This window comes from Megalobrama amblycephala, linkage group LG13, assembly GCF_018812025.1.
Source record: "Megalobrama amblycephala isolate DHTTF-2021 linkage group LG13, ASM1881202v1, whole genome shotgun sequence".
NCBI classification, from domain to species: Eukaryota; Metazoa; Chordata; class Actinopteri; order Cypriniformes; family Xenocyprididae; genus Megalobrama; species Megalobrama amblycephala.
The window spans coordinates 33,047,484-33,119,572 of record NC_063056.1 but is presented as its reverse complement, the minus strand read 5'-3'; the positions used below and the strand labels follow the sequence as shown (position 1 = coordinate 33,119,572).

The window sequence follows — 72,089 nt, the reverse complement described above, 5'->3', positions numbered from 1 at the left end:
AATGCAATAGCATTTTTCTTGCGAGTACCACAGAGCTCTGAAAGCTATTTTTATTACCGCATATAATATGTTCCTGATAGGGGACGGGAGAATTCCTGACAGAGACTCAGGCCCTGTTTACACCTGGTATTAAGATGTGTTTTGGTAGATCGGATCAGAAGTAGACGAGGGAGACACATTCCTGTTTACAGTTGGTGTTTTAATCCACTCTTTTATCCATTTTCAACCACTTCTGTCCTGGTTTCTTCGAGGGGAGGGTCTAAGGGCGGGTAAATGTATGGGTTTTTTCAGATTTTTCGATCTGATGGATGAAATAAGCTCACAAAAAAGTGGTCGAAAGTGGACAAGCTCAAAACATTTTAGGCGTAAACAGGGCCTCACAAATTGTTGTTGGGACTATCGGATCAGAGCCGATCAGACCTTTATGGTGTTTCTTCATTTAATTAATTAAAAGTTATTTTAATTTTGCCAGATTTCTATTTTCTAGCCTCGTCCCCATTTAAATGTTCAAACTTCAATTTTATAATAAAAATATGATAAAATATTTTATAAAAAAAAATATGATAAAATATTTTATAATAAAAAATATGATAAAATATTTTATAATAAAAATATGATAAAATATTTTATGATAGAAGTGTTTACAAAAAGTCAAATCAAAGCCATACAAAAATCATATTTTCCAACTGTAATATTCATATGCATGATGTACAATATAAAGTACCGTTCAAAGTTTGGGGTGGGTAATGTTTTTGAAAGAAGCCTTTTTAATAAAAAAAAAATAATAATAAAAAAAATTATATATATATGTTTCTTGTTAATATAAATGTTGAAAACAGTTGTGCTGCTTAAAGGTGCCCTAGATTATGTTTTTAAAAGATGTAATATAAGTCTAAGGTGTCCCCTGAATGTGTCTGTGAAGTTTCAGCTCAAAATACCACATAGATTTTTTTTTATAAATTTTTTGAACTGCCTATTTTGGGGCATCATTATAAACGCACCGATTTTATGCTGCGGCCCCTTTAAATCCCGTGGTCCACGCCCACAGAGCTCGCGCTTGCCTTAAACAGTGCCGTAACAAAGTTTACACAGCTAATATAACCCTCAAAATAGATCTTTACAAAGTGTTCGGCATGCATGCGTCGGATTATGTGAGTATTGTATACTGTTATATTGTTTACTTCTGATTTTGAATGAGTTTGATAGTGCTCCGTGGCTAACGGGTAATGCTACACTGTTGGAGAGATTTATAAAGAATGAAGATGTGTTCATGAATTATACAGACTGCAAGTGTTTAGAAATGAAAATAGCGATGGCTCTCTTGTCTCCGTGAATACAGTAATAACCGATGGTAACTTTAACTACATTTAACAGTACATTAGCAACATGCTAATGAAACATTTAGAAAGACAGTTTACAAATATCACTAAAAATATCATGTTATCATGGATCATGTCAGTTATTATTGCTCCATCTGCCATTTTTCGCTATTGTTCTTGCTTGCTTACCTAGTCTGATGATTTGGTTGTGCACATCCAGACGTTAATACTGGCTGCCCTTGTCTAATGCCTTTTATAATGTTGGAAACGTGGGCTGGCATATGCAAATATTGGGGGCGTACACCCCGACTGTTACGTAACAGTCGGTGTTATGTTGAGATTCGCCTGTTCTTCTGAGGTCTTTTAAACAAATGGGATTTATATAAGAAGGAGGAAACAATGGAGTTTGAGACTCACTGTATGTCATTTCCATGTACTGAACTCTTGTTATTTAACTATGCCAAGATAAATTCAATTTTTCATTCGAGGGCACCTTTAATATTGTTGTGTAAATCGTGATACATTTTTTCATTCTTTTATGAACAAAGTACCAAAGAACAGCATTTACTTGAAATAGAAATCGGTAACAATGTAAAAGTCTTTACTGTCACTTTTGACCAAATTAATGTGTCCTTGCTGAATAAAAGTACCAATTTCTTTCAAAAAAAGAAAAAAAAAATCTTTAAATGTTTGTATATGAGAGTCAAGTCTTACCGTCAACCTAGTGGTGGGTTTTCCACTCTGATTGTGTTGTGGGAAGGGAACAGAGTCATACACCACCCCTAACAGACCTGGATCTTCTGAAGAAGGCACCAAATGTCCAAAGCCCTGAAATATTCAGAACGTGTGCGCATATACATACACACTCATTATTAATAATGCCAACACAAATATAGAGTGCTTTGATGCTTGTACAGTGCAGTTAGGAAGGATCTTCCCGGCAATGAGAAAATGAACTAAACAAATCAAGCAGACTTGAGCATTTAATGGCCTAGGGCAGTGGTTCCCAAACTGGGGTACTCGAGGTGACAGAGTTTTACCATTCCTTCAATTCTGCCCCACCTTAAAATAACAAAACCGGGCATACATTTCTAAAAGGCAAAATTCTGCTTCTAAAAATTGGAAAATGGTAGTGCCGTAAAAGGTCAAATACAAAAATCCAATCATATTACCTCATCTTTTGCAGTCAAAACTGACTGCATCCACACTAGCAGCATGCATATGATACAGAGTATGCTGCCTTAGCAAATTGTGCTACATTACTGCCATTCTCGACTATGTACTGTACCTTTGTAAAAGTGGGGATTTAGCACTCACTAGCATGACGAACAACACATTAAAAAAAGTTTGGGAACCACTGGTCTAGGGGTAGTAATAGTATTGAAAATCAATTGAAAATCTACTGAAAATCAATGTGAAGACTTACAGTAACAGGAAGGATGAAGCCTTCATATTCCAAATTCACCACAGCAACGGTTACTGAAGCGATGGATCGCAGCTGTTCCGATAGGGGATGAGCAGCAGGGGGCAGCACAGATGCCAAAGCTGGTGAACATACAGAAATTGCTTTAAATAAATACTTTAAATAAATTGACTAAGTAGAGCACAGTGTGTACATCTACAGTGCCACACCGAAATAAATCACATTTTACATGAGGTGTAAGCTTGCAGTCTGAATTTAACGTGAGAAAACGCACAATAATGTCAACATTTCTATTCAGCTTTTCAGTTTGATCCAATCCAATGAATCATGCACTAAATTAACTCATCAAATTAGACTTAAAATGAAGCAAAAATTGTTGTGTACCAGAATAGGAAACATTGGAATTCACCAATGTAAAATGAGTGCATTTACCTGATGCAGGCATGGCAGAAATAACATGATCAGCTTTCAAAGAAGCCCCATCATGTAGTTTGATCTATTTAAAAAAAAAAAAAACCAACAACACACTCACTAATAACCGATGGACTACAAGACAGAGTCAGCCCATCTTAGCTGAATGTCAAAATATGTTAAGTAGTGAATAAGACGCTTCATGTTGGGCCATCATCTCACCTCCCAGCTTCCCCCATCCATATTCAGACTCTTCACTTTGGCATGATGATGAATCTCCACTCGCTCTCGCATCCTCAGCTTGTCCTCCAAGGCTTCTGGAAGTGTCTGCATGCCTCTCTTTAGAGACCACTGAGTCCAGGACTCTTTAGATGCTCTCTTTGCCAAATCTGAAGGGACTACTTTAGGACCACCTCCTTACATAATATTAATAAAAACAAACATTATTCAGTAACCCTTTCTATGAAATTTGTACATATTAAGCATTATAAAAGGCCTTTTAATGCCTTTATAAAGCACATCAAAATCCATAAAAAAATAAATAAAAAATAAATAAATATATATATATATATATATATATATATATATATATATATACACACAAATTGGGCTAATTTATATAATAAAAATTAAAATGTGTTACAATGCATTACACTTCGTAAAGGTTTGTATACATGTACAGTGTACACACACTCACATATTTATATATATATTTTGATCAAAGTACCCCCCCCCCATGATTTGCACAAAAACATTTTCAGCATGCATGATGGTGGCATATTGAAAAGAAAGAAAAAGCCTACAGCTTCTACAGCTCTCACCTGAACCAATCAGCATGCCCAGCACGATGGAGCCCCGAGACCGTTCTGCTTCATAAAGAGGTGGAAAGCAGGACCGTACACTCAACTGTCTGCTGTCTCCAGCAAAAACTCCTCTACACAGGCTGTCTATGGCTATATCGGCCAACTGCATAGATAGAGAGACAAATCAGTTTCAAATTCTCTCCTGTCGCACACATTTGAGACTGATTTGCCATGGCAGCGAAGCGTGTTGTACAGAACAAGGACAAGATGGATCGTTTAACGGGTCATTGTGCCTGTATGCTTGTTCTCACCTCAGAACCCAGTCGTCTGGACACAAACGCATGCACGGATTCGTCCTCCTCTTTCCCTTTACTTATCAGTATCTCCTTCAGAACGCTCTGAATTATGGGACGAGAGAAAGGAGGGATGGTGCGGAGAACCCCACTAGAAGAAAGGAAAACAAGATGAGAAATATTTATGACTTCAAACAGGTAACTGTATGTATGGAGGACTTTTCTCTCACCCAGGTCCTGATGGCATCTTGTGCAGCTGTCCCTTCACATACAAGAAGCGGTTCTTAGATGCCACATGATCCTTCGTAATTGGCAGGAGTTCAGACTCAAGACCCAACTCAGAGACCTGAACAAGAAAACAATAACTAGAACATCGTTCCTCATCCATGAATATGAGCATTAATCTGTAAGGGCCTGCAGAAAAGTTCATTGTACAGTAAATACTACATTTCATTGGCTGATACTTAGACTTAACAGTGTCTTGGAATGCAATATGTACACTTCCTCAAGGTACTTCAGGTAAATCAGAGAAGATGAGAAGACTGGAGTAATGATGCTAAAAATGCAGCTTTGTTATTACAGGAATAAATTACATATTAAAATATATTAAATTGTATAATATTTCTGTTTTTGCTGTATTTTTGATCAAATAAATGCAGTCTTCTATGGAGTACACATCTGCATAGTTTACTTGTCTTGTTTACTATTAAATCTTGGCATTATTTACTGCAAATATTGTTGACTTTAACTACAAATGGTGATGTCCCTCATGTGTACACATTCACTTAGGACCTGGGTTATTATCATTAACTAAAACTAAAACTATTAAAAACGTTTCTGTTAATTGAAATGAAGATTAAAAAATAAAATAAAATACAAATGTTAGTTGAAAAACTTTAAATGAAAATGAGAAATGTTGCCTTGGCGATAAATTGAAAAATGTTTAAGTTGAAGAACTAAGATTATTCACTGGAAAAAAGTAAAAACTAAAATTAACTAAAACTAAATAAATACATAAAATAAATAAATATATAAAAAAATAAAAAAACTAATAAAAAAACTAATGCTAAACTAAACTGAAAACTAAAAAATAAAAGCTCATTCAAAAACTATAATAAAAATAAATACTGCTTAGGACAAAAGCAACTGCTAAACGACTAAATATAAATGTATGGTGGCCCTCTTGTGGCCATGCAAAGGAACAACAATAACAGTGGCCAATCTTTGTTATAAAAATGACAATTCTTAGTTCTGACTCAATTCTTGCATGGAGCGGATTCAAAATGAATGCACAATTTTATTTGACTAAATAATAATTTATTATTATTATTATAAATAAATGTAACTATATATTGAACATTGGTCTTTTATTATTGCTGTTGCCTCCCCATTTTATAAAATAAATAAGCCATGAGAGGTTGCGAGTGTCATTTTTTTAGGTGCAACACGATAATTGATTTTACATACCAATTATAATATCAGCGATTACATGTATGTGATCATGTGATAAACTAAATTAAATGACTACGCAAATGTGTGTCAACCTTCACATAGCATTACATAGATTTCTCCATGTACATAAATTCACACATGTATACCATATTCAAAGTGTTCCGGCCGACAGCACCTGTAGGTCGCACCCCTCGTGGTCCGTGCTCGAACACCGCCCCGTCATCCCTCCGTGTGGAGCTCAACCAACCCCCACATCTCCCAGATTCCTCCAGCAGCACGATCTACATTAGAAGAGGTGGCACAGTAGTTACAGTAAATTTGTTATTATTCTTCATGTTGAATGTACCAATGAAAGTAGATCTATTGAATCAAAACATCACATTAAAAACGGTCTATTTTCTGAGGCTAGCATGGAAAGTTTATTTGCTTTTTAGTAAAGTGCCGTCTGAGGCGGTAAAATAACCATTTTAATTTTTATCCCAAAATGATGTATGTGAACAAATGAAAATATGAAAAATGAATTAAGAAGTTCAGATAAAGGGTTCTTGGCATGAAAAAGCTTGAAGACCCTTGATCTAAATGATCAAAAGACTGGTGGATTACATTTTTCAATTGAAGAGTGTTTTGCCTGAAATCTTAAAGGGTTAGTTCACCCAAAAATGAAAATTCTGTCATTTATTACTTACCCTCATGCCGTTCCACACCCGTAAGACCTTCGTTCATCATCAGAACACAAATTAAGATATTTCAGTTGAAATCCGATGTCTCTGTGAGGCCTCCATAGGGAGCAATGACATTTCCTCTCTCAAGATCCATAAAGGTACTAAAAACACATGAGTTCACGTGAGTACAGTGGTTCAATATTAATATTATAAAGCGACAAGAATATTTTTGGAGCGCCAAAAAAACAAAATAACAACTTATATAGTGATGGCCGATTTCAAAACATTGCTTCAGGAAGATTCGGAGCACAAATGAATCAGTGTATCGAATCTGCTGTTCAGAGCACCAAAGTCACGTGATTTCAGCCGTTGGCAGTTTGACACGCGATCTGAATCATGATTCGATACACTGATTCATTTATGCTCCGATGCTTCATGAAGCAGTGTTTTGAAATCAGCCATCACTAAATAAGTCGTTATTTTGTTTTTTTTTGGCGCTCCAAAAATATTCTCGTCGCTTTACAATATTAATATTGAACCACTGTACTCACATGAACCGATTTAAATATGTTTTTAGTATCTTTATGGATCTTGAGAGAGGAAATGTCAATGTTCCCTATTAAGGCCTCACGGAGCCATCGGATTTCAACTAAAATATCTTAATTTGTGTTCTGATGATGAACGAAGGTCTCACGGGTGTGGAACGGCATGAGGGTAAGTAATAAATGACAGAATTTTCATTTTTGGGTGAACTAACCCTTTAACATATTATATCTTCCCTATGGTTCAAAAGTTTGGAGTCAGTGAGATTTCTTTTCTTTTTTTTCAAAGAAATTAATACGATTATTCAGGAAAGATGCAATGAATTAATTAAAAGTGACAATAAAGAAATTTACAATTTTACAAAAGATTTACAGTTTCTCACAAAAGTGAGTACACCCCTCACATTTCAGCAACCATTTTAGTAAATCTTCTCAAGGGACAATACTATAGAAATGAAACTTGGATATATTTTAGAGTAGTCAATGTGCTGCTTGTATAGCAGTATAGATTTACTGTCCTCTGAAAATAACTTAACATACAGCCATTATTGTCAAAATAGCTGGCAACAAAACCCTAAGTACACCCTAAGTGATAACAGTTGTATGTTGTTTAACCATGCAAAGCCACATGTCCTATTCATCATGTTCATGTTTTTGTCTGTTTGACAGGACTATACAAATGTGTGATTCTTGTATTAGAGCAGTTCAAATTTAGTGCTTTGAGTACAATTCTCTCATACTGATCACTGGATGTTCAACATGGCACCTCATGGCAAAGAACTCTCTGAGGATCTGAGAATTAGAATTGTTGCTCTCCACAAAGATGGCCTTGGCTATAAGAAGATCGGTAACACCATGAAACTGAGTTACAGCACAGTGGCAGGGTCATAGAGAGAGGTTTTCCAAGACGGGTTCCACTCGGAACAGGCCAAAGAAGTTGAATCAAAGAAGTTGAGACGTTGTGCTGTGCTTCAGGTGCAGAAGCTGGTTTCAAAAAACAGATGAATGAGTGCTGCCAGCATTGCTTTAGAGGCTGCAGAATGTCAGCTTGTCAGTGCTCAGACCATACGCCGCACACTGCAACAAGTCAGTTTGCATGGCAGCTCCATGATGGAGAAATGGAAGAGGATCCCAGCAACAACCTGTGCAGCTCTGGTGAATTCCATGGCCAGGAGGATTAAGGCAGTGCTAAATAACAATGGTGCTCACACAAAATAGTGACACTTTGGACACAGTTTTGACATGTTCACTTAGAACAAATTAGAACAAATAATAAAATGGTTGCTGAAATGTGAGGGGTGTAATCACTTTTGTGAGATACTGTACTTTTCAAATAAATGCTGTTCTTTTGAATTTTTTATCAAATAATTTTAAAAAAAGTATCAGTTTATACAAAAATAAGTAGCAGTGATAATAATAAATGTTTCTTAAGCAGCAAATCAGCATATTAGAATGATTTCTGAAGGATCATGTGACACTGAAGACTGGAGTAATGATGCTGAAAATTCAGCTTTGCATCACAGGAATAAATTACATTTTAAAATATATTAAAATAGAAAACAGTTATTTCACATTCTAATAATATTTCACAATATTACTCAATATATTATTGACAATATATGATTTTTGCAGCCACAAGAGACACCCTTCAAAACATTTAAAAAATCTTGCCGACCCCAAACTTCTGAACATTAGTGTATATGTAGACTGGCTAAAGATTTTATGGAAATTATCCACAGATATTGTACCTTGGAAACATTAGTACTCTTGCTAAGATGATGACAGGCCGACAGACCACCAATCCCCCCACCAAGCACTGCTACAATCTTCTGCATTCAGCTCCAAACACTTCAACACCTGCAATAATAGAGACCTGAGTCTAAAATGACAATGGATGAACATTTATATCAGCAAGACCATGAGTAAATAATATAAAAGTGTTATTGACCATGACACCTTGCAGTCATAGCCTACTCAAACATGCATCCTGTCCTTTTATAATTCAAGAATAAAAAGAAAAACATTAAAATTGAGGCACATTCAGTCATTTGGTCATATCTGACATTAAATGCATCTGTGACAGTTGAAAGATAAAGAAGGGTTTTCAACACTGGCATGGGGCCCTACACTGCCATGAGTAGAGGTCTGATGGGAGTAACAGGGTGGTGGCCCCTGATATGGAGATTTATCGTATTCAAACAAAAGAGGGAAGTAAAGATGAGTCCTCCAATACAAACTGGCGGTTATCTGTTCAACTGGTCAAAGCTGAACTTAATCCTTACATAAATATGTATAATGAGTCTCATTATAAAACAGAGATACGCCACAACATTCTGAAAATAACAATTATTTACTGTAGCTATTTAGAAGAAAGCAACATTATATTAAAAATTAATAACAATGTTTGCAGACTTTCTAACATGCTTTACTTGCCTTTGCTAACAGAGAGAAAAAACAAATATTTTTTCCACCCTCTGTCAGCAAAGGCAAGTAAAGACAAAATTTGTAAAGTTTGCCTAAAACCCTGAATGACTGCTAAGTTAAATACAAATTATATTCATAAAAAAGTGAGTAAAATCACTTCTTACCTGCATACAATTGTGTAATTTGGAAAGCTCTGCTTCTGCTGTTACATAGTAACTCAGGAGTCTCACGTAATGCAGCGTCAAGCCAACGGCAACAGTGATGGAAAAAACGAGTTTTTCAAAATAAAAGCCCCAACTATTTCCGCACATGTAATGGAATACTCGACCACTAGATGGCAAAAGAGACCACGCCATTTTCTTAGGTTAAAAATTATTTCCAAAAATTATTTCCACAAATGATTGTCATAGATATGTAACATCTTTGTTATGTCTAAACCCAAAGAGCTATATACATATATATACATATATATATGCACCTTGTATCTTTTTTTAATTATTGCAAATTTTTATCATTTGTTTTAATCAAAGCTTTGCATATAATTTATTTCACTGTCAGCAAATGTTATTGTTGCACATTTGACAAATAAACTTTGACGTTTTGACCTTGTTCATGTGTTACATGCATCATGGTGGACTGTGTATGATTGTCATCTTGACAGGGTTCAGTCAAATACCTTATTTCTTGACACTTTAATAATTAAGTGCTCAATAGTCATGTGGTAGAAATGATCAGTGTTTTTCTGTGATTTATGAAATCCAAAACACAAAAAAAGTGTGAGAAAAAAAAAAAAAAACTCTGACACTGAGTGTATAAGGTTTCACTAGCAGGCCATTGTGTGTTTGTGTCACAGAGAAGCTAATGGACCGTGCTAATTTAATCCCATGTGACACAAAAGCGGAGGCCCCTTTGACCACACGTCGTTGTTCACACTCACACACTCGCTCAGTACTGTAAGAACTTCATAGACCATGTTTTATAAGCATGTGGAAAGGGGCTTGGTAGATGAAATCCTCATGCTGTGGACCTGCGTTGAGTTTTAATTCTATCACATTAAGCTCTCTTAAAGGGATAGTTCACCCAAAAATGAAAATTATTTACTCACCCTCAAGTTGTTCCAAACCTGTATGAATTTCTTTCTTCTGCTGAACACAATAGAAGATATTTTGAATAATGTCAGTAACCAAACAGTTGATAGGGCCCATTGACCCCATTGACGAAAAATAATAAATACTACAGAAGTCAATGGGGCTCATCAACTGTTTGGTTACAGACATTCTTTAAAATATCTTCTTTTGAGTTCAGCAGAAGAAAGAAATTCAAACAAAACCCTAACTTGAGAGTGAGTAAATGATGACAGAATATTCATTTTTGGGTGAACTATCCCTTTAAGTTTCCTTAACAAATATGTCATGGATTGTCTTCTGTATTTTCTTGCAGGCTTTTAGTGTGTCACATTTGCAGTGGAACATGTGGCAGCATTTATTCATTTTCTCAACCTGTTTACCATACTAATACATGACAAAATGTGCATGTGTGCAAAAACATGAGGTGATCCGTTTCAAAGTCTGATTCATTCTTTGCAGAAAAAAGGTTTTCCTAAACAATCTGCCCATGAGAAATTCCCAAGAGACGTTTATTTTTATCAGCTCAGTGACCATCTTATTCAGAGAAACATTTGCTGTGTATTTCATGCATTGTTTCACAGCACATTTAATTAGCATCATGAGAACATCCCAGCATTATTTCGGATTGTTGTCTGAATGTTCAAAACATCCAGTAGGCTAATTTAAAAAAAAAAAAAAATTCTTGGTTGTGTGAATGTTAAGGGAACATTCTACAGTTTTTTACCATTTTGCAAACATTATGGGAACGTTACATCTGAATCTTCTCTAAACATTCTGAAACAAGTAGTAACATTTAAAGATTAGATGAACATCCAACAATAACATTTAATAAGAAAAAGGTTACACTTTATTTCAATGGTCCACTGTAGACACTATAACTAACTTTGCAACTACATGTCAACTAACTCTTATTAGAGTATTAGTAGACTAGTAGACTGTTAGTAGATTGTTAGGTGTTAAGGTTCAGGTTAGTAGAATAAGTTGATATACTTGCAATGTTACTTGAGCATCAAAATAATGTGTTATCAGATATTAAAGGGTTAGTTCACCCAAAAATGAAAATTATGTCATTTATTACTCACCCTCATGTCGTTCTACACCCATAAGACCTTCGTTCATCTTCGGAACACAAATTAAGATATTTTTGTTGAAATCCGATGGCTCAGTGAGGCCTGCATTGCCAGCAGTGTCACTGAACATCTCAAGATCCAGAAATACTTTACAGAAATACTTTTTGTGCGGCAAACACAAACAAACAATATAACGACTTTTCAACAATATCTAGTGACGGCTGATTTCAAAACACTGCTTCGAAGCTTTACGAATCTTTTGTTTCGAATCAGTGGTTCAGATCGCGTAAACGAAGCCTCGTTTACCGAAATCACGTGATTTTGGTGCTCCGAACCACTGATTCGAAACAAATGATTTGTAAAGCTTTGAAGCTTCATGAAGCAGTGTTTTGAAATCACCCATCACTAGATATTGTTGAAAAGTTTTTTTTTTTTTTTTTTTTTTTTGGTTCACAAAAAGAATTCTCATCATTTTATAATATTAAAGTTGATCCACTGTAGTCACATGAACTGTTTTAAATATGTTTTGAGCACCTTTCTGGATCTTGTGAGGTTCAGTGACATTGCTGGCAAAAGAGGCCTCACTGAGCCATTGGATTTCATCAAAAATATCTTAATTTGTGTTCCAAAGATGAATGAAGGTCTTACCGGTGTGGAATGACATGAGGGTGAGTAATAAATGACATTATTTTCATTTTTGGGTGAACTAACCCTTTAAGCAGACAGTCTACTAATACTCTAATGACTGCTACACTGTGAAAAAAAAAAAACATTAGACCACAGACCAGATAACTTTGAACAAATGTTTTATTAAACGTTACTGGAAGAACCATTGTTCATAACTTTGAACCTTGTCAGAACGTTACTTGTTTTGAGAACATTCCCTGTCCTCAAAGCATACTGATTTCAGGTAAGACGTAAAGAAATCTTATCACATTATATTCGGTTGATACAAATGTACAGTCTGAGCACCATTTTATTAAACAACGTCTGTATGGAAGTCTCCATTTTACAGCGTCGACAGAGCACCATGAGGATAAATAAAGCATGCTTTGGTGTGATTCCTTACGCTGGTCAGAGGGCACACAGGGGCTCCATGTCATGTCCAAGCGAGGTCTTCCTGTGGATGATTGCAGGCAGTGAGCGTGTGCTGACGGGGCTGTGGAAGGGAGACTCATAGACACAGTATTCACAGTCCTCCCATCGCACCCTGTGCTTCACCCTGCCATTCGCAGGCGATTTAGCCACTTTATAGAGGAACACATCATAGTGGACTAGCGGGTTGGGCTTGGGTAAGACTTTGGCTTTTTTGGGAAGGTGAAGCTCCACGTCAATTGTTATTTGTCCCTGCAAAGAGAACACATGCAAAGACAAGTGCACAAAGCACATTTCCATTGGCACACACAGAGATATGTGTTAATACTAATAAAATGTGTCCTAAGAGACATGAGCATATTTCCTAGTGTGCAATTTAGCTGCATAAAAAATATGTACACACAAAATATACTAAAAGCATCTGTCAAATTGTATATATATAATTTCTATACTATATTTACACATTTCTCCAAAGCAATGACATACATAATTTAATTTATATATATTTATGCATTTATCCAAAATGACTTCGGTTGCATTCAGATTTGTTTCATTTAAGAACATTTTCATTTTGATTTTCATTATATTTCAATATATGCTAATTATATATTAAATATATATATAATTAGATTAATAATTAATCTAATTATATATTTATAATTATAATTATAAAATATATAATTAATATATATATATATATATATACATATATACATATATAGTATGTGTGTGTATATGTGTTTTTATATATATATTATATATTGTACTATATAATGTATATATATATATATATATATATATATATATATATATATATAAATATATACAGTACAGTACAACAGTACTATATATATATATATATATATATATATATATATATATATATATATATATACAGTGGGTACGGAAAGTATTCAGACCCCCTTAAATTTTTCACTCTTTGTTATTGCAGCCATTTGCTAAAATCATTTAAGTTCATTTTTTTCCTCATTAATGTACACACAGCACCACATATTGTCAGAAAAACACAGAATTGTTGACATTTTTGCATATTTATTAAAAAAGAAAAACTGAAATATCACATGGTCCTAAGTATTCAGACCCTTTGCTGTGACACTCATATATTTAACTCAGGTGCTGTCCATTTCTTCTGATCATCCTTGAGATGGTTCTACACCTTCATTTGAGTCCAGCTGTGTTTGATTATACTGATTGGACTTGATTAGGAAAGCCACACACCTGTCTATATAAGACCTTACAGCTCACAGTGCATGTCAGAGCAAATGAGAATCATGAGGTCAAAGGAACTGCCTGAAGAGCTCAGAGACAGAATTGTGGCAAGGCAGATCTGGCCAAGGTTACAAAAAAATTTCTGCTGCACTTAAGGTTCCTAAGAGCACAGTGGCCTCCATAATCCTTAAATGGAAGACGTTTGAGATGACCAGAACCCTTCCTAGAGCTGGCCGTCCGGCCAAACTGAGATATCGGGGGAGAAGAGCCTTGGTGAGAGAGGTAAAGAAGAACCCAAAGATCACTGTGGATGAGCTCCAGAGATGCAGTCGTGAGATGGGAGAAAGTTGTAGAAAGTCAACCATCACTGCAGCCCTCCACCAGTCGGGGCTTTATGGCAGAGTGGCCTGACGGAAGCCTCTCCTCAGTGCAAGACACATGAAAGCCCACATGGAGTTTGCCAAGATGGTGAGAAATAAGATTCTCTGGTCTGATCAGACCAAGATAGAACTTTTTGGCCTTAATTCTAAGCGGTATGTGTGGCGAAAACCAGGCACTGCTCATCACCTGTCCAATACAGTCCCAACAGTGAAGCATGGTGGTGGCAGCATCATGCTGTGGGGGTGTTTTTCAGCTGCAGGGACAGGACGACTGGTTGCAATCGAGGGAAAGATGAATACGGCCAAGTACAGGGATATCCTGGACGAAAACCTTCTCCAGAGTGCTCAGGACCTCAGACTGGGCTGAAGGTTTACAATGACCCTAAGCACACAGCTAAAATAATGAAGGAGTGGCTTCACAACAACTCTGTGACTGTTCTTGAATGGCCCAGCCAGAGCCCTGACTTAAACCCAACTGAGCATCTCTGGAGAGACCTAAAAATGGCTGTCCACCAACGTTTACCATCCAACCTGACAGAACTGGAGAGGATCTGCAAGGAGGAATGGCAGAGGATCCCCAAATCCAGGTGTGAGAAACTTGTTGCATCTTTCCCAAAAAGACTCATGGCTGTATTAGATCAAAAGGGTGCTTCTACTAAATACTGAGCAAAGGGTCTGAAAAAAAAAAAGAAGTGATATTTCAGTTTTTCTTTTTTAATAAATCTGCAAAAATGTCAACAATTCTGTGTTTTTCTGTCAATATGGGGTGCTCTGTGTACATTAATGAGGAAAAAAATGAACTTAAATGATTTTAGCAAATGGCTGCAAAATAACAGAGTGAAAAATTTAAGGGGGTCTGAATACTTTCCGTACCCACTGTGTATATATATATATATATATATATATATATATATATATATATATATATATATATATAAACTGTCTTTTTTAAGATATAGATGTTAATCATTTCATGCATTTACTGGGAATTAAACTCATAATCTTGGTGTAATTTAATTAAAAGAATTTTTTTTTTTAATGATAATGCATTAAAATTGCTGCATTTAATTCCACTGAAAATATTGGTAGTAATAATTAAAATAATGTCTAAATGCATTACAGTAATGAGATTTGTCGTGAATAATTTATTCTTGCATTATATTATTTAGATTTTAGTGTAAAATGAGACCTAGACTTATTTCCGTGAGATTCATTCTCAGTCCCGCACTGGTTCCTGCAACTGCACCTGCTACTTTAGACCTCATGTGCTGTTCAGCATCAAAAGGACGTTCCAAACTCAGCAGGACAAAACACACTTGGGGAAAAAGGGGGGTGTGGGAGTATTTTTAGCTTTTGAGCCATAATCTATCAGACCCATTTCCATTATAAAGGCTTCTCAGCCCACATTCCAAAGGCCTCATTAATAATCTTAAGCATTCCTTATTAGTTCAGCATGTTCTGATGAACCCACACAGCCTAAATCTCCTAAACCAATGCAGCGAATATGTGTGTGTGCGCGCATGTGTCCTCATATTTCAAACGACCAATGGCTGAACTCTGTCTGAGATCTTTATGTCATCGTTCCACTGTATCTGTAGCCAATGGGGAAGCAGGGATGCTGCATGCATGTACCCATGTCGGTGGAGGCGGATATTGCCACACCTCAGTATGAAATGTTCTCTCTCATACAGCATTTGATGGCAGAGGGTAAAACAGATTAATTTAAAATACACATACTGAGTTAATTATGTGCCAGCTGCGGAAAACTGCATTCCTTCACATTTAGGTTAAACTTTCGGGGCGTAAAGAAGAAAGGAGAATTGAAAGGAAATTTTGGAACAATAGCATATGATGTCGTGCACCTCTGATTCTTTACAGCACAGCCTATATCATGTTTAGTGTGGCCCCAAAAGTATTTGGACACTTACTGTAGACCTTACTTATGTACCTTATGTATAAATGCAAACAAATATCCGACCTTTTCAGATCTAACTTCAATTTGCTTAACCATTTGTGCAATTTCTTTTAAACAACTGGTCCAAAGGTAATATTTACTGTATATATTATGGTTGGGCTTAAGTGTCCAAATGCTCTTAAGGCTACTTGTATGTAAATAAGGGTTGTGCTTTTTCGAGCAAATGTAGAATCTCCTTTGTATTTTGCTGTGTGCCGTTCCACTTGAGCGACAGAAAATGAAAGCAGTGAGAAAGCAGCCTCTCTTCAATCAATCTATGACCCTTAGTATCAGAATGTGTTTCTACGATTACACCCCCAGAATTGCATTTGCATGAAGATCAACACGGCAGAAAAGGAAAGGGAGGGAAGGAAAGCAGTGAAAAATGAGTGCGAGAAGAAAGAATGCTAGAGAGAGAGCGGTGGTGAGATCGAGTTGGTTTTGGTTCAACAAAAACTTGAAACAGCAGCGTCTAGGGACATTAATACTGTCCTTTTTTACTGTGTCTGCGGCTGAGGGCCACCTCAGGGCACTGATGATCTTTATTTTTAGTGTGTGTATCACACGTTGTGAAAGCTCCCTTGTTTTTGATACTTGTGTATACGCTGTTGTCATGGCAGCGTGGAGGAATTAGATTAGGAAAAAGGCCGTAATAAGTGGAGCTGCCACAAGCTCAGATTTGGCCAAAACTAAGCAAAATGCTCTTAAGCTCTGCAGTAGAAACATACTGAGCTTCACAGAACAATATAACTAGACTCATGTGAATATGTAGGTCTATATGTTCCCAGATCTGATTTCATAGGCATCTGTGGTGTATTGAAAATGTAGCCCACTTGTGTCGCTCTGTGTATGAGAGGATGAAGTGGTCCCTATTATTCATTATAATACAGCTTCACACAAAGACACCAAGCAGAGGCCCTTGAGGTACTGAAAACACAGGAAGGGAAAAGATGAAGGTAAAGTAATATAAAATAAAAATTTACAATTTAAAAAAAAAAAAAAAAAAAAAAGAACGAAAGAAAAAGAAAAATACTTTTTAAAATAAAATAAAATAAAATTATATATATATATATATATATATATATATATATATATATATATATATATATATATATATATATTTTTTTTTTTTTTTTTTAATAAAATGAAAAAATATTTTTAAATAAAATACTTTTTTTGTAAATAAAATAGTTTGTTTTAAAAATAAAAAAAATATCTTTTCTTAAATAAAATAGTACGTAATATTAAATATTAAATAAAAAATATAATGGCTGACTAGAGGTACTGAAAACACAGGAAGGGAAAAGATGAAGGTAAAGTAATATAAAATAAAAATTTACAATTCTTTTTTTTTAAAATGTACCCTACTTTTTAAAATAAAATATATATTTTTTAAATAAAATGAAATATTTTTAACATTTAAAAAAAAATGTTTTAAAAATGAAAAAATCTTTTTAAATAAAATAAATAATTTTTAAAAAATAAAATAAAATCTTTTTAAAATAAAATAGTATGTAATATTAAATAAAAAATATAATGGCTGACTAGGTTTGCTAAATGACAAAATTGCCTCAGCTGTGTATCTGCTTCCTATTTGCTGGTAATTTAACTTGTTCTCTATTAGTGTGGTTAGGGGAAGGAGTCTTTGCTCTTGGGATGAAACAAACCTCCTCGTCAAAAACTCATAAGAGGAAACCACAATAAAGAACCTGTGATTCATTTAACAGAGAAAGGAAATGTGGTGTGTCAGTTTGAAAACTGCACTGACTGCAGAGAGATTCTTATGTGGGATAATATTAAATGTATATTCAGTGTATCTCAGTGGTGTAAAGTATTGGAGTAAATGTAATTAGTTACTGTACTTATTAAAGGGTTAGTTCACCCCAAAATGTTTGGAACAACTTGCGGGGGCGAATGATGACAGAATTTTCATTTTTAGGTGAACTAATCCTTAAGTATCTTTTCGGCTACTTTGTAGTTTTACTGAATATCAAAGATAATAGCAACTTTTAGTCTCTACTTGACTACATTTTTGAATAAGTATATGTACTCTTTACTCCAATATATTTGTGATGCGTAATGCAATTACCTGTTACATTTTGCATGGCACCTAACTTTTTCTGCGGCAGTTTATTTCTGCTACAAAAGAAGTGATATCGCTGGTGACATCACTAACCCCAAAATGTACATAAACCCTGCCCCCGGGAACACGCAACAAAGGGGATGAGGCCATGTTGGGCTGCTTTAGAGAAGAGGAATGGTTGTTGTGTTGTTGCCATGCTGTCATTTTACTCCGGACTGCTTCACAAATGAGGGTCAATTCAACGCTGGATTTGCATAAAAGATTAACATGACGGCACATGCTAGTCAATGAGTCGAATCAACTCCATAGCAACTACATAAATGTATCCACTAACCATTCATTCTAAAAGTTGTAACTTCTTCCTGAGTCTCTCCATCAGTGTCCGACTCTGGTTTGAACAATGTAAGGCTGAATAACACTGTTTCTGACAATTGTCATTTTGGCTGCGTGAGATTCTCCAGCTTTGTTGTTGTTGAGCAACCGAAGCGCAAGCTGTTAAAACTCTGCCCTCTTCTGAAATGTCTAATATGGGTCAGACTACATTTAGTTGATCCCTAACACCTTTTAAATTCATATCTGTCAAGGAAACAGCAGAAAGATGTGTATGATTTCGGGTCACCCACCTTATGACAGGCTTAGCAGCTTCTGCAGAATGTTGTCAGTGTGAAGATCTAAACTGATGCAGACTTCAGGACATTGAACAGGTATCAAAAAGCCATGCGCAATGTCAAGCAAAGCAAGAGATAATGAGTGCAAGACAGCATCTGGCTAGGGAAAAACAGGCTAGGACCACACAGGGACAAGGACTTTAGTGTTAAAAAGGTTTATTTCAACAACTGTCAGATTTTTTCTCTTCGTAGTTTATATTCCCAAAAAAGTACAAAATAAAACAAGTACATCAAAGGATTAGAAATCACATCAAAACAAAGACACATTGTGTTTTTTCTTTATATCAATCCAAGCATTTTTTCCATATATTTATACATACTCACTGAATTAGTCAGACAAACATCAAAACCTCTCAGTAGCTTTTTCTTTTATGACAACGTTTTATATTTTAATCCCCGAATATGTTTTACTTTTTTCTTCTTTTTTACAATATACACCAACGCATGCCGTAATTCAGTTAGGCAGGGGTAGGTGTGTGTATATATAAGGGCTGAGTCAAGGGCGGGTCGACTACAGGGGCAAAAAGACTGCAACAAGGGGAGGGGCAGGAGGCGGAGACTGAGTGGGTATGAGGGGGCGGGGTTTTCAAAGTGTTCTGTCATATGGTGATGGTGTGGTGGGTGTGGCTGCTCGTACCATCTGCTGCTCAATGCTATAAGTGATCGTGGACGTGGTTGCGTGGAGTGCTTTTTTTCTGTTCTACATCATGTTGTTCTGCAGCGAGTTTACCTCCGAAGAGTTCTCCTCGCCCAGCACTTTATTGTTCTCGTGCTTAGGGGTGAGCGAGTTCTGGATGTTCAGCGACTCGTCCTCTTTGGGTGGGGGGGCCTTCACGGGGTCCTCCAGCTTATTCTGGGCATTAGGATCATCCTGAGAAATGATAGTCCCATGTTAGCCTTCTGAAACAACCTCATATTTTTCATTACGTCTCCTACTTAAAAAAAAAAAAAAGTAAATAATGTGCAATTGTAATCTTATTAAATTATTAAAATAAATAAATTATCAAATAAATACATAATTGTTCATATACCACTTTAATGTTTTTTTTTTTTTTAATTGGATAATGTGCAATTGTAAAGTTATTAAATAAATAAATAAAATCCCATTGCTCATTACATCAAATACTTTAATGAAATTATGTTTTAAACTTAATGTGTAATTGTAAAGTCATTAAATTAAGTAACTAAATAGACAAATAAATAAATAATATTCCTCATTAAGTTTCCTACTACTTTAATACATTTATTAATTGAATAATAAGCAAGTTTAACAATATTACATTATTGAAATAAATAAGTAAATAAATAAACAAATCCTATTGCTCATTACATCAAATACTTTAATGAAATTATGTTTTAAACTTAATGTGTAATTGTAAAGTCATTCAATTTTTAAAGTAAACAGACAGATAAATAAATAATATTGCACATTAAGTATTCTACAACTTTAATACAATTGTTGTTTTTAAATAAATAATGTGCAAGTGTAAAGTTATTAAATGATTAAAATAAATAAATAAATAAATCCTATTGCTCATTACATCTCCAACTATAATAAAATTATGTTTTAAATTTAATAATGTACAATTGTACAGTAATTAAATTATTAAACAAATAGACAAACAAACAAATATATAATATTTATAAATAATAATATAATATAAATAAATAATATTTAAATAGAAACTAATAATAAGTCATTACATTTTTAAAGTAAACAGACAGATACATAAATAAATAAATAAATAAATAAATAAACTGAACATCCTTTATTAGTATAACTTATAAAGAAATAATTTATAGTAAACCAGAAACAAAATGTATATAATTTTTTTCCATTCAAGTTTGGAAGAGCGAATAAATTTAGTTGTTTAAATACACAAACAAAATAAATATAAATTTAAACTGTAATATAAATCAGTAGATGTTATATCCACAACACTTTGGCATCACATTCAAACAGCTGGAGTGTGATGGCACTGCAATAACAGATCTTGCAGCAAATAAATCAATTGATTGCAGTCGATCTATGGCTAAGGCTGTTTTCTCCTCAGGGCAGAGCAGAGGCTGTATGATCCACCCGTCCTGACACACATGCATACATGCAAACCCATCATAGCTCATACAGCCCCATCCCACACTCCTGTCCCGCCAGTGAACAGGAAAAGCCATGAACTGAAACAAGAGCTCTGGCAAGATGAGCTCACCTGCCAAAGCAATAAAGCAAAGCTCTCTCTCTCTCACTCTCTCTCTCTCTCTCTGTGGAATAACCATTTAGTGGCCATTAATTAGTGCAGTAATTGAAACAAATGAATGAGAGAAGATTTGCACATCTTTTGATCATCAAAAGTAAGCCTCAAAGTGAATGGCATCCTCTTAAATACGAAAACTACCTTTTAGGGACAACTGACACCCTCAATCCAGTATAGCTGGTGAAGTTAGCAGACCTTGCATGTTTTTCAAAGGGAATCTGGTTAAGCTAAGCTAGTTTTGCTAGATAAGCTAATGAAGCATCCTGGGTCCTTAGATGTAGTTGGACTAAGGCACGAGTGTGTCACGTTTTTAACTCGGTAGAGACAACTATAAAGAAGATTTACCCTTTCAGTGATGACTTAGATTGTAACTTCGGGCAGGACGTGGGGATACGCCACCTCCATGGTTACCGGATAGGGGGCGTCCTTTCTTCCGTCGGCATGAAACTAGAAAATGTGTTTTTTAATTGTGGATGGATGGGGTGGGGGATTACATTTCTCTTGAGACTTTTAAGGGAATTGCTTTGGATGTGCTATGATGGAGATGACTGATGAATACTTTGCATCCTTCCTGTCAACATTAGCTGGTACTGATGAGAATTGGTGGCCATGTTGTTCTAAACTTGTACTGCTACTCTGAATGTAGCCTAGTATTTTCAATACTATTTTATTTTAAGATTAATTGGACAATCTTGCCTAGACTCTATACCTAGACTAATTTGTATAATATGTATAATATCTAAAATGATGTTATGCATCCAATTTACATTATTTGAGATGTTATACATTATAGCTCTGTTCCAAAACCTAGTGAACTGCCTCATTGCATATACTATCTTCACTGAAATGCAACCTCATAAGTGACTAATCTAAAATGCTGTGCATAAGAGTACCTCCTCACATATACATAGTGTTCCTCAAACAAAACAAACCTCGCAAATGATTACAACAGAGTTTGACATTAGCTTATGTTGCTAAGCTAACAACATTTATACAGCTGGGGTCCATCTCAAATAAGAAGCGGTCCCAATCTCTCTTTATTTTTTTTTTTTATGAGATGGTGATTTCCGTATGAATTCGTATAATGTGAAAACTACAGAGCCCCTAAAGGGGGAACATTTATGTGTGAATGCTTTTGCGTTCTCTTGCAAATGTTTTGTGTTCCCCCGAGAAACTTTTTGTTCAGTTGCGAAACTATTGATTTCTATTGATTTTGAACTAAAACTAAAAACTTAAAATATATTTCCATTCCTTTAAATAAAGTAAACTTTAACTGGAATAAAATAAAATATATATAAAAAACATTTTATTTCAGCAAGTTGCCAAAGCAACATTTCTCATTTTCATTTAGATTAACCTGATGTACTAAAATAAACAAAAAATAAAAATAAAATGAAATAAAACTATAGACATATTTAAAAATAAACAACAAACTTATTAAAACCTTAAAGGGTTAGTTCACCCAAAAACAAAAACTACGACTTTATTCAGCATTGTATTCTCTTCCGGAATCCTTTCCATTGAATTGATTCCATTGAATCCTTTCATCTGTCGGCGTTGGTAATGCACTTTTACGTTGCCGTGGTTCCCATTCAGTCGGTCACGTTCGACGTACGTCGGACAGACCGACGAATAGGAATCTCGCTAGAGAGGCCAATCTACTTCGAGTGTAACTAAACGAGCCAATGCACATTGGCATGCAATCATATGCATCAGCTGCTTGCCTCGCAGCGCGGGTATATAATGAGCAGCAGGTGCGTTGCATCTTCAGCTTTTCGCTTCGGAGCCAAACTTCTGCAACAGTGTGAAGAAAGCTACTGAAAGCACGAGTGTTGGAAAACGAGTCAGCTCTTCGAGACGTCTCTTTGTTGCGGTGCAGGCGGACAGCGCAGCAGCGGGGCCGATTTCTCCTTTGTTTTTCCTTTTGCCTTTTTATTTTGAGCAAGAAGCTGTAGTCAGCGTGAAGGCCGTTCTCATGGCTGGTGAAACGGTGCGCCTAGAGCGCTAAAAAGCTGTTGTTACAGCTGGTAAGAGAGCGCCTTCAAGGAGAGTGCACACGACAGGCTGCACATTTCCCTGTCTGTGTTGCAGCGGCTTTTCCCCTGCGTGCTTCAGCACCTAAAAGAGTCAGTCCTTGAAAGAGCTTACACAAGTAGTTCGCGTCTTTTTAAAGATGTCGTTCTACTTGTGTGTTTCTGGATGCGGTCGTTACCTGGCGCCTCGGGATGGTCACCAACGCTGTATCGCGTGCTTGGGCTTAAGGCACGCTGAGGCGGCGTTTGTGGACGAGTCATGTACCCATTGTGGGAAGATGACCGTCGCGGAGTTGCGGTCGAGTCCCGGTCCCGACGCCTCGTTCCAATGCTCCTCAGAGGGTTGCTTCGGGCGGCGGGGCTGGTGACTTGAGGATCACGGTGAGCACGTTTCCTTCGGGGAACCAACCCCCTAGGAACCCTCACCCCTCTTGCACTCCGCAGCCAGTAGAGCTGCCGGGGGAACGCGGTGGACCACCCCAGAGGTGTGTACCATCTGTATCCTTCGGAGCTCCCCAAGACGACCGGATGTCGATCGCTGCATCGGAGGGTGAGCCTGACGCTTCTGGGGATGACGATTCGGCGCAGCTGCCTCCCTCGGGAGTGACAACTGTGCCCGATTCAGACCCGGAAATGATGGCTATGCTTTCCCGGGCCGCCAACAGGGTCGGGCTCGTGTGGAATCCTCCACCGTGTCCCGAGCCCTCGAGGTTGGATGACTGGTATCTCGGGGTGGCAAGGGCTGGTTCTCAGCCCCCCACCCCAGTGCCTTTCTTCCCAGAGGTGCATGAAGAGCTCACTGGCACGTGGACGGCACCTTTTACTGCCCGAAGCCGTGTCGGTGGGTCCTCCTCCCTCACCACCCTTGATGGTGGAGCGGCTAAGGGTTATACACGCATACCCCCTGTGGAACGGGCCGTTGCTATGCAACTGTGCCCTAACTCCACCTGGCGGGGGGAGCCGTCTCTCCCTTCCCGGGCCTGTAAGTACTTGTCGGATCTTACCGGCAAGGCTTATCAGGCCTGTGGGGAAGCCGCTTCCGCCTTACACGCTATGGCGTTGTTGCAGGTCCATCAGGCCAAGGCACTGAAGGACCTGCACGAGGGTGGTCATGATCCGCAAGTTCTGCAAGAACTTCGTGCCGCGACGGTCGTGCGATGTCCACCATGGTGGTCCAGGAACGCCATCTCTGGCTGTGTCTCGCGGACATGAGGGATACCGACAAGGTCAGGTTTCTTAATTCCCCCGTGTCCCAGACCGGCCTTTTCGGCGACGCGGTCGAGAACTTTGCCCAACAGTTCTCGGCTGTACAAAAGCAGTCAGAGGCCATCAGTCACATCCTGCCGAGGCGGTCAGCTGCTGCACCTCCACCGCCGGCGGCACCTCAGACTGCCCGTCGCCGAGGGCGCCCCCCTGCAGCCGCCCCCGCTCCCACGCCCCAGCAGCAGCAGCCTCCATCCAAGCGGCGTCGTGGAGCCGGTCGCGGGCGGGGTGCCCAGCCCGTCCAGCCACCCCCTAAGAAGAAGGGTGGCAAGGCCAAGTCCAAGCGGCCCTAGGACGGGCGACCCGGAGATGGATGGGACTGCTCTTCAGGAGGTGGTGACCGCACCGCTCCTTCCCCAGGAGGAGGGCCGGGTGGAGAATCTTTTGTTTCCCCTTTTTGTTCCGCTGGCCGCTGGCTCAACGGCCAGCGGTACCCAAATTTTCAATAAAAGAGCAGTTTCCTCTATCTCCGGGTCCGAAGAGGGCTCGAAGAGCAGTGGGAGGGCTAGAACCTCACCACTCTCATCCACCTCTTCTGTCACCAGCGGACAGCAGCGAGCAGCAGGTAGGCAAAACCTCGACTGCTCCCTCTGTCCACCCGTGGAAGCAGGTAAGTGTTGCACAGCACACTGTGACCCCGCTTCGGGCCGCCTCACACAGAGAGCCTCCCGGGCCGCGTCCCTGCGTTCCACCTCGCTGCCCCGCGGCGGGTACGCCGGTGGTCCCCTTGGTGCCGCTTGCGCGGTCTCTGGGAGCCTGGCTAGCGCTCCCCAGTCCGTCTCGCTGGCTCCTTCGGACCATCAGGCTCGGCTATGCGATTCAGTTCGCCCGGCGCCCCCCCAAGTTCAGGGGCATCCTCTTCACTACAGTGAAAGATGCCGATGCCCCTGTTCTGCGTGCGGAGATCGCAGTCCTACTGGCGAAGGACGCGATAGAGCCGGTCCCTCCAGCCGATTTGAGGTCGGGGTTCTACAGCCCCTACTTCATTGTACCCAAGAAAAGCGGCGGGTTACGACCGATCTTGGACCTGCGAGTTTTGAATCGGAGCCTCCACAAGCTACCGTTCAAAATGCTCACGCAGAAACGCATTTTCGAGTGCATCCGTCCCAGAGATTGGTTTGCAGCGATTGACCTGAAGGACGCGTACTTCCATGTTTCGATTCTTCCGCGACACAGGCCATTCCTGAGATTCGCGTTCGAAGGTCGAGCATATCAGTACAGAGTCCTACCCTTCGGGCTGGCCCTGTCTCCCCACGTCTTCACGAAAGTCGTGGAGGGAGCCCTTGTTCCCATGAGAGAACAGGGTGTTCGCATTCTCAACTATCTAGACGACTGGCTCATTCTAGCACAGTCTCGGGATCAGTTGTGCGAACACAGGGACTTGGTGCTCAGTCACCTCAGCCAGTTGGGGCTTCAGGTCAACTGGGAAAAGAGCAAACTCGCCCCAGTGCAGAGGATCTCTTTTCTCGGTATGGAGTTGGATTCGGTCGAACAGATAGCACGCCTCACAGAGGAACGTGCTCGGTCGGTGTTGAACTGCCTGAATACGTTCAACGGCAGGACAGCGGTCCCACTGAAGTTCTTTCAGAGGCTCCTGGGGCATATGGCGGCTGCAGCGGCTGTAACGCCGCTCGGTCTGCTTCATATGAGACCGCTTCAGCACTGGCTTCACGGCCGAGTCCCGAGATGGGCGTGGCGTGGCAACGCGGCACGTTCCGGGTGCCAATCACTCAGGAGTGCCGCCTAACCTTCAGTCCGCGGTCGGACCCTTTGTTTCTCCGGGCAGGAGTGCCCCTAGAACAAGTGTCCCGGCATGCTGTGGTTTTCACAGATGCTTCTGCCAACGGCTGGGGTGCCACGTACAACGGGCATGCAGTGTCAGGGGTTTGGACGGGACCCCATCTGCATTGGCACATCAATTGCCTTGAGTTGCTGGCAGTACGCCTTGCTCTGAGCCGCCTCAAAGGCCTGCTTCGGGGCAAGCATGTACTAGTCCGTACGGACAACACTGCGACCGTTGCGTACATCAACCGTCAAGGTGGTCTACGCTCCCGTCGCATGTCGCAACTCGCCCGCCATCTCCTCCTGTGGAGTCGGAAGCATCTGAGGTCGCTTCGCGCCATTCATGTTCCCGGTGTGCTCAACCGTGTGGCCGACGAGCTATCACGAGCTGCGCTGCCAGGAGAGTGGCGACTCCACCCCCAGGTGGTTCAGCTGATCTGGAGAGAGTTCGGAGAGGCTCAGGTAGACCTGTTTGCCTCACCAGAAACCTCCCAATGCCAGTTGTTTTACTCTCTGACCGGGGGAACACTCGGGACAGACGCACTGGCACACAGCTGGCCCCGGGGCCTGCGCAAATATGCGTTTCCCCCAGTGAGCCTACTTGCACAGACCCTGTGCAAAGTCAGGGAGGACGAGGAGCAGGTCTTGTTAGTTGCGCCCTACTGGCCCAACCGGACCTGGTTCCCAGAACTCTCACTCCTCGCGACAGCCCCTCCCTGGCCCATCCCTCTGAGGAAAGACCTTCTTTCTCAGAGACGGGGCACTCTTTGGCACCCGCGTCCAGACCTCTGGAAACTCCATGTCTGGTCCCTGGACGGGACGCTGAGGTTCTAGGTGACTTACCCCCCAAGGTACTTAACACCATCACTTCGGCTCGTGCACTGTCTACGAGACGCGCTTATGCCTCGAAGTGGAACCTGTTCGTCGAGTGGTGCTCTTCTCGCCGAGAAGACCCCCGAAGATGCTCGATCGGTGTCGTGCTTTCCTTCTTGCAGCAAGGGTTGGAGCATAGGCTGTCCCCCTCCACCCTCAAAGTCCATTCGGCTGCTATCTCCGCTTACCACGACCACATAGATGGCAAATCTGTTGGTCAGCACGACCTGGTCGTCAGGTTCCTTAGGGGGGCGAGACGGTTAAATCCTCCTCGTCCCCCCTCCATACCCTCTTGGGACCTTACTCTGGTGCTCAGAGCACTCCAGATTGCTCCCTTTGAGCCTTTGCTGTCAGCAGACTTAAAGATTCTGTCTATGAAGACTTTGCTGCTGGTGGCATTGGCCTCCATCAAGAGGGTAGGGGACCTGCAGTCATTTTCGGTCGACGAATCGTGCCTAGAGTTCGGGCCGGGTGACAGCCACGTGGTACTGAGACCCCGGCCTGGCTATGTGCCCAAGGTTCCTACCACTCCCTTCAGGGATCAGGTGGTGAGCCTGCAAGCGCTGCCCTCAGAGGAGGCAGACCCAGCCCTGGCTTTGCTCTGTCCAGTTCGCGCCTTGCGACTGTACATAGACAGAACTCGAAGCTTCAGGACCTCAGACCAGCTCTTTGTCTGTTACGGAGGCCAGCAGAAGGGAAAGGCTGTCTCCAAGCAGAGGATGGCCCACTGGATAGTGGATGCCATCGCCCTGGCTTACCAAGCTCAGGGCGTGCCCTGCCCGCTCAGGTTGCATGCTCACTCCACGAGAGGTGTAGCATCCTCCTGGGCGCTGGCTCGTGGCGCCTCGCTAACAGACATTTGTAGAGCTGCGGGCTGGGCGACACCTAACACGTTCGCTAGATACTATAGCCTTCGTGTCGAGCCGGTCTCCTCCCGTGTTCTCGCCACAGGTCAGAGGCACGGAGAGGCCCCGGCTTAGTGTCGGCTTGCTGCGCTACATGCGCTTCTATTCTCCAGAGAGTCCCTTCGGGCAGACCCTGTTGAGTCCTCCGGTTACCCCTCGGCAGCCGACGTGGCGGAGCGTCTGGCGCCAGGCCTATATTCCGTTGGATCCTTGAGAACCGGATTTAGGCTGGGTTCCATATGTGTGACCCTACGGGGATCCCATATGGGTTTTTCCACGGTTGCTCCTAAACGAAGCCCGTGTCTTTCCCTCTGGGAGAACCCATCTCTCATCGAGTGGAGTCACCCCAGTTCTTCCATATGTTGTACAACCTACAAGGTTAGTCCATATGTACTTATCCATATAACTCCTTCGGGGAAGGATATGGCTTCCGCAGCGTTCCTTATCTCATGCAAGGCGACGCTTTCCCAGCGTTATCCAATTGTCTCACTGAGTGGGTTTTGGGAACAACAGTGATCGACCCTCTCTGTGTGAGCTCGGTCCCACCGTCCTTAGGCAAGGGGGTTCAGGTGGCTCACACTCCTGTGGCGCTTTGGTAGGGATTCCTATTCGTCGGTCTGTCCGACGTACGTCGAACGTGACCGACTGAATGGGAACGTCTCGGTTACAAAGGTAACCCTCGTTCCCTGAAGGAGGGAACGGAGACGTACGTCCCGTCGCCACAGGCGTTGTCCTGCTGATGCTGCCGCCTGCTGGGTTCGGCTCCTCAGCGAAAACCTGAAGATGCAACGCACCTGCTGCTCATTATATACCCGCGCTGCGAGGCAAGCAGCTGATGCATATGATTGCATGCCAATGTGCATTGGCTCGTTTAGTTACACTCGAAGTAGATTGGCCTCTCTAGCGAGATTCCTATTCGTCGGTCTGTCCTACGTACGTCTCCGTTCCCTCCTTCAGGGAACGAGGGTTACCTTTGTAACCGAGACGTTGTTTTTGCCGATTAGGACATCCGCGACATGCACACTTACGCACCATTTTAAAAAATATAGCAATACCAAAATACAAACAATGTAGAATAGCTTGAATACAGCGTGCGTCTCCCTCAGACTGTAAACAAAGCTCTGGCGCACCAGATAACACGTCAGCAGCGTCTTACATCAGCACCATCACTGCGGAGTCATGAACCACACTCCGGAGCAGAAGGGGGTGGTAATGCACCAATAAGCTGGATCAATTCAATGGAAAGGATTCCAGAAGAGAAAACAATGCTGAATAAAGTTATAGTTTTTGTTATTTTTGGACCAAAATGTATTTTCGATGCTTCAACAAATTCTAACTGACCCTCTGATGTCACATGGACTACTTTGATGATGTTTTTATTACCTTTCTGGACATGGACAGTATACATACACTTTCAATGGAGGGACAGAAAGCTCTCAGACTAAATCTAAAATATCTTAAACTGTGTTCCGAAGATTAACGAAGGTCTTATGGATTTGGAATGACATGAGGGTGAGTCATTAATGACATCATTTCCATTTTTGGGTGAACTAACCCTTTAACTAAAATTAAGATAAAACCGGAAAATCCAAAAATAAACAAAATTTAAAAAACGGCATATACTATACTACATCTCAATGATACTAAAATAACACTGATGAAGGTCAACCCCTAAACATATTCATCACTGTGACGTAAGCAGATTGTACGAAAATGTATGAATACAATCGTACAAATTCATTCCATGAGATTGTGTTGGAAAATGTCAATTAAAAACAAAAAGATGACTGACACTGTGGGAACACTGGGTGCAAATAGGCGTCCACTGCCATGATTTCCATTTTCATGGTAACACAACTGATTGGTAGTGCGTAAACAGTTTGGTCTTGAATGGGATACTTGGTTCCAAAAAGATTGAGAACCCCTGCTCTAATAAGCACAAATAACAGCACACACAAAGAAGCTTGTTATAGGTTTTGGAACAGAGCTGTTGAGAACATTTCTAATGAAAACAAACTGGTAAATACGGAAATGCATTTAATTGCAGATTCTCTGCATGAGGGTCAGTTGTGGTAAACTGCAAGGCGTTGAGGAAGAACACTAAGATGACGAGACATGAACAAGGAAGGGACATTGTAGAGTCACAGTTGTAGCTTCACTATAGCACAAAACTAGAGTGGACAGAGGGACAGAGGACACGTGGGAATAGAGCAGTGGGTCCACACTCATTTTCTATGAATAAAGTAAAATATTTCATCATGTACATTTTGAATCTGGAAAATGCTGAGGGTACAGGTCAAAACTGCAGTGACTGGTTGGACAGATCCAGCTTCTTAGGTCCACTAGCATGGTCCATGTGTTGTCTTAAAGGGACAGTACACTCAAAAATGAAAATTCTACATGACTTTATGACTGTAAGAGTTGATATTCTGCCATCAAACCATTATAAAGCATCACAGTAATAGTCTACAGGAAATGTGAGATATTAATAAGTCTTTTGAACCAACATGCATCGGTTTTTGTGTAAAAGCAGACTGAAATTTAAATATTCTTTTTTACTATAGCTCTCAAATTTCATTTGACTGATTTAAATATGAGCATATTCAAATTTGGCATGTTACAACTGGTTATAAGACACATTAGAACCAATACCATTTAACATAATTTACATCGAACGTGGTGTGACATGTTTAGTTGTGTCATATTTGAATATACAAAAATGAGATTTGAGCAGAGGAGAAGATTACAAGTGAATGAAAAACAAACAAAGGGATAATCCCACCAAAGATTTGTCATCATTTACACAACTGTCATTCCAAACCTGTATGACTTTCTATCTTATGTGGATCACTAAAGAATATATTAAGAAGAATGTTGGTAACCAATGTTTCTGTTCCCACTGACTTCCATTGTATGGTCAAAAACCAACATTCTTCAAAATATCTTCTTTTGTGTTCCACAGAAAAAAAGTAAGTCATGTAGGTTTGGAACGTACGGAAGAGGATTAGGGCCAAGCAATAATAAAAAAATAAAACCATCTCGTGATTAAAGTTGTTAAATTTCGAGAAAAAAGTCGAGATTAAATGTTGAGAATAAACTCGTTAAATTACGAGAAAAAAAAACTCGTTAAATTTCAAGAAAAATTCGAGATAAAATGTTGAGAATAAACTTGTTAAATTACGAGAAAAAACTCGTTAAATTTCGAGAAAAAAAGTTGAGATAAAATGTTGAGAATAAACTCGTTAAATTATGAGAAAAAAACTCGTTAAATTTCGAGAAAAAAGTCGAGATAAAATGTTGAGAATAAAGTCATTAAATTACGAGAAAAAAAGTTGTTAAATTACGAGAACAAATTCATTAAATTATGAGAAAAATGATGTTAAATTTCGAGAAAAAAGTCGAGATAAAATGTTGAGAATAAAGTCGAATTTGTTCTCATAATTTAACGACTTTTTTCTCGTAATTTAATGACTTTATTCTCATAATTTAATGACTTTATTCTCAACATTTTATCTCAACTTTTTTCTCGAAATTTAACGAGTTTTTTCTCGTAATTTAACGAGTTTATTCTCAGCATTTTATCTCAACTTTTTTCTTGAAATTTAACGAGTTTTTTCTCAAAATTTAACAACTTTAATCTCGAGATGGTTTTATTTTTTTATTATTGCTTGGCCCTAATCCTCTTCCATAGGAACGGCATGATGGTGAGTAAATAATGACAGAATTTTCATTTTCGGGTGAACAACCCTTTAAATTTATCTCACAAAGCCTTCAGATGACTTGAAATTTAAGTATGGATTAACATCTCCTTTTGTGCTCCACAGAAGAAACAAAATCTTACAGGTTCGGAACAACACATGAAGGTGAATAAATGACATTTTCGGGTGAACTGTTCCTTTAAGTCCAGTCAAAATCCGAGACTGAAGAATATTCAGCAACCACTTCACTTATCTGACCTTTCCACTCTAGTTTATATATGGTCTATTTCATTCCAAAACATCTGTCAAGTCACAGACCCTCCCTGAGGGTTTAAGTCTGTGTGTGTGGAGAGAGATGGAGAGAGAGAGGCTGTTTTCGCTGCTAGCTAGAGCCAGGCTCTTTTACTCAAGCGGATATCGATCTGTGGAGCAGAAGCTCTGAGCTGATGGTAATAAAGAGGCCTGACTGTCCACATTTTTGCCTCCCCTCCCTTCTTGTCTTGAGAGATTCCTCGTTTCATGGCATGCATTTCATTTACAGGAGTTTTTTTCTCTTCGATGATGAGCTCCAATCCTCCATGTGGGCGGAAGAGACAATCAATTTCAGTGTCCTATATTGTCTGAAGGTCACAGAGTGTTTGAAAGGATTTGGAGAATTTATCTCATTCTTGATCTGACATATTGTATTTCTGCAGACGACTCTAGTTTGAAACACTATACACCCACTGATGTGATTTCCACTAATGGACAATTATTATTAATATTTGTAAGTGCAATTGTGACTGTTTTCTGACTGTTGAGTTCTTTAAAAGGACAGTTCACCCAAAAAAAATCTTTTACTCACCCTCATTTTGCTCCAAACCTGTATAACTTTCATTCTTCCATGGCTGTTCTCTGAAAATCTTTCACTTTTGCTGTCAAAATGAATTCAAATATCAAACTTAAAGACGCAACACAACATGGACAACTTTTATGGAACTTTGCTATTTTTGAAGCCCAACAGGACATTTGGAATGACATGAGGGTGAGAAAATGATGATAGAAGTTTTCCTTTTTGGGGTGAAATATCCCTTTAAGACTTTAAATGGACCATACTGTAGCAAAATGGGTTGGTTTCCTGATGATGACGAAGGTAGGGAGGGCCAGCATTGGTCACTACAGTTTGATTGACAGGATAATAGCACAATGAAGGGACAGCTGCTGTGCCTTTGGGCGGAGCTGTGGGGTTGTAAGTCTTACCTCACAGTCGGGCTCCTCTTTGGTCTTACACTCCCAGGTGTATCTGCTCATGGTTTTCTGAGGGGTGGGGGCATGAAGAGGATTATATACCTCATAAATATCATTTCCATTTAGAAAGAGAGCGATAGAGACTAAGAAAGAAAGAGACAGGGAAAGACAGACAGAGGGACAGGGAAAGGGCCCTTTGTATAAGACCCTTCAGTAGTTTGAGAAGTGTTCCCACCCAAGATCCACTTATCTTAAGTTTTTTTTTAAGCTTTATTCAAGCATCAGCATTGTGGGTGTATGTCTACGGCCCTTTAAAGTCTTTAGGTTTTAACGTCTGAGGTTACATTCACTGAGTGCTAGACTTAAAGGGATAGTTCACCCAAAAATGAAACTTCTGACATCATTTACTCACCTTCATGTTGTTCCAAACCTGTATTATTTTCTTTCTTCTGCTAAACACAAAAGAAGATATTTTGAAGAATATGGGTAACCAAACAGTTGATGGACCCCATTGACTTCCATAAGTAATGAGAAGTCAATAGGGTCCATCAACTATTTGGTTACTGACATTCTTCAAAATATCTTCTTTTGTGCTCAGCAGAAGAAAGAAAATAATACAGGTTTGGAACAACATGAAGGTGAGTAAATGATGTCAGAAGTTTCATTTTTGGGTGGACTATCCCTTTAAAGGGATAGATAACATAAAAATGAAAATTCTGTCATTATTTACCCACCCTCATGGTGTTTCAAAATTGTATGCTGTTTTATTCGTTCAAAGTTAATGTTTGTCTGTTCATCATAAAGACATCAATCATGTTATATCTGAAATATAGTACATAAGACAGGCATGATTTTTTTATGACAAAAATTTTAAAGAAAAAACTAAGTATTTCTGTTGACTATTTTATGGCAAAAAATTATACAAAATTTTCTATATGTACATTTTTTCTTTTTACTTTTTTTTTTTTGGCAAAGAGCTGTGTAAAAATTCTCAAAAAAATCTATAAATAATGGGAAACAATCTGCATACTGGGTTGGAAAGAAATCAGGGTGAGTAAATAATGCTAGAATTTTATTTTTGGGGTGTACTATCCCTTTAAAAATCTGATCTTGAGTTGCACTACTTTATTACATAATTTTATCAAAATTCTCAGCAAAAACCCCTGAGCTCAGGTCCTAAAGACATTTAGAAGACACAATTCATGTTCTCGACCCAAATGCGTTCAGTATAAAATCATGAATAAAAAGTAGAGCTTTGATTTCCTTTTACATTTTTCTAATTGATGCATCCAAGCTGGAATTGATGGCAACTACACACATGGATGGCTGGTTAGATTTTACATAGATGTTGTGCTTATTGAGAGTTTTTAAGACTGAACAATTCTCCGACTGGGCTGTAGTGAAAATAATATGAACTCAAATATACATATTTTGAGAGAAATTGCTATTCTTTTCTAAAAGAATATTGTATAAGACACATCAGAATAATTGAAACGAGAGGAGAGATGTGTTATGGTTATCCCACAGAAGAGAATGACGCCCATGTTAGATCTACATCTACCCATGCCGCAGACATGTTAGCCAAGTGTTACGCCACCTACAGGCAGCAGTGAGACGTTGCATCTCAGATGTTTATCCTGCGTTTTACGCTCAACACTTTATTGGTTGGTGAGATCTGGCACAGGGAGATCACCCACTCACCCTCTCATCTTTCTGAACCAGGATAAACGAGTGAAACGACAGACAGGTATATTAATGCGATGCAGTGGACAAGCAGCAGCGGATCACAAGACCACTAGGAGGTCCATGTGAACAGTCAGACATGCAGCGGTGCAGAGGAAGAGAGAAGGGGAGCAGGGTGATGGGGGGAGGAGGGTGGGCGTGGGTGGGCTCTCTCAGCGGAGTCCAAGGTCTGCAATCAGGGCACAATGCCAGAACCAGAGATGCTGCGATTACCTCACCCGTAAAAATCCGAAATTGTGTAATCTCTCGTTATGTTTGCTGAAAACAGTGACCGCACTAAGATATCTAAAGGGGTATTTCCTCACCTTTCCAGACCTTAAAAAGTTTGTGAGATCATTCCTTATCTTTGCTACAAGCCAGAAAACATCTCCTCATCTGAACGCCCTCCATTCCAGTGAAACACAAAATACAATGCAACCAAATACGTCACCATTATTAAAGGTGGGGTAAGTAGTTTTTCAAAAACACTGTTTGGAAGTTAGTCGGGCCGACACCAACAACAAACATGTAACCAATCAGTAGGGGGTGTATAATAAACAGACATCCACTCTCGCATTGTGTGTGTAACAGTGGCCAGACTGTGCAGGTAAACCACTGAACACTGATGACCGTTAGAGAATATGGTGTTTAACGCCATTGTTAGTGCACTCGCCTCGCCTGCCAGCAGCAAAAGGGCCGGGGTTCGAGACTGACTCAAAGCGTGGTGGTTAAGATTGGAGAGTGAGTTTTGGAGGCGGAGCAATGAAGAGAGGGGTGTGTTTGTTTGGGTTGATTTCAAATATCAACAATGTCCAACAGTGTTTTTGAAAAACTACTTACCCCACCTTTGAAACACCTATTGACAAACTGAGGAAATTCTAATATACTTAACAAATGATCAAAATTAAAATAAAAAAAATTTAACTTAAGAAAATTAATGTCTAATTCTAACATATCCATAAAAAATATTGAATTAAAATAAAATGAATAATTAATACATTTAATTAACTAAATTATGAATTTAATTAAAAAATTAACAAATTTATATATACTTAAAAAATAATTAAATATCTGCTGTCCTATTTTTTTTTTAAAAATAAAACAAAAAAAATTATGAAAATAAAATTAATAATTAATTAACACATTTAATTAAAAATAAATGCAAATTATTTAAATGCAAACTCATAATTATTCACACTTAAAGTTAGAAATATTCCTCAGAATTGTCAAAAATAAAAAATAAAAATCAACCACATACGCCACCATTATAGATCAACTGACAAAAAATGAAATTCTAATTAATTTTTTTTTTAAAAACACACAAACAATTAAATAAAATTAAAATTAAATAAAAATAATTAAATAAAAAATTTGTACAAATCTTTAATCCATTCATATAGATCTCTCGCACATAAAGCAAGAAATATTCCTCCGTAAAATATCACATTGAGAAATGACCTCGACACCTAATTATCACCTCAAGCCAGATTACAAGGTGCAAATGACACAATGTGCTTAATACCTTGTCACTTTCATGTTTAGCCTGCATGTGTATGCATATGAATGTTCCAGGCTATAATGTGTCTTCCAGGTCTGCCTCTGTATCGATTCTTGTGCGGGATCAATAGAGTCGCTTTCCCATGAGTCTCTCAAACCGCTGTTAAAGAGTGCATCTACAGGCTAGACTATCTGCTCATCTAGAGACACAGCCGGGCAGATGGATGGCCGGTCGGAGAGGGGCTGACAGACAGTGACAGACTCAGGTCAGCCACATCGCCATTAACGGAGCATCAAAAGCAGCGCTCGTAACAAAAAAGACCAGCTTTTTTCCCTGTTTCCCGGTTACCCTGTTGCTATGGTAACAACTGTTGCCTCAGTAACCACACTCCTATCTGAGAGCAGACCTTTTCAGCGGAGAAAACGCTCCCATCTCTCTGTGCGCTGTGCACCCCCTCCCTTACCAAAAGGTTACGCTCGGGGTCCATGCAGAGAGGGGAAGGAGGGGGAGAGGAAAGAGAAAGACGAGAAACACGTTACCTGACAGATAATGTTATCATAGTAAGCCAAAGCACGGGCATGAGGGAGGTTAGGAGGGGTGTCGCAAAGTTTCCTTACATTTGGATGGGAGCCCTCAGCGATGGTGGACAACGAGAAATTATCATTGTGGTGCTCCGAGGAAGGACGGTACTTACTGCTGCGAGGTGGCAGGGGGCGAAAGGAAGAAAAAGAGGGAGAGTGATGGAATGGAGGGAGCATTGTGGGAAAATGAGAGGTATAGAGACAAGGACACAATGGAAAATATAGGGGGAGAATATTAGAATGGAGAGGTTATGAAGGACAGAGGAGAGAGAAAGAGAGAGAGAAAAAGCAAGAGAAAAGAGCATTAATGCAATTCTAGGACTGCTTTGGAGACACACATTCAGTTTACAACCTGTGATGCAACATATCAGATGACACAATGACGCCATGTTTTCTCAAAATCAACAAATATTTCACTCATTTCAAAACATGAGAAGTTCTAGACACATTTCATTGCCATAAATGACTTCAAATGAATAAACAAATTAAGCTTCTTGGCTCATGTGTAGAGCGCAGTTTCTTCCCATTTTTCTTCCCTTATTTGTCATTTCCCACTTCCTACTCAAACATTCTATTACTCTTCCTGTTATCAAATATAGATAAAGGTATATAATATTAACAATTATAATATATAAAATTTAATAACCTGCATGATTGGCCAATGAAAATGGCTGGAACAGGAAGAGAGAGGGAGAGGAGGTTACTATTCACCAATTGCCATCTATTTTAAAGGCCAATATAGACAATATGGTTATTTTTAAAGGGGCTATATGTAAGAATTTTCATGTATTAATCGTTTTTTTATTGCCAATGTGTGAACAGCTTGTAAAGAAACTTAAAAAACAAGACCTTCCCCGACTTCCCGCCTGTAGACTGATTTTTTTATGAAGGAAAATCAAAAGGATGTGACTGTTAGGTGCGCTTCCGAGAGCCTCTCTTTCTTTTATTGACACATGAAACGAATGCTTATACAATGTTCAGGATAATGTCAAAAGGGCTATTTTGTACTGTAATGTCAAGGGATTAATTCAAACTACAGTCTTACATAACCATATAGCCAATAGTCCATATACTTTATAATAAACTATCATAACTATGTAAATGTAATTAACTTGTCTGTCCAGAGCTAGTGGAAAAATATCCACATCGCTATGATCAGATGCTTTTTTAACAGCTGTTTTCTCACTGCTGTAATTTTTGTTTTGTGTTTATTTTGTTATTGAGAGGAAAGTGCGCAGCACGTATTTACATATTCTTCTAACCGTCGCTCTCAGCAGTGTGGACAGTGTCGGGATTTTCGTTAAAAGTATATCGCTGCAATGGTATTTATAACTTCTTTTTACTTCTAAGGGAAGAACGAAAAAGAACTTCGCCGTGAGTATATCAGGGCACTGAATCATAGTCAGTCTCTCGGTACGTGTACACGAGTGCGAGCGCTGCTTGCTGGCTGCAGTTCACTTAATGGCCACCGGTGTCACTAAAAACAAGGGTTTCTGAATTCTACATATAGCTCCTTTATGGCTGATATTAACAAAGTAATACTATTTTATATGTTCTTTTAAAATATAATCTACAGAACTTCTAAAATTATTTAAGACCTATGTAATGATTGACAAAATAATATATGCATATATGTTAATAATTTTGCATATTGTTGGGCCGATGTCCGATATCTCACAATTCTGATTTTAAAACGCAATTCTGACTTTTTATCTTGCAATTCCAAATTTATAACGTGCCATATATAAACTCGCAATTGATATATTTCACAATTCCGACTTTATATCACGCAATTCTGACTTTATATCTCGCAATTCCGACTTTATATCTTGCAATTCCGACTTTTTAACGTGCAAATCTGTCTTTATAACTCACAATTTTGACTTTATATCTTGCAATTCCGACTTTATAACATGCCATATATAAACTCGCAATTGATATATTTCACAATTCCGACTTTATATCTCGCATTTTCTGACTTTATATCTCGCAATTCCGACTTTATATCTTGCAATTCCGATTTTATAACGTGCAAATCTGTCTTTATAACTCACAATTTTGACTTTATATCTTGCAATTCCGACTTTATAACGCAATTCTGACTTTATATCACACAATTCTGACTTTATATCTTGCAATTCCGACTTTATAACATGCCATATATAAACTCGCAATTGATATATTTCACAATTCTGACTTTATATCACGCAATTCTGACTTTATATCTCGCAATTCCGACTTTATATCTTGCAATTCCGACTTTATATCTTGCAATTCCGACTTTATAACGTGCAAATCTGTCTTTATAACTCACAATTTTGACTTTATATCTTGCAATTCCGACTTTATATCACGCAATTCTGACTTTATATCACGCAATTCTGACTTTATATCACGCAATTCTGACTTTATAACATGCCATATATAAACTCGCAATTGATATATTTCACAATTCCAACTTTATAACGCAATTCCGACTTTATATCACACAATTCTGACTTTATATCTCGCAATTCTGACTTTATATCTCGCAATTCCGACTTTATATCTTGCAATTCCGACTTTATATCTTGCAATTCCGACTTTATAACGCAATTCTGACTTTATATCACGCAATTCTGACTTTATATCTTGCAATTCTGACTTTATAATGCAATTCTGACTTTATATCACGCAATTCTGACTTTATATCACACAATTCTGACTATATAACGCGAATTCTGACTTTATATCACGCAATTCCGACTTTATATCTTGCAATTCCGACTTTATAACGCAATTCCGACTTTATATCACGCAATTCTGACTTTATATCTTGCAATTCCGACTTTATAACATGCCATATATAAACTCGCAATTGATATATTTCACAATTCCGACTTTATATCACGCAATTCTGACTTTATATCTTGCAATTCCGACTTTATATCACGCAATTCTGACTTTATATCTCGCAATTCTGACTTTATATCTCGCAATTCCGACTTTATATCTTGCAATTCCGACTTTGTAACGTGCAAATCTGTCTTTTTAACTCACAATTTTGACTTTATATCTTGCAATTCCGACTTTATATCTTGCAATTCCGACTTTATAACGCAAATCTGACTTTATATCTTGCAATTCTGACTTTATAACGCAATTCTGACTTTATATCTTACAATTCCAACTTTATAACGCAATTCTGACTTTATTTCTGGCAATTCCGACTTTATAACGCAATTCTGACTTTATAACTTGCAATTCTGACTTTTCTCTCAGAATTGTGAGATATAAACTTGCAATTGCGTGTTATGATGTTCAATTGTAAGGGAAAAAAGACTGATGTTTTTTCTTAGAATTGCGAGTTTATATTATGCAAATCTGACTTTATAACTTGCAATTGTGAGTTTATATCACAATTTTGAGAAAAAAAAGGTCAGAATTGTGACTATATATATCTTGCCATTCTAACTTTATAACACACAATTTAGACTTTATATCATGCAATTCTGACTTTTTAACTCGCAATTACGAGTTTAAATCTCACAATTCTGAGAAAAAAGTCAGTATTGTGAGACGCAAACATGCAATTGCGAGAAAAAAGTCAGAATTGTGAGATAAAAAGTCGCAATTACCTTTTTCATTTTTTCATTTAGTGGTGGAAACAAGCTTCCATACATTTTCGCTTACTTTTGGGGTGATAAACAATTTTGACAATGTGTTGGGTTGCCACATGATATTAATCTGGGTTCAGAAGTAAAACCACCTGAGAATTTATAGGATCAATGCCCTCTCCCTTCTCTCTTTTTTTGCTGTAATATGCCCCATCTTTTCTGATGCAATCTGTAGATTTGATCTCGTTTAGTGCAGAAAGAATTCAAGCACATTTACTTGTAGCAGATGGAGAGGTGGGCATCTGATGTATTCACGAGTCTCATCTGTAGCACTGTTGCCTGTTTCTCCCCTCCATCATTCTCACCTCCAAACATGGCCACCCTCCTCTGTAGCCTGTTATAAAAACTCTGTTTCTCCACTGGCACTTGCTTTCCTCCTCTGCTCTCCTCTTTTCCCTCATCATTTTGCTTTTCTTTGAGGAGGGTGTGTGCTGTTTAATTCCTGGCCATAGCTTCCACCCCCACACCCCCCTGGGTCTCACAGCTGTATGTAGGTCAGCCTGCCCCTCCTCCCCCTCTGCCCTACTTTCAGCTGTAGCTTCAGTGACATCATGCAGTCTGCCCGCTGCTAGCGCAGTACGCTACGCATTAGCACGCCATCCACTCGCGGCTTTATTTGGTCTCCACAGCCTCCGATTAGCAGCTGTGCTATAGTAGCACTAACACTTTTTAGGGAATTAAAAATGCAGCGGCCATTACACAAGCCGTTTCTACACTATTATGTTGTTTCTCTCAGCTAAACCTTTATTTTTTTTACTCTGCTGTAAAATCCATCTTAAATTTGTTTTGCTGATCTTGTCTGTTTTAAGCTGGTCTCCCAGCCTGGCCAAAGCTGGTTTACCTGGTTAGCTTGCTGACAAATCTCCAAAATTAATCTAAAACCAGCAAACCAGACCAGTTAACTAGTCAAGCAGGTTTAAGCTGTTTTTTTTCAACTGCAAACAAACAAACACAATATTTATTGAAACATTAAAGAAATATTTAAAGAAAATATTCAAGAAATTTTATTTTGTCTTGCAATTCTACACAACCAGTCAAAGGTTTGGAATAATTAAGATTTTTTTAATGTTTTTGAAAGAAGTCTCTCACCAAGGCTGAATTTATAGTTAGAATTTATAAGTAAAAAACAGTAATATTATGAAATATTATTACAATTTTAAAGAACTGTTTTCTATTTTAATATACTTTAAAATGTAATTTATTCCTGTGATGCAAAGCTGAATTTTCAGCATCATTACTCCAGTCGTCAGCGTAACATGATCCTTCAGAAATCATTCTAATATGCTGATTTGGCACTCAAAAAACAAAAATGTTACAAAAGATTTCTATTGCAAATAAATGCTGTTCATTTGAACTTTCTATTCATCAATGATAAACATTCTTGAAAAAATGTATCACAGTTACCACAAAAATATTAAGCAGCACAACTGTTTTAAATATTGTATAATAAGAAAAACCATTATAAATAATTATTAGTGATTGATAATAATTGAGCACCAAATCAGCATATTAAAATGATTTCTGAAGGATCATGTGACACTAAAGACTGGAGTATGCTGAAAATTCAGCTTTGCATCATAGGAATAAGTGACATTTTAAATAATTTTTTCAAATTGTAATAATATTTCATAATATTACTATTTTTATTGTATTTTAGTCAAAGATATGCAGCCTTGGTGAGCATAAGAGATAACTGGTGGTGTATATTCCCAAGAAAGGTCATGGGCTTGAATTGTTGCCATATAAATAACGGCACAAAAATTTGGCAAGCTCCACTGTGTGCGACTTATTTGTTCCTAATTCCTCCACAAAACATGAGGTTTTAAGGCTTTTAATCCATAAATCCTTCTACTTTGTCTTACTCTCTCTAAAAAATCTCTACCACACAGGTCACTTTCATGAATTATGCACTATCCTGCCAACTGCCCACTGCATGTCAGAGTCTCACCTGCGCTTGCGCAACTTGTTATTCTCAGTCTTGAGCACGTGCAGCTTCTTGGCAAAGCAAACGACGATCATGAAGAGCAGGAGCACCATGAAAGCGGAGGCCCCGATGGCGATGCACATTACCTGGAACTCCGTGATGACCGACTCGCAGCGGGCACCCTTGTGCCACATGTAGTCCTGGATGTTGCACCTGCAAGACAAAGAAAGGGATATATATGCAAAGCCTTTTCCAACAAATTGGTAACCCACTTGTATTTCTACAAGCAGATTTTGATGCAATGGTCAAAAGTTAATTCAATATACAACAAATAAAATTCATAGCAATAATTCAGATATGGTAATTGCAATTAAAATAATTTAATGGTGCAATGCGACATGCACAGTAAACATACACTGAATGCATGTTACATGGCTGTATCAGGCTTTTGCAATATAAACAGATCCTGTTATTTTTGTGCAATATTGCATCGGTCTTGCAATATTAGAAAACCAACATTTTTGCCAACATTATCCCATCCATTGGCCTCTGATGTTGGCGGTTTCTGGTTCAAGACCAATAGGTTTTAGGGGCCAGTGTGGAGCCATTTTTTCTGCCTGTTCTCCAGTGAAAACACATGGAACAACAAGGCCCTGGGATTCATTTAACAGACAATATCATACACTCATTTTTGAATGAGCAACATTTTAAACGCACCATATTAAGACACAGGAGACACACTATTTTAATCCTTATTGGCTTCCCAAAAATGTGCTTTGATTCTCCATGTAGTCTCTTGTTACATATGAATTATTCATGGGGGCTCAGTGCATCTCCTACACCAAGGGCAAGTTAAAATTCACCACCTTCAGCATTTTTACCATTCATTTTTACAGACACCTGGGTGGATGACAAGTTCACTGCCTTTATCTTGCCTTAAGTTTCTTCTCTACTGCCTTAGACTGGATTTAACACCACTTCTGAACCTATTCCAGAAGTAAAGTCATTGAACTAACTTCAAAGACTGTCAGGATCTGTCATATTAAAACTCAGTGACATTTGCCTTGAAAATCCAATAAGGCAATCCACTGTCACAGTATTATGTTTGAGTGTGTATGAAAATGTTACTACCAAAAAAGGTTGCAGAACGCTGGGCTTTGCATCTGGGTTTTGTCAGGAACAAAAGCACATGGGCATCTGCATCCTCTCCATCAGCTCACTAAACTCCATTTTGCACACATAAAAAACAGTAGGGTTGCTTCTGTCAGAGGACAGACAAGCAAACAACATCAGAGCAGAGGTGCAGATGCCGCTGTCAGATTGAAAGATGAAGTCTGAAATATGCCCGTATCTGTTGACCTCAACCTGTATTATTGATAAAGGTCAGGCATGAAGTGGCATAATGTTATTTACCAATGTAGATTATGTTCCTATATTCTTTGCTGACAGAGAAGAACTAAAACAAACTAACTGAATATTTAGTTTATTTAATAATTATATAAATTATATATAAACAATACTATTATTTTTTGTGTGTGTGTGTATATATATATATATATATATATATATATATATATATATATATATATATATATATATATATACACACAGTACAGTCCAAAAGTTTGGAACCACTAAGATTTTTAATGTTTTTAAAAGAAGTTTCGTCTGCTCACCAAAGCTACATTTATTTAATTAAAAATACAGTAAAAACAGAAATATTGTGAAATATTATTACAATTTAAAATAACTGTTTTCTATTTGAATATATTTCACAAAGTAATTTATTCCTGTGATGGCAAAGCTGAATTTTCAGCATCATTACTCCAGTCTTCAGTGTCACATGATCCTTCAGAAATCATTCTAATATGCTGATCTGCTGCTCAAGAAACATTTAATGTGTACAATTGTACAAAATATTTGTGTACAATATTTTTTTTCAGGATTATTTGATGAATAGAAAGTTCAAAAGAACAGTGTTTATCTGAAATCTAATCTTTTGTAACATTATAAATGTCTTTACTGCCACTTTTGATTGATTTAATGCATCCTTGCTGAATAAAAGTATTCATTTCTTTAATTTCTTTTCAAAAAAATAAAAATAAAAATTCTTACTGACCCCAAACTTTTGAACGGTAGTGTATAATGCTACAGAAGCTTTGTTTTTCAGATAAATGCTGTTCTTTTGAACTTTCTATTCATCAAGGAATCCTGAAAAAAAAAGTACACAACTGTTTTCAACATTGAAAATAATCATAAATGTTTATTGAGCAGCAAATCAGCATATTAGAATGATTTCTGAAGGATCATGTGACACTGAAGACTGGAGTAATGATGCTGAAAATTCAGCTTTGCCATCACAGGAATAAATTACTTTGTGAAATATATTCAAATAGAAAACAGTTATTTTAAATTGTAATAATATTTCACAATATTTCTGTTTTTACTGTATTTTTAATTAAATAAATGTAGCTTTGGTGAGCAGACGAAACTTCTTTTAAAAACATTAAAAATCTTAGTGGTTCCAAACTTTTGGACTGTATATATATATATATATGTATATATTATATTAAAATTTGATCTAATCTGAAGTTATGATACAATTTTTTTAAAATATAAAAATATAAATAATACATTTTATATATAATATATAGAACGTAAAATATTTAAATTACATTATAATTTAGAATATTATAAAATTTATATATTATTATATATTAAAAACCTAATCTGATTGGTTCATCCCATTGTTCATGTTGCTCCAGGAACATGTCCAAATCACGTTAAGCGTGAAATGCACCTTGTGTATAGTGGCAAAAAGCTTCAATGCTGGGACATCATGCAGATAATCGTGGGAAAGAGAGTTACAAGTAGCTGGAGAAGGCAGAAAAACAGATGTATAATAAAACACAAATCTGATAATAAGAGAAACATTTGCAAGCAATCAAACACAAATGATCTGCACAGACTGCAATCCTGACTGCAGCTCTTCTCTCCCTCTCAACTACATCCACATATGCACACACTCAAATGTAAATGTCTATAATGAAAGGAAGTCGTCTTCATTCACAGTCTTGGTGGTCACGGGAGGGGGGTCTGAGGTTTCACTTCTTTTCACTACAGCATCCTGTATGCCCCTTTGTGCCTGAGCCAACCCAGAGCGAGACGAAGGAGAACAGGGTTGGCGCGGTGCCACCGAGGGCATTCAATCCCAGGAGGGAGAGGTGACAGGCGTGTTGATGTGAGCGTGCATATAAATGCACCCTTACAGTGGGCTGTATAAAGCAGCCTGTCTATTCAGCCCCTCAGCTGGTTCTCATCCACCCTCCCAGATCTCAACACTCTCTCACCCGTGTTTGTTTCTTCGGCAAAAGTTTGCATGCTATCTAAATTACCTTATACACCCATTCTCTCGCCTGTTTTCCAACCCAACCCTCTTTTCAGGGCTTTTAGTCAAGATCTTTTCTTTCTTTCTTGCATTCTTATGTTCCTATTCATCTCCTTCCGTCATCCACTGTCTCTCTCATCCATGTTTATAACTGCACAACCTTCTGATTCTATCAGTAGTCAAAACTGTAACGCAATCAGTCGTATTCATCCCGTGTAAGCTGTCGCCCCAAACAGAGCCTACAGCAATGAGCCCGTTTACTAAATATTAATATTATTATGTGAAATGAAATCAGATGGTTAGATGGATTCTGAGAAGTTCTAAGAAAATCTGATATAACTGCATCTGACAGACTGAGTGAGTTTGTGTGTTAGACTACAAAACACAAGCCGCCAAGCTACTTAACTAGGTTAAAGAGAGAGTTCAGCCAAAAATGCAAACTCTATCATTATTAAATCACCCTCATGTTATGACTTTCTTTCATTTTTGGAGCACAAAAGACGACGCTTAGGAAAATATCTCTTTTATAGTCCATATGTGATAGAGAGACCTTGATGTTGTCTTCCATCACTGTTTTTGTGTTCTCACTGTTGCATTTTATAATATTTATGCGGGGTTTGCTGGTTTGTATTTCCTGTTTTAGCTGAGTGAACGTGAAGCGAGTGCGCATTTTAGCGAATTTATGGAAATGTTTGTGTAAATGTATGTTTTGGTTTTATCCATCCTTTTTATTGTATTTACTGATGTTGGTTTTAACTCTTGCTCTTAATCATCTTTTGTATTTATGTATTTATTTATTAATTATGTGGTGAGGCAAGACTTAACTTTAAAAAAAAATGGTATGTTCCAAATCAGTAAGTTATTAGTAGTATGATGTCACTACGCATTTCGTTTCTAACAACTCAGTAAACACATACATTCAAATAAAGTTATTTTTGTGAACACATATTGCTGATTATTACCTTTCATTCACTTCAGATAATGGTGTTAGTGGTCACAGTTTAATTCACTGACCCTTCATGTCAGATACGACTGACCAGTAGCCTACATCTTGGATAAGTTTCCTAAAAGTTTTGGACCTGCAGCACATATTACAGTCAGTGAGGTACAATTGCGGATATATTCTACATGTCTAAAGTATAAAGAAAGAATAAACCAGTCTTATAAACTCCTTTATTTAGTTTAGCAGTATAATCCGCATGCACAATAAACCGAGGTAAAATTTATTTACATCTCTCGACAGTTTTGGAAGGTTTTAATAAAATGCTATTTAATAATAGAAGTCATAATCAGAGTTACAAGTACCGAGAGTTATGTAATCAGATTACTTTTTTCTTAATATAATCTAAAGTAATGGATTACTGTTAAATTTACAACAAAATATCTGAGTTACTTTTTCAAATACGTATCACAATTTACCTTGTTTTTCCATTTGACTGATAAAAGACGGAATTGCAGCACAGCTGAAAAGGTTTGTTTGAGCTGCGCCCTCTACTGTACAGCCGTGAATTTGCATTTGCTTCAGCCTGAGTCTTTATTTCACTTTTGGTGTGAAGTAAAACAAACAAGCAAGTCCAGCCCAGATGAGAAAAAGTAACGCAAAAGTAACACAACACAGTACTTTCTATAAAAAGTAACTAAGTAATGCAATTAGTTACTTTTTTGGGAGTAACGCAATATTGTGATACATTACTTTTAAAAGTAACTTTCCCCAACACTTGTCATTATGAGCATATTTCCAGTGCATGCCTCGGTCTTGAATAGTATTATCAATTCAATCCTCGGGAAACTTCGACAGTTGGTTGAACCGGCTCATTCGGTTCTTTTTGATTCAGCCTTGCGTCTTGTATCAACGCGGAACTAAAGTTTGATTCAGTTTGATTTTGTGAACCGGCTTGGCCGTTTACTTCTTGAGAACTGGCTGAAAAGAATTATTTGTTTTAAGAATCAAACATCACTAGTGTTTATATCGCGGTGTGATTCTTCTTGTGACCGCTCAAGCCCCTATCACACCATACAATGAAAGTCATTGGGCTCCAGTGTTGTTTGGACAGAAGAAAGTCATACAGGTTTGGAACAACATGAAGGGAGTAAATGACAGAATTTTAATTTTTTAAGTGAACTATTCCTTTAGCAAAGCAAAATTTTCTTGATCATCCAGCATCATCTTAAAAAGACCATTAGTTAATACCATGACTATGGTAGCGCACCTGGAAATGTTGGTCTAAGCTAGATGAGGGTTGAATATGGGCAGTTTACGAAGCTGCCGTGTGGACAGATGGTGCGGCTAAGACTGTGTTTGTGTGTACATGTGTGTGTGTTACATGGAGTGTTGAGATGGATGGATGCCAAACAGCCCCAGCTGAGCAGTAGCAAGCAGTAGTTGAAACAGATGTAGTGATGACATGCCATTCCATCACTAATATCTCTCTTAAGACAAACCTCTCTGTTCCCCTCCATTTCACCATTTCTCTTTCTTTCTCTGCTCTGTTATCTCTTCCTCTTTCAAGAACAACATAAATACAGATAGTTTTTCCTGTTGTAATAAAAATGTCAAGAAACCTTTTCTGTTCTCAAAAATATGCATAAGTGTGGTGGTTACACACTTATAAAATGCTGCAAATCAATCAAAAGTCAGTCATGCAAACAATATTTCCCAAGACCAATGAAAATTTAAGACAGACAGGTCTAGAAATCCAATTCACAAATTTTCCACAGATAACACCAGATAATGAATTAATTATAATAATAAATTACTATAACTACTATAAGTATAACCATCCTTACCCAGATACAAACAGTACTGGGTAACCGGTATGTAATATATAGGCTATACCAAATCTCAACTGCTTGATTGTTATATCGTCGAAAAATGTAAACCATATTATCGTTTAGTGATATATTAAAAGTATATGTAGTACATCCTACTTTACCTGATTACATATATACACTCGGCGCAATGCGGCGCCAGGCGCGACGCAAGTGTTTTTTGCTAGCTTCAGCCCGACGCAGTTATCATTTTCAAGTCCAGCGCCACATTGTTTAAATAGCAAATGCATTTGCACCCATTTGTGCACCCATGGGGTGTATTAGTCTGGAAACGAGGTGTGTTCAGGCACATTGTTGGTGCATTGCTATTTTGAGGCAACTGAAATAGACTGCACCATCGACCAACTGAAACCTGGTCTAAAGTAAATGGCGCAATATTTGTTTTGTTATTTAAAGAGCGCGTTAGTAATATGCACCTATATGCAGATGCACAACGCGCATACACTCAGGGAAGAACAGCAGCACACAAATATACCAAAATTCAAAATAAAAGTATTACAATGTAAAAGATTATTATTGTGTGCATAAAGATAAAAATGCTTTGGTGGAATCAAATGAAGATATTATTATAAACATTAAAGGATTAGTCCACTTTTAAATAAACTTTTCCTGATAATTTACTCACCCCCATGTCATCCAAGATGTGCATGTCTTTCTTTCTTCAGTCGAAAAGAAATGAAAGTTTTTGATGAAAACATTGCAGGATTTTTCACCTTATAGTAGACTTCAATGGGCACAAAACAGTTGAAGGTCAAAATTAGTTTCACTGCAGCTTCAAATTGTTCAACACAATCCCAGATGAGAAATAAGGGTCTTATCTAGTGAAAACATTGCTCATTTTCTGAAAAAAATTGAAAATTATACAAGTTTTAACCAGAAATGCTCATCTTGAACTAGCTCTCTTCTTCTTTTCCTCTATTTGAATTCGAGCAATGTAGACGCTGCTAAGCGTATTACTGCCCTCCACAGGTCAAAGTTTGAACTAATTTTTATATGCAATATGCTAGTTCAATAGTATATAACAATTAGTTCAAACTTTGGCCTGTGGAGGGCAGTAATACGCTTAGCAGCATCTACACTGCTGGAATTCTAAAAGAGGAGAAGAAGAAGAGAGCTAGTTCAAGATGAGCATTTCTGGTTAAAACTTATATAATTTTCAATTTTTTTCAGAAAATGAGCGATGGTTTCACTAGATAAGACCCTTATTTTTCATGTGGGATCGTGTTGAACAATTTGAAGCTGCAGTGAAACTAATTTTGACCTTCAACTGTTTGGTGCCCATTGAAGTCTACTATAAGGAGAATAATCCTGGAATGTTTTCATCAAAAACTTTCATTTCTTTTCGACTGAAGAAAGAAAGACATGGACATCTTGGATGACACTGGGGTGAGTAAATTATCAGGAAAAGTTTATTTAAAAGTGAACTAATCCTTTAACACCATGATTTCTGTAAAAAATGCTTTTTTAAAAGTGTATTGTGAAAAGTGCTGTATAGAAATACATTTTACTTGACAGCATCAAAATGCATCTTAAATTTTGATATTCATCAAAATGTTCCATCTAAGCTTGTCTCTAATGTATAGTTTCCTTAAATATGCAAATCAGGGCAAGGTACGGTAGTGAGGAATCATCAATTGTCAGCAATATCTGCATGCCCACTGGCAGTGCTAACAACATTTTTAGCAGATGCATTCTTACTAAAATGACTAACAATAAACCCAGGTTTTACTCTAATGGTTATTTTACACAGTACACTGACAGGGGTACAAGATTTTTCTTATTAAATATGGATTGGGAACTCATGGTGACCATGTAAAATTGTCTTTAGGCAGATCTGCTAAAACTTGGCACTTCACCATCTCTTAATTAAGTGTCAGTACAGCTTGTCATCTAAACACAGCCACACTATGAGAGGCAACCCTTCATTAACTCTAAACATGTGGTTTAACCACTGATGCCGCAATCATCACTCCTCAGTTCCTGAATAAAAACCCCAAATTACCAGGGTTACAAATGTTTGCAATATTCAATTGACAGGGCTTCGAAATGCTGCGGCCCACTTGATCCCCTTCCAGATCCCTGGGGTGGTATAAGGGTGATCCCAGATGGAGAACGCTCTTACTCTGAGACCACCAATGGTAATAACCCAGTGACTGAGAAGGATCAGGACTGGATTAGACCAATCATTAATCAGGTCCAACTGTGTCTGTCACAACAACACTCTATCTATCTAGAAAATGAAACGTTTGCTGATCTTCAAAATCTAAATGAACTTGTACTATTTAATAAAACAGAACAACCGGGATCCTTATTAGTGCGACAAACTTCAGACAATCGAATTTGATGATCATTTTTTAACTAAATTCAACTATTAAACCAATGAACTGAAAACAGCAGTATTTAGATAAATGTTTCACTTAAATAAATGAATGAATAAATAAAATGTATGCATGTATGTTTGTAGGGACTTTTCTGATTGTTCAGTATTGACTCAAATCTTTGACTCAAACAAATCTTATTTGAAACACATCATAAAATTTAGTCATTTGAATGAACCAATTCACTAAAAAGGCTAAAATACCAGGAGGCTGAATTACATATATAAATTTATGTTTTCTGAGAAAGAATATTAAAGCCTACATGCCCTCTGTGCCACACAGTCTAACATGGGAGGTTTGCAACAAACTTTTGAGACAAACAGTCAGGGACAAAACCTGATGCACACAGTAAATAATTTTGCTTGAATATTACATTATCTCAACACATAGACAAAAACCTTTTTGTGTGTGTGTGTATATATGTTTCCATGCTGGCACGCCGAGAAAAGTCTGACTCACAGATGATTTTTTCCCCCTCTAAACTCCACATATCCCACTTCTCTGAACTCTCTGAAATAGTTTTCCATGTCCTCCTGTGGATGACTAACACCCCATAGGAAGGAAAAATCACATGTGAAATCTCTTTAACATCTCAGTTTCTTTTAGACAGTAAAATAGTAAATAAAAAAAAAAAATAAATAAAAGCTGAAAAAATGAACGAGACAGTTCAGAAGTCGTAGGCAGCAGTTTTTGACTCTGCTTCCGATTGCCTCACCTTCTTCTGGCATTTTGGCAACTTCACTGGCTCATTGCAGCTCGCCAATGCACAGGTGCACGGATTTCATAGCATCTTTGAGTAGAAGTAACGTGACTCGGTAAATGTCTTTGAAAGATGTCTCATGCTCACCAAGGCTGCATTTATTTGATCAGTAAAAACCATAATACTAGAAAATAGTAATACAATTTAAAATAACTATTAATGCTTGTAATGGCAAAGCTGAATTTTCAGCATCATAACTCCAGTCTTCAGTGTCACATGATCATTCAGGAATCATTCTAATATGCTGATTTGGTGGAAATATGCTGATTTCTTGGTTGTGCTGCTTAATAATGTTTGTGAAAACCATGATACTATTTAAAATAGAAAGTTCAAAAGAAGAGCATTTATTTGAAATAGAAAGTCTATAGTGTCAATTTAATGGATCCTTGAAGAATAAGAGCATTTCTTTAACCCTCAGGTGCTTTTCAGTCACTTTTGACCAAAAAAAAAATTAACTTTTTGATTTTTTTTTTTTTTTATTGGAATGGTATGACACTTGGTGACTTTTGTGGCATTTGCTATGTGAACATACCCACACACACAAAAAAAAGGTTAAATGGTCTTAAAAGTAGTATATATATATATATATATATATATATATATATATATATATATATATATATATACACACACACATACACACACACATACACACACACAATTATAACTATATGATATATATATATAATATTGATATAATATATATATAATATTGTATGATAACAAAAAAAGAAAAAAATGATTAATTAATTGTATATATAGTTAACAATGGACCATAATTATTTCATAAATGTTACTTAGTACCATAAAAGTCCCTTGAAATACAAAATATTACATTAAAAATATGACTGAACAAAAATATATTGCATTGATTTTACTTAAAAAAAAAAAATAATAATAATAAAATAAAAGTTTAAAGGTTGCATTCAGGTGTTCGGTCACTTTTGACCAGGAAGAGTATAAGTTTGACCCCTAAATGAGGAGCACCAGAGGGTTTAAAAAACATCATCTTCCTGACCCCAAACTTTTGAATGGTAGTGTAATTGAGAACTCCATTAGGTCTGTTGAGCTATGAAAGAGCATAAAAAGGCCTCTGGGATGTTAACATTAACTTTCACTGTCTAGAATCACAGTTAAAAACATGTTTTCTAACTGAAATGAAAGCACAGCTGTCATATGTCCACACTTACTTACAGAAAGCTCTTGATAGATCACTAAAAGAGAGGCGCATGCACAGGGGAGGGGGAAGGACGGTGTTCTGAAAAGAAGTCTGAGCCATTAACATTCATCCTCTAATAAGATTGCAGTGGGGAATAAATCAGTGTGTTCAGGCTAGCCTCATATAAACAAAGCCAACATGGGACACAGCTGCCCAGAGCTCCACTGACCCACTTTGACTAGGCCTGTTTTGGGGAGTCAGTAGGGGAGCCAGTCCCAAAGGGGGGGTTACTGGTAGGGCAAACGTCTGTTTATAATACAAGTACATGAGCATGGTGAGGAAGGCTCAGAAAAATCACATTTGATTACATTTAGCAGATGCTCTTATTCAGAGATGTAATCAATTACACTGGTAATTATGATGACTAGGTGAGAGGAGTATTTGGGAGTAAGTTTTCAGCAAGATCATTTAACATGAGCATGGACTGCTCATATTAGGTTACTGCAGTATTATTTAGAGGGGAAAAGGAAGGGAAAAAAAGATTTTTAATCCAACACAACTGGCATAAAGACAATTGTTTGTTCCTCTAAAAACAAACAAAAAAGAGAGATTAAACAGAGTCTCCTGCTTCTAAGAGCTTTCTGCTGAGGACCCCAGTAATCTCACAGATGTCTCCTCTAAGAGATAGATCTCAACAAAGTTTCAAACTATACTCAAACATCAAAAACCAGAGGTTTCAATATGCACTCAAACATTTCCCACATTCTAACAAAATCAAATGATCTATTTACTCATACATATAGCTCTATATTTATTGCAAACAGCAACCATCCTAAATTCACACAATGTCTTAGGAAAAACATCTGAGACAACATTTTTGTATGAAGCATAACTGAGAAATCTCATGAGCTCTGATAGAGCAACCTCAGAGGAATAAAATGTTCAGTGTGGAATGAAATTCATAATAATAAATCTGAAATGTACTGCTAACCATGACCTCTGGACTGACAAAGGGTGGGGATACAGTCAGGGTCATTGCACAAATCCAAAAATAGGGAGGGGCGAGAGATTTATGACCATGAAGAGGTTGTTAATAGTCACTGGCTGGCAAGGGGATTGTGTTAGATCTTAATCACAGTGTGAATTAACTGATGTGTAATAGAAAGAGTTGTGGAGGGAGAATGACGATCAATTTCACATTTCTGAAGTACTGAGATCACCTGAACCCATGACAGCATAATCTACCCAAGGTCTACCCTACCAAAACCCCAAAAATATCATCAATGTGTGACATTTCTGTAAAGAAAATATGGTAGTTGCTTTTCAGGAAGCAGTTAGCTTGGTTTCTTAAGCATCCTCCCCCTGTTTTGACCTAATCTACCCATGAACAAGCTGAATTTCATATCTCCTCATACTTATTTTCAGCTTAAGCATAATCCTCATGATGACCTCTTTATAGCAGTTCCAGGCCCTGCGTTTGCTTTCATGGTAAATGTATTTGCAGTGATAGTGAAGTCAATGAACCCAGTGTGTTATTGTAATTTTTCTAAACTGGACTTTTAATAATATTTTTCTAGTAAAAGAGAGGATTGTAGGCATAATGCAAGACACATGAAAACAAACCAGGTTTCATAACATACTTGTGTGACTAGACTAGTGTGCATGTTTCATGTTTGGTCACATGTTTGGGCAAAAACAGTTGCTCAGAATAATCTGGCAGCAAGAGGGAAGTTTCCTAATAAACTTTCCTCATAAAGAATCTGGGAAAACATGTGGTACATTCTAGTCCGCAGCACTCGGCCTTTCTTGTGCAAGCCCTCAGTTCCCTTTGTGACCAGATGTGCCATGAGGGAAGGCCAATCTTCTTGAGAGGTTCCCTCCATTTCATTCCAATTTTAGAACTTGATTTTTCCAAAGAAAATACCAGTGGTGTTTGCTCATGTAAAAACTAGGGCCTTTTTGGTTTGGAGGTTGTGTAGTGTTGAATGTGCAAAATTCATAATTCAGATTGGTTCCCTTTCAGAATTCAGATTGGCTCCCTTTTAATATATATGATTGTGAATTTGAATCGAAATTGGCCACAAATGGACGACACAACGCCATTTCCTTCCGTTGTAATGAACTGAACGTAAAACATACGACAATGGGCATGCGCAGAAGGAATCGTCAGTGGAGCCCGGAGGCAGAGTCGCGGTATCAAACTTCCGCCCAGACGTCTACGTCATCAAGATCAGATCACCTAATTGTTTTATTATCTGTTGTTTATTATATTTTCTTTTCCTCCTTCCTTTTTTCATTTGGCTTAAACGATGGCTTAATCTGGCAAAGAGGAATTTACATTTATTTGAAAGTTTATTAATGTACGTTGTTCGTTTTCAAATAAATTACTAGTGATAACTACAATACATTGGGATAGGTCAAAACAACATATCGTAATTGTGTATAATTTACATATTTAAAATACATCAGTTTAAAATTCTACCTGTAAAATAATATTCTTTTTCTAGAGCACTAATATTTGAAACAGCAAATTCAGTAGATAAACTCCAAACAACTCTAAAATGTCAGAAACGGTCCTGCCATTTTAAATCAAGTTTAACTAACGTTACAGGAGATCGATTGCTGTAGACAGTGCTCTATAATTTATTAGAGTAGGCTATCATTAGTTTTGTCCTGCTAATTATTTATACCCATAAAAATAATTAGTAGCCTAACTGCCAGATAACGATCACCTGCTTTTTCCCATCATGGCTAACATTAGACGTGTTATCTTAGCTAATAACATTTAATTCGCTTATAAAGGCCACATTTAACGTTACCGAAAAAGTAGTGTGAAGTGTAATTTATTTTTTTATTTTGACTCAAATCCCATTCGTTTGCATGGAGAGGGCGCGGTTTATGACATGTACTGCATCCAGCCACCAGGGGGCGATCAAAGAGCCCGCAGCTTCACTTTTCAGGACGTATGAGGCACACCCGGTCTAAACTCGGCCCTAGAGGGCCACTGTCCTGCAGAGTTTAGCTCCAACTTGCCTCAACTTGCCTAATCAAGGTCTTACTAGGCATACTAGAAACTTCCAGGCGGATGGAATTTTCAAGTATGCCTAGTAAGATCTTGATTAGCTGATTCAGGTGTGTTTAATTGGGGTTGGAGCTAAACTTTGCAGGACAGTGGCCCTCCAGGAGCAGGATTGGACACCCCTGTTCTAAACCTTTAAAGTTCAAGGTTTTCAACATTGTTTCTAATAAGGTTTTGTAAAGCCAATATTAAAATTGACAAACTTTGTTTTTCTAGTTAAAATATATAGTTAAAATATATAGTTTCTAGTATAATTACAGTTGAATTTCTTTCCAATTACATTTCAATTCTGTATCCCATTCTCTACATTAGGAATTGAATTGGAATTTGAAAGACACTCTCGATTCAATTCTGAATGGCACACAGCCATGTTGCTAAGGTGCTGTGAATGTTTGCGGTGAAGTTGCTAGGGTGTTTTGGATTATTGCCAAGTGGTTGCTTACTGGCCCAAGCCGACCCTCAAGTACTCTGGCCCGCTAGATATGGATCGAGTCACACCTTCAATGTAAGCCTATGGGATTTTGTCACCTCTTTCATCATCCACTAAGCGAAAATTGAATGTCTAATCAACTAGAAAAGTAATAGCATACATGTCTTAAACAAACCAAACTATAAGTATGAGCAAAATTAATACAGAGATTCTTGCCTTATGGCTTGTTTCCACCAAGCGATACGGTTCATTTCAATACGGTATGCAATTTTTTCTGTTTCCACTGACAGAAGTTGTGAATGGTACCCTAATTCTGAAAGGTACCATACCACTTTTTGGGACCCTTCTGTTGGGGTACCTAGCACAATAGTACCGGTGCCAAAAGGGTGGAGCTACACTTGCTGCAGAACACTGATTGGTTGACAGAGAATGGTCGCTTGTACCATGCTACATGGAGAATAACAACACAATACTGTTGCAACACAATGTGTATTTTTCTGCTGTTTTTCCTTATAGCCTTCAGCTCAAACAAAGCTGCTGTATGTCCTCCGTTGTTGTTTACCGTCACTTTCTTCTTCATGCGAGAATGATGTCGATCGCTACTTTCCGGCATACACCAATGCCTATCAAGTAAGGGTAGTGTTGGCAGTGGAAACACAAGCCAGATCAAGGTTTACCGCCCTGAATCATGCTGTACTGATCTGAACCATACCGCTCGGTGGAAATGAGCCATTAGTGAATAATCTGGTTCTTCTAAACCAGGGGTAGGCAAGTTCGGTCCTAGAGAGCCGCTGTCCTGCTGAGTTTAGCTCCAACCTTAATCAAACACACCTGAACAAGCTAATCAAGCTCTTCAGGATTACTAAGGCTATAGGCAGCTAAAGGTTTTTTTTTTTTTTAGGGTTGGAGCTAAACTCTGCAGGACAGCGGCTCTCTAGGACCGAACTTGCCTAACCCTGTTCTGAACGCTTACCTGCAGAGCAATTGAGTTCCTTCCAGGACGTAGCACTGTCCCCCATTGAAGCAGTAGTTGGGCTGCAGATCACATGGGGACTTGCAGGTGCCATTGGTGCGGACAAAGCCCTGCCGACAGTCTGAGCCATTTGCTGATTCGATCACACCAGGGGGGGCACGGGGTTCTTCCTCAGTGGCTCCTTTGGGAAACATGAAACCAGGGTTGGAGGGCAATCGAGGAGGGAAGCGTTTGGGAGGAGGGGTAGTGGAGACTTCTTCTTCGAAAGACTCAGTAGTGCTGCTGTAGGAGTAATCGTCATTAGTGGGAGACACACTCTCATCGTAGGGCGTCATGTAGTCATAGTTGTTGGGCATGGCCCAGGAGGTGGAGTCACGACCCTGAAGCTCGTGCGGTGTCGGAAACGGTGGGTCTAGGTTCTTGCGGCGGGAGCCGGAGTCAACGAAATCTACGGTGATGTCAGAGGGGGAAGGTTGATGAGTTTGGGACAGGGTCGTGGGAGAGGTCTCATCGTCAAGGTCAACCACAGTTTCTACTGTAGGATCTTGCCAGGGTGATTGTGTAGGCACTAGCTGCCTCATATCCTCTGTCACTTCCTGTTCCTCTTCCTCCGAAGTATTAACAGCCTCATGGGGAATCAAGTGGTCGGTCTCAGCAGAGTCGGGGCTGATTTCAGGGCTTGCCACAGTGGATGTGGCACCCTCACTGGAAGTTGGAATTCCTGGAGTTGGCGAGAAGACTTCATCCTGCATACCACTACCTACTTCTTCTTCATCACTGAGCTTTCGTCCGGTGCGAGTCAGGTTTGAGGTGCTGGACAAGCTGGTGAACTGTGACACATCCTCTATATTCTCCTCCTCACCCGCAGTAGACAAGGAGGTCACATTAACAGCACTATCAGCCTTAGTTTCATTTCCCACCACAGAGTTACCTGTTGAAATGAGCAGATTACAGTTAGGAGAACTCAACAAATCAATGAAAACCCTAACATTCATCCAAACAATGCAATGTATTTAACTCCTTGCTTATTTTCTTCTCAGTGGTAGGTCTCCTAATATGTTTAAAAAGCTCCTTTAGCAAGCCTTGAGATTAGGTGCAATTATTTTACTAATGTACATGGTTCTCAAAGACAGGATTAGGGATTAGGGGTTGAGACTTGATTCATAGGGGCTCCCAGCAGAGTAACGATTAGCTAAAAAGACACACCATCTTTGACCACCAGAAAAGCCATCTTCTATCTTATCGGGTCCGATCCAACAACACTGTAATTTTCATTAAAGTTAACACAGTGTTCATAATCAATTTCCCAGCCATAATGTGAATATTATATTCAGTTGGGGGGGTTGAGTAAAGAGAGACTTGATTTTATCCATTGAGTTGACTGGATTGTGAAAAATGTCACTATATGTCAGGTCTTTGAGAAATAACACGGCTTGGTGATAATGAAAGAAATGTTTTTTCAGAGATAAGAATAAATTACATATTGATAACTAAAAAAATAATACAATTATTCACTAAAACTCATTAAGTAATCATTTTTTTGCAGTGATGAAGGTTTACATTTCTTTCCTTGGAATAACATGAACAAATCAATCTTACACAATATGCCCAGAAACAATACTACAAGCATATATTCTCCCAATGAATTAGTAAAACAATTCTATAACAGTTGAACACGAACAAAGATACAGCACTTGTGTACTGAAAGCTCAGAAATATGTTGTGGCTTCCACTACACAGGAAATTGTACGAATTTCTGGAATGGCAAAAGCATATTTTGTGAACAATACATGGACTCAGTCAACAGTGTGCTTTAAAACACAGTGGATTTGTGATCCTGCTTTCCTCTCGCACAAAGCAAAAGTCTAAGCAAATTACATGACAGTCTCTCTTTCTTGAAGACGGTTGTTTCCAAAGATGACTGTTTTGCATTGATTTTTCCTGTGCCATTATCTGACTGCTCTATTGATGATGAGTTTATTTACTTCTGTACTGCCAGGACATTTTTGTTCCAAGAACATCTGTGTTTTTTCACTTAAAACCAGTGACTAACAAAGAAACAAACTGAGTATTATAGTCGGAGACATAACAAGTGACAGTGGAGACTAAGATCTTTGGCACAGAGATGTTCCTCCAGAAAAGGGCTCCCAAAAATGGCCAGATGTGCTAGGTCTGGATTTTATTAGTGAGTGTGAATCACTAATGTAGTATTTATGTGACAAATCTGATGGAGATGAATCTGATACAGCTCCTTTGTGGTAACATTAGACATAAGTGAATCTAGAAATTAGCATTTAGATCTCTGCAGATTAATATGCATTTCAAACACAAATCAGTTATTGAAGAATAAACACCACACCCAACACAACAAACAACGCAACTTTGTCCATTTCATTTTCTGTAGACTGAACAGAAAAGAAACATGTGAAATCGGATATTTAGACACCTCTTCACCAAGGCCACATTTATTTGATTAAAAATAAAGTACAATTTTTTATTTTTTAAGTTTATTAAATTGTGCTATTAGTATACTTCTTTTAAACTTAAAAATAAGAGTATACTTTCAGTCTACTTTTTATGTACTTCTCAGAAAATATATACTTAAATTTACACTTATACTCACAGAAAGGTCTAAGTATATTTGGTAGGGATGCACTGATATGAAAATTTTGGCCAATACCGATAACCAATAATTCTTTATATTCGAAAGCCGATAACCGATATATTAGCCGATATATCTAAATTCATATTTTTATATAATTTTTGAGAGCCTGATTACAATGACAAAAGTTTCACCATTAAAAGTCATTTCCCAAGCACACGATTAAAATGTTCTCATATTTATGTAGCCTATATGACAGACTTGCATTGCACATATTGCACTTAACTGTATTTTCCTTTTTGAAGTGACTCCAATCATATTTAAAGCAATTTAAAACCATCAAGGTGAACAGTGCGCATCTGAAGTGTCTCGGCTGAAGGAAATAATCCATTATTTATCGGTTTTGATATATCAGCCAAATTTTCTTATTGGGCCGATAACGATAACATTAATATCGGGCCGATATATCGTGCATCCCTAATATTTGGTCTAAACTTGTATTCAATCTTTTGATTGAGAAATACTTAAAAGTATAATTAAGTATTCTATGTATACTTTGAAGTTGTTTACTCTATTGAGTAGCATATTAAATTATTTTTCACATAGTTTTACATACTGTCTTATTAACTTACATTGTTTGAAAATATTGATTTATAAAGAAAACAGATATGTTCCTAATTCTGATTATGTGAATTTTTGTGTAGTCCACTAGTAGCGTATATAGGAATTTACTTCAAATCTACTTAAAGTACAGTTAAAGGTATATTTCAAGAATAAAAATTAATACCTAAATAGGAACATAGTAGTATACATCATGCAAAAATAGTCAACTAAGCATGAAATTAAGTTTACTTAAAGAAAAATTACAAGTTGCATAATAAAACTACTAAAATAGTAGTTTACTGAGAATATACTTCAAAGCGTACTTTCATAAACTTAAAAAAATGTACTACAAGTATTTAATTTGTAGTATAGTTGCAGTACAAATGAAAAACATAGTTATTCTCAAAGTTTACTACGGTTAGACTTAAAGTATACTTAAAAGCATACTTTTATAAATGGACCAATTTAGTCCCAAGTAGTATTGAAATAGTAGCACACATACTAGAACATTGATATTAGTATACTTAATACATAAAGTGTACTTAAAAATATACTTGAACTACTTCAATTCAAGTATACTTAATAAAATGAATACTTAAGTATACTTTTTTTTTGTATGGAAACAGTAATGATGTGAAATAACACAGTCAGTCCTAAAAAATTGATTTGAAAATCATGTGTGTGAATAATGAAACTAAAAAGGTACAAATATCAAAGCTCTCTGTGGACACATATATTTAGCTTCTAATATAATTAAAAAAAAAAAAAAAAAAAGAATCCTATGTTTATTTTAATACAAAAGTAGTTTTAAATATGATGACTAATACAGGAAGACATCATCAATCTGACTAGATAGAAACCAGATGTGTAGTTAAAGATCTCTACATTTAGTGTTTTGCACCATTAACATGTCCAATGCTAAGTAATAAAGATCTCATCTGAGTAGCATAATCATATTTGCAGATTATTGTATCTGCTAAATTGTATAATGGTGTTTCAGTGTGACTCATGTAGAGAGCAGCCAGTGATTAAACTACGGATAGAAAACAAAACTCTGCTGTGGAAGGTCTGAATTTGATAAGTGCAAACAGTTAATGCACAGCGTCCTTCAACCGTTAGCAGACGTGTCATGGATACTTGCCGGTAACCAAATTAAGGAGCAGGATTTTCAGATACGCTTTCACGTATCTCCTTTTCTTTTTGCAGAATACGCCAAATTGGTCAGTCAGTCAAGACTATTTGTTCTGTAAAAGCATTTGACACTAGCTGGAATGCTGGTTTTGCAGATTATGTGGGTTAAATAGCCAGATCTGGGTCAGATCTTTAGAGCCATGGCATTATCAAAGATCTCCTGCCATAATGCGTCTCCCAGACGGGACGCACTACAGAAGCGAGGAACCGGGGGGCCCCAGGCAAAGCGGACACAAAAGGGTCCTTGTGTTTCCCCTTTTCTCTCAGATGGTCAAATCTTGTTACATAATACTCAGTTACCCCTTTTTCTCTCAGGCACCCCAATGCAGCCCAGAGGGGAGGAGGTAATTTGGGGTTTGGCACTTGTTATTTGGTGGCCAGACTTGGAGGAATGATGGCCACGGGTCTTGGTTGCATGACTTTGGGGAGTCGCCAAACTCTTTGTTTGTGCAGCACTGCAGACAGTGAAGGGAGGACAGCGAAGAGCCTTGACAGCTCGTCTGTATCTCAGATGGTTTTCTGATGGCAGACTGCCTGAGCAAGAACTGTGGGAGGTACAAGTCAGAAACCATGGACCCAACAGCTTCATTTAATGTTTTTTCTGTCATCTATAGGTCTAGTGTAACATTGTGATTTCTATAAAGTCAGCATTAAATGTTGGCTTTTATTTCCAGTTTACAACCAATTTTACCTCCATATGACCAAGACGGGATATTCAAGGAAAAAAAAATCTAGTTTAATGCATCAGGAACTGATTGGATCATGAAAAGTGGTGGAGGGAAGGGCGTGAATATTAAATATCTGGAAAAAAAAAAAGTTCATTCTAATATGCTGATTTGCTGATCAAGAAACATTCTTATTATAATCAATTTCAATATTGATTTTTGTGGAAACAAATATATATTTTTCAGGATTCTTTGAATAGAAAGTTCAAAAGAAGAGCATTTATTTGAAATAGAAAACCATATAAATAAAAAACAATGTAAATGTTATTACTGTGATTTTTGATCAATTTAATGCATCCTTGCTGAATAAAAATTGTAATTTATTTAAAAAAAAATACAGAATATATACAGTATAAGGGTCAATTTTGATTTCTTGTTGACTTAGAAACTAAAATAGTACTGAATTCAGTAACAACGATTGCAAGATTATGTAAAGAATGACCACTGAGACTATTGAGAAGATTCCTGTAACAAAAGGGCTTTTCACACCTGAAATGGTTAACCCTGGGTCATTCTAAACCCTGGGTAAACAGAATCCTGGGTTATCTTGCTTCATGTTTCACACGGCTCATAATTTACCCGGGGTTAACAATTAATTCTGGGTATTCATAAGGTTACGTCTCACACTGTACATTCCTAAACCCTGGGTTAACGTTCTTATTTGCATATTTGCGGTGTCAGTGTCATTGATTGGATAAATGCAGCATGTGACCCATTTACATAACAGCTCTAGCATTGCGCATCCTCGTATAAAGGTAAGAATGAAAAGTTCTCTTTACTCAAATTGTCACGTTTTCTGTCAGCATTTGACATTTTTCCTCTCAAACGCTGAATTTACTGTTTACAATACGCAGTGTTTCCGTGAGCAGGCAATTATGAGTATGCGATTAGATGTCTGTTGCTAAGCGTCTAGATGTAACATTCTAACACTGCATCGTTTTTACACTGTACAAGTTTGGAACCGCAATGCGAGGTTAACCCCGCCGAAGCAGGGTGTCATAACCCCAGGTAAAAAGCGGTACTAATCCCAATTCTAAATTTACAAGTGTGAAACGTTCCTTTACCCAGGGTTAAAAGCGGGGTTTAGACCGTCAATAACCTGAGGTTAAGCGCAGTGTGGAAAGCCCTTTAGGGTACATTTACACAACAAAGATGTACTAAAAATGGAAACGTTTTTCCTTTGTGTTTTCGTGTACATTCGTGTACATCGTGTACATTGTCAAAATGATCCCCGTTCACACAGATCCGCGAAAATGACTAAAAATGCTGTATTATACATGCCAGGCCAGTAGTTGGCGATGTCACTTTGTAAAGAAACACTATGTGCCTATAGACTGAACACTGAATACGCATCCACATGACCTCACCGTTTTCACAAATTTGCACTTTTGTAGTTTACACGGAGACGATAATGGTATCATTTTCAAAAACTTGCACTTTGAAGCCGGTTCTCAAAAGCTTGCGTTTTCAGGCCCCCAAAATGATGTTGTCGTGTAAATGAATGACCAAAACGCATTAAAAGTTTACCATTTTTAAATGAAAATGGTGTCATGTAAATGGACCCTAAAACAGCATATCAAGCTAATGAATTTGTAATTAAGACATCAGTGTGACTGGTCTGTGACAATAGAGACTGGCATGTTATTGAGGAATACTGGCCTTAACCTCTATGTCCAGCTGTACGTCCAGGAGCTGTTGCCAAAAGTGAATGATTACCTGATGATCAATCATCGAGTGAAGCGTCTTAATCACTGTATCCCTCAAGAAATTCCCAAAGAATAAAAATAATTAAGTACATATGTGAAATATAAATAAAGAAGGATGGAGAGTACATTGATGCAATGGAGTGGAAAACATAAAGGGATTTTTCTCGATTGCCTCCATTCAATAGGCTTTTGTGAAATGCCTTAATTTCCTGTGCAAAAAACAGGGGGTGAATTTTAATTCAATCCTTCCATGGAATATTTTACCTTTACTAATCAGGCAGGTATTAACAGTCAGATCTTTTGACCTTGAGACGTAGACCGCTACCACTGGACGTCTCTCCACCTCCCAATGCATAAATCTTTCCATTTCTGTACTCAACAGGTGGTTGGATGGAGGAGGGATGTGTTGCCATGGGAACCAGCTTGCCCTCACTGTGCAGAGCGAATGCAACGGCAGAGCTCGAACGCGCCGTGTGAAAAACCATAATTGCAAATTCAAGTAAAAGAAACACCCAAATATGTGCTAAGTCTTTAACAAAAAATATTTTAGACTACTCAATTTTCTAGCATCTGCACAACCCCTGATTTTTAATGTATATCTTCTCTGACATTTTTCTACTTTGATAAGCTAATTAAATAAAGCTAATGATGTCTTTTCATTACATGTATGAATTCACACGGTAGATACATTAGGGGTGGGGTGATCGGTTTCTGATGAAACACAAAATGGCAGCAGCCCACATTAACACAGCACATCTTTATAATTCACTCCGCTTCTTTTGGTTGCTTTAAATCGATAAATTTTAAAAGAATCAAGGCGTCGAAGATTAATGTAAATTAATGGCTTCAAAAGAAGGAGGTGGAGAGATTACTCAAACAAATGAATCTAATCAGCAATAATGCATTTTTTCCTTCCTCTGAAAACAGATTGCACTGACTTTGTTTGTCAGCAAACGATTATGAATGAATGCAAATCTGATTAACCTCACCTAAAACCATCTAAAATGTGTAAGCTGTTGTTTTTGAGTATATTGCAACAGATCCATCTGAAAAGACACAGCCCTTTTGCCTACAATTCCATCCAATTCATATGCACAAACGCATCCACACAACAACCATAATTTCATGACAAAAAGTGCCATATTCATGTCACAACAAGACACTCTTAAAAAATAAAGGTTCCTGTTTTCACAGTGATACCACAGAAGAAACATTTTGGGTTCCACAAAGAACCTTTCAATGAACATTTTTTCTTATTGTGTAGAACATTTAAATAATCTAAAGAACCTTGAAAGGTTCCATGGATGTTAAAGGTTCTTCATGGAACCATCAATGACAATAAAGAACCTTTATTTTTATGTAGCTGTGTACATGACATCATATCCCTGTAACAAAGAACCGCAATCCTTGAAATACTCAGGATTGGACGTTACATTGAAAATGACTGAAACTGCATGTCTTGGCACATTTGGGAAAATATAGTATACATTCAGAATGGTGGATTTCATTTGTACAGCATTACATCAATTCGAGCAAGGGTTACAATGTCAGAGTCTCTCGATGTCCTCCTCAATCAAGGGGATTGAGATCAGAATCCTCCTATAGTGTTCATGGCTTTTGGATTGATGCACAGTAACAGGTGGCACATACATATAGATACCATTAATCATACATGGGTCAATGTATGAAAAAATGGCATTATAATCGGATTAAAATCAAGGCAAGATTAAGCGGGCAACACCTTTTTTTTCCCTAGCAGCAGCTGAATGGCAAGTGTGTCCATTGGGCTCTTGTGACAATAAAAAGGCGATTCAGCAAATACTGATCAGAGCATTGAAAGTGAATACATAATCAAATCACTTACTGGCACAAATCAAATTTTCCCGCAAGGTTTCACCGCACCAATAAGGAACTAATGGATTGGAAAAGGCTTTCTATGATGGCCAGTGGCGGTGTCTTCAACTCTTCTTCTACTCAAATGACCATTTTCTAGCATTCAGCAAAGAATACAAAAAATTGCTTTTTAATTTCTAAAAAATCCTTCTTTTTGTTCACATGAATCAACAACTAAAATCAAAAGCAGGTTGCATGAAGCTAACAAAGGGCATGGCCACCGGTGACATCATTTTACCTGACCACACTAACCGCCATCACAGCAGCTTTAACAAAGGTGTACAGCTGATCTACCGCAGTCTGGGGCATCGTCAAGTAAAATGTGATAAAAGAAAGAACACATCCTAGTATAGATAAAGGACATCAATATTTCTATTAACAGATTCAACAACACCATATTTTCCCTGTCCTGTTGCTGGGCGACAAAATGCAGATACTGAGCATCCACCTAGATGGACAATACACCTTCTAACCAGCAATATACTTTATATTATTTAATGAAAAGACCAGCTTATTTCCACAGAACACAGAGCGCGTCTCTGAGATCATCTCTAATGCTCAGTGATCTATCGGAATTTTAAACACACCACTGGTCGAGCAGTCGCTCCCATTGGGCTGGTCCTCCATCCTTCCCTTGCTGAACGACACAATCTCTTAAATAACCCAAGTGTCTGACCATTACAACTACAAAGACATTCTTGTTCTGTGCGTAAAATCAAACTACACGGATAAATAGTGTGATTTGCTGCGCGAGAATGTCCGAGCATAAATTATTTGGTGCTCTAATCCTGCCTTTGTGCACCTCCATCATTGCCATAGTGACAACAGCTGCACTGTGGAGTAATCACAGCGCAGTAACTCTACACTACTACTACTACAGATACTACTGCACAATATGGCCAGGAGGGAAAAGAAATGTGCACATTATGAGCAATTATTTAAGATCAAAAATGGTTTGGAAATTGCTTGCAGATGTTTTCTGTGGTGTCCTTCCTTTTAATGTGGGTTAATTAATGATGTGCATTTTGGACGAATCCCCAAATATCCCAGTTCGACATTTAACCTACATTTCCACGGCGCTGGTCCAGGCACATCAGCAGCAGCCGGCGCGCAGTCATGATTTACGCGCTGCAAAACCCAGCAGCGGCTGCACTACTGACCGACATTCTCATTTTGTGATGCTGTTCTGTCATGCCTCCTCGTGTTTGAAGGCTACCGAGTCTTAACTATCAGCTGATTTGATATGCATGTAAAAATCTTACCATGTGCAAACAGCGGTGTCAAGAAGACAACCAGGAGGACAGAGAGCATCGGCACGCTCCAGCATCTCGAACACAACCTCATCTCTTTTCGGCTCATGCTTGCGTTTAAGTAAGAAATCTAGCAGAATAAAATTTTTATAACCTCCTGGAAACCAAAAATGTTCAATTCGAGAAGTAAATCCTTGATGTGTTTTGTCCGTTCTGTTATATCGTATCCCCTCTGCGCTTCTCCATGTCCACTTCTTTTGTGAGGTGTCTTCTCTGGTCGTATTTGTTTACTTCTATTTTTTTTCTCAGTGCGATGGAATTTGTTCCTTTATGGTTCCATTGCCACAGACCAAATGCAAGTCGGTGATCTTGCTGAGAACCGGACGGGCGGACGCTGGTCGAATCAATCGGGTTCTGAAACCAAACCAACGCGCGTCCACTTGGAGAGATGCGATTCTACGCGTTCTCACAGTGTGAGAGGGAAAATGATTTCGGCTCCCACTGTCTCCCCACCCCCTCTTGTCCCCAACCCCTCCCCAAGTTCTTACTCCTTTCAATAATGTTCAACTACTGACAGACACGAAAACAGCCCTCCATTGTACAAGCTCGATTTTTTGCTTTGCTCATCCAATGGGCTTTATCTTGGATAGTTGGAACCACTGATGGTTATAGATCAGTGGTTGGAACTGATTTTGTTGCTTGGGGCTTAGTCTTTCATTTTCAAATATTCGCACATATGTTGAATATGTATATAAAATGGTACATTTTGTAAATTACTTACTTATAATAATACTAGTATATTATTAATAGTTATTTGTAACATTATTATTTAACTATTTTAAATATAAAATACCAAGTCACTTAGCCAAAGGCAACAGACAGATGAATGAATGAATGAATGAATGAATGAATGAATGAATGAATGAGGGGTGTCAAATGATTAATTACATCCAAAATAAAAGTTTGTTTTTACATAATTTATACTGTGTATAATTATTATATAAACACACACACACACACACACACACACACATACATACATATACATACAAATATATATAATATATATAATATATATGTATATATATATAAATAATTGTTTCTTAAATATATATGCATGTGTATTTATATATACATAATAATTATACACAGTACACATATATTATGTAAAAAAACTTCTTTTGGAATGCGATTAATCGAGATTAATTGCTTGACAGCAATAAAATAAAATAAAATAAAATAAAATAAAATAAAATAAAATAAAATAAAATAAAATAAAATAAAATAAAATAAAATAAAATAAAATAATAAAATAAAATAAAATAAAATAAAATAAAATAAAATAAAATAAAATAAAAATAGTTTCAACCAACCTGGATTTTACCGCTTGTGGCTTAATTTTTTTTTCTAAAAACCTTAAGACTAAATTTGGATTTACCTTTTTCAAAAGTTCTCTCAAAGGGTAGAAGTATTACAGTCCAGCAAAATCATATTCAAATATTACCATTCATGTTGAAAATATAATTGTATATTTTGTAAATTACATAAGTTTTTTATATTATGCAAAAGTTTGAATATGAATGAAAAAGCATATTATATATATCTTACATCTTACCTCATCTTCCCAAATCTCTTAAATAAAATAAGCAAAATAAGCATCTAAGTGGTTGCCACAGATATGACCAAGCAAGCAATGCTTCAGACATGGGTGCCCTTTACATGCAGAAACGTGCAGATTTCAATAATGAATTTGAATCTATTACCAACGACCAGTGGATAAGAGGGCAAAGGAGATGCATGTGTTATCTAGGGCTGTGATATGGTCCAGATTGTTTACGGGTTGATGGTTTAAGGCGAGAAGAATAGGACAATAAAGCAGAGGAGGGGCGGGAGGCATGAGATACACTCCTCCGGCAGTGGTGATGAATGCATGAGGGCTGGAGGTGTCGGTGGGGGTCGGCAGCATTCTTCCACACAGCACCATTGAGAAACACAAGGGACCAGCAACAGGCGGTTCACCAATGCCTCGGGTTTGTGCTCTATGTGTGTGTGTGTGTGCTAATAGCGTTCACTTTGACCAAAATTTTTGATTTCGCTCTTCTGGTGGGCAAAATAACTAATAATGCTATCAGCAAAAAAAATTCACTGCATTATCAACAATTGATAAATCGACTGACTGTCCTTTAGTAACATATAATGGGACAAATGAACCATAATGCCCCTCACTTTACAATGTGAATTTCATCTACACCCATTCAGCTATCACAAGTTTGATGAAGCTGAGGTATAGAGATTTTTTTTTTTTTTTTTTTTTTTTTTTTTTTTTTAATGAAAAGGTTTCTTCCCACCGTACTAAAAGGGACATGAAAGCAATGCATTTCAGCTGGCAACAAATGCAGACAGCAATTTCTAGTCAGTTATATCATTCATAAAAGAAAAGGCTTTAAAATAAGCGGAAAGTTTCACTGGGTGGCATTTTTCTTTTTCTTTTTTGCACTTCCTGAACCTACAGGGGTCATATACTGTATTACTACATAAATATTTCAGACAGGATATATGATTTTTTTCTGGTCACTGAGCAGTATTACGAGCAGTATATTAGTACGGCATTACTGTAGTGAGTTTTTGAAATAATAATATAGAGACAGCAACAAAAATACATTAAAATATATATAAAATAAAAGTATTCAAAACATTATATAATACATTATTCTTAAGACAATCTTAACCGATAACGGTCCCATAGAACTGATATTCTCCCACAGACTCATTAACCCTGTCTCTATGCCTCCTTCTACCCCCTACTGGTTCCCACACTGCTCTCCGAGTGCGAGATTTGGGTTAAGTGCCAACAGGCTCAGCTTCAAAGGGACTGTGGAAGAGAAGAGCTGGTGTACTGTGGCCTCCAACCAGCACTCTTATAATAATACAAATATACAACCGTATACATTTCCCTTATAGGTGCTGGGAGAAAAACAGTTTGACAGTACCAGTCAAAGGTTTGGATGCACTTGACGGAATTTATGCTTTAGATCTTAAAATCCTTTTGATCGCTTATATGCTTAAAGGGACAGTTCACTCCAAAAAAAAATTTTTTTTTAAAAATCTGCTATCATTTACTCACTCTCATGTGATTCTAAACCCATGTCACTTTCTTCTGTGGAATAAAAAAGGTGTCCTGGTTAATCTTTCCCATAAAGCAGTAGTGTCTCCGTTTATCCACCTTTTTCCTGATGAACCTATTACATCTTGAAGGTCACACTTTAGTCCAATTCTCACTATTAACTAACTATTAAATGGTTAGACGACCCAAAACTCACCCTTACGTCATTCCAAACTAGAATGATCTTAGTTCATCTTCGGAACACAAATTAAGATATTTTTGATGAAATCTGAGAGCTTTCTAATTCCCCATAGAAGGCAATTACTAATTTCAAGGCCCAGAAATGTAGTAAAGACATCATTAAAACAGTCCATGTGACTACAGTGTTTCAACCTTAATTTTATGAAGCAACAAGAATACTTTTTGTGAAACAATTTCTTCTCTTCTGTGTCAGTCTTCGACACTTTTCACTACGCCTATGTCAGAACAGCGACTCAGTATTGGCTGACGCACACATAGTATTCTCGTCACTTGATAACATCAAGGTTAAACCACTGTAGTCACATTAACTGTTTTAACCATGCCTTTACTATCTTCCTGGGGCTTGAAAGTGGTAATTACGTTGCTGTCTATGGTGAATTAGAAAGCTCTCGGATTTCATCAAAAATATCTTAATTTGTGTTCTGAAGATGAACGAAGGTCGTACAGGTTTGGAACAAAACGAGGGTGAGTAATTAAAGGGTTAGTTCACCCAAAAATAAAAATTCTGTCATTAATTACTCACCCTCATATTGTTCTACAACCGTACGACCTTCATTTATCTTTGGAACACAAATTAAGATATTTTTGATAAAATCCGATGGCTCAGTGAGGCCTACATTGCCAGCAAGATAATTAACACTTACAGATGCCCAGAAAGCTACTAAAGACATATTTAAAACAGTTCATGTGACTACAGTGGTTCAACCTTAATGTTATGAAGCGACGAGAATACTTTTTGTGCGCCAAAAAGTAAAAATCAAAATAATGACTTTATTCAACAATATCTAGTGATGGGCGAAAACACTGCTTCATGAAGCTTAATGAATCTTTTGTTTCGAATCAGAGGTTCGGAGTGTGAAAGTCAAGTGATTTCAAATAAGTGACTCCATAAGTGTTTCGAAATTTCAATGGTTCATGTGACTTTGGCAGTTTGATTCACACTCTGAACCTCTGATTCGAATCAAAAGATTTGTTAAGCTTCGAAGCTTCATGAAGCAGTGTTTTTACTAGATATTGTTGAATAAAGTCGTTATTTTGTTTTTTTGGTGCACAAAGTATTCTCGTCGCTTCATAACATTAAAGGTGCCCAAGAACGTTCTTTCACAAGATGTAATATAAGTCTAAGGTGTCCCCTGAATGTGTCTGTGAAGTTTCAGCTCAAAATACCCCCATAGATTTTTTTTAATTAATTTTTTTAACTGCCTATTTTGGGGCATCATTAACAATGCACTGATTTACACTCGGCGCCGCCCCCCTTAAATCGCGTGCTCCCTGCCACATGAGCTGTCGACTATATTACAGCGCATTTAAAAGTTCACACAGCTAATATAACCCTCAAATGGATCTTTACAAGATGTTCGTAATGCATGCTGCATGCATGCTTCGAATTATGTGAGTAAAGTATTTAT

General features: G+C 37.8%; 2 protein-coding genes across 13 annotated transcripts in view; both read right to left on the bottom strand.

Annotated features, from left to right (window-relative positions):
• ppox (protoporphyrinogen oxidase) overlaps positions 1 to 9,610 on the bottom strand; it is a 13,751-nt gene extending 4,141 nt beyond the window's left edge. Inside the window, exons 1-10 of one of the 3 annotated variants that reach the window (XM_048153507.1) lie at positions 9,494 to 9,610; positions 8,654 to 8,762; positions 5,848 to 5,982; positions 4,480 to 4,595; positions 4,268 to 4,400; positions 3,975 to 4,119; positions 3,376 to 3,569; positions 3,175 to 3,238; positions 2,746 to 2,864; positions 2,034 to 2,147 (exon numbers count right to left, since the gene is read on the bottom strand). In XM_048153507.1, the coding sequence (XP_048009464.1) occupies positions 2,034 to 2,147; positions 2,746 to 2,864; positions 3,175 to 3,238; positions 3,376 to 3,569; positions 3,975 to 4,119; positions 4,268 to 4,400; positions 4,480 to 4,595; positions 5,848 to 5,982; positions 8,654 to 8,740 (1,107 nt within the window). In that variant the 5' untranslated portion in view covers positions 8,741 to 8,762; positions 9,494 to 9,610. Of the gene's footprint in view, positions 1 to 2,033; positions 2,148 to 2,745; positions 2,865 to 3,174; positions 3,239 to 3,375; positions 3,570 to 3,974; positions 4,120 to 4,267; positions 4,401 to 4,479; positions 4,596 to 5,847; positions 5,983 to 8,653; positions 8,785 to 9,493 lie in introns of those variants that run through there. The other 2 variants (XM_048153508.1, XM_048153510.1) reach the window with 2 other exon arrangements.
• Positions 9,611 to 19,075: 9,465 nt separating this feature from the next.
• Positions 19,076 to 67,837, bottom strand: cspg5a (chondroitin sulfate proteoglycan 5a). Of its 10 annotated transcripts, none has more exons than XM_048152856.1 (7): positions 67,329 to 67,837; positions 57,347 to 58,277; positions 42,375 to 42,563; positions 36,729 to 36,885; positions 32,982 to 33,038; positions 21,534 to 21,635; positions 19,683 to 19,807 (listed from the first exon to the last, which is right to left on the bottom strand). In XM_048152856.1, the coding sequence occupies exons 1-6, from the start codon at positions 67,423 to 67,425 to the stop codon at positions 21,549 to 21,551; spliced, it is 1,518 nt and encodes a 505-aa protein (XP_048008813.1). In that variant the 5' UTR covers positions 67,426 to 67,837; the 3' UTR covers positions 19,683 to 19,807; positions 21,534 to 21,548. The 10 variants fall into 10 exon arrangements, with proteins under 10 accessions (XP_048008807.1, XP_048008808.1, XP_048008812.1 ...); XM_048152859.1 differs by having other exon boundaries at positions 19,791 to 19,807; positions 36,807 to 36,885; XM_048152850.1 differs by lacking the exon at positions 21,534 to 21,635 and having other exon boundaries at positions 19,076 to 19,807.
• Positions 67,838 to 72,089: the final 4,252 nt, after the last annotated feature.

Coding starts and splice junctions, on each gene's coding strand:
- cspg5a (XM_048152850.1), bottom strand. CDS start 67,425: ATGAGCCGAAAAGAGATGAGGTTGTGTTCGAGATGCTGGAGCGTGCCG. Junction 42,564..57,346: donor GGAACTCAATTGCTCTGCAG/GTAAGCGTTCAG, acceptor TTTGTCTTGCAG/GTGCAACATCCAGGACTACA. Junction 36,886..42,374: donor AACAAGTTGCGCAAGCGCAG/GTGAGACTCTGA, acceptor GCCACCTCGCAG/CAGTAAGTACCGTCCTTCCT.